The sequence below is a fragment of the Dendrobates tinctorius genome, unplaced genomic scaffold (genome assembly GCF_039654945.1).
Source record: "Dendrobates tinctorius isolate UK_male_01 unplaced genomic scaffold, ASM3965494v1 ptg000043l, whole genome shotgun sequence".
NCBI lineage: Eukaryota > Metazoa > Chordata > Amphibia > Anura > Dendrobatidae > Dendrobates > Dendrobates tinctorius.
This window is the reverse complement of record NW_027361711.1, coordinates 11,271,746-11,343,834: the sequence shown is the minus strand read 5'-3', so window position 1 is coordinate 11,343,834 and position 72,089 is coordinate 11,271,746. Positions and strand designations below refer to the sequence as shown.

Here is a 72,089-nt window from a genome sequence, read left to right as displayed (position 1 = left end):
AAGCGGCCATACTCGGCAAACCATCCCCAAGCACTGGCTCTGAATGCCAGCATTGCCAAACTACTGGCCCTTGAGATGCTGTCATTCAGGCTGGTGGAGACTGACACCTTCCGGAACTTGATGTCATTGGCAGTTCCACAATACAATGTGCCCAGCCGCTTTTATTTCAGCAGGCAAGCCGTCCCTGCCCTGCAAAAGCATGTGGAGGGAAAAATTAAAAATGCGCTACTAAACGCCGTCAGTAGCAAGGTCCACCTGACCACCGATGCGTGGACCAGTAGCCATGGACAGGGACGATACCTTTCCCTCACTGCCCATTGGGTCAATGTTGTGGAGCCGGGTACAGATCTGGAGAGTGGCTCTGTACGTATTCTGCCAACTCCAAGGATTGCAGGAATGCAGTCTGTACATATTGAGTCCTCCTCCTACTCTAGTTCCTCGGAATCAGCACTGCATGAGCGTGTTAGGCCAGATATGAGCACAGGTATGGCCAAACGTCAACAGGCCGCCTTTAAATTAATTTCTTTGGGGAATCGGAGCCACACAGCACAGGAGCTCTGGAATGCCATCAAGCAGGAGAGCGATGTGTGGTTTGTGCCAGCGAATCTCCAGCCAGGTTTGGTAGTGAGTGACAATGGCCGAAATCTAGTGGCAGCTCTGGGCCTAGGCAACCTCACTCACATACCATGTCTGGCTCACGTGATCAATTTGGTCGTGCAGAGCTTTCTGAGGGACTATCCGGATCTTGATGCACTGCTGCACAAGGTTCGCCTAGAGTGTGCTCACTTGCGTCGTTCCAGCATGGCAAGATCGTGCATTGCATCTCTGCAATGCCGATTCCGCCTGCCAGAACATCGCATCATATGTGACCTCCCCACCAGGTGGAATTCAACGTTACATATGTTGGAGCGGTTGTGTGAGCAGCAGGCAGCAGTAATGGAGTACCAGCTGCATCAGGCGCAAACAAGTCGCACTGTGCGCCGGACACACTTCACCACCACTGAGTGGGCCACTATGAGGGACATCTGCCAAGTTTTGCGTGCCTTCGATGACTCCACGCGGATGGCCAGTGCAGATGATGCACTAATCAGCATGACTGTCCCCCTTATCTGTCTGCTTCAAAAAACCTTACAAGCACTAAGTGAGGAGGTTTTTGAAGAGGTCGAGGATGAGGAGTCAGAAATGCCATCTGCTTCTGGCAAGTCTGCGCAACGTGCTTCCACACAAAGGCCCAGGCAGGGGACACTTAGTGAGGAGGATGACGAGGAGTCAATGGAGGAGGAGAAACACATCTCTCCAGAGGAGGGAGGTACACAAGGCTCTAGTAGTCAGTGGTGCTCAGAAGTGCTGTCCGCACAGACAAAACACTCGCTCATGTGTAAGTGGGGTTCGGTAACGTCAGCTGATCCCCTGCTGTGTGTATGGCAAAGTGTCCTGCTCCCTCCACAGTCAAACAACCTCAGATTTACACCTGGCTCCAAGTAGGCCTCGGCCTACTACCTGATTTTCCCTGGGCTCCGACACCGCCAGTTGGTGCTCAGAAGTGCTGTCCGCACAGACAAAACACTCGCTCATGTGTAAGTGGGGTTCGGTAACATTAGCTGATCCCCTGCTGTGTGTATGGCAAAGTGTCCTGCTCCCTCCACAGTCAAACAACCTCAGATTTACACATGGCTCCAAGTAGGCCTCGGCCTACACCATGATTGTCCCTGGGCTCCAACAACGTCAGTTGGTGCTCGGAAGTGCTGTACACACAGAAAAAAACACTTGTTCTTGTGAAAGTGGGGTTCAGCAACGTCTGCTGATCCCCTGCTGTGTGTACGGCAAATTTTCCTGCTGCCTCCAAATTCAAACAACGTCTTATCTTAAACTGCCTCCAAGTAGGCCTCAGCCTACAAAATGACTATCCCTGGGCTCCAACATCATCAGTTGTTGCTCGGAAGTGCTGTCCACACAGAAAAAAACACTCATTCATGTGAAAGTGGGGGTCAGTAACGTCAGCTGATCCCCTGCTGTGTGGAGGGCAAACTGCTGCTGCCTCCAAATTGTAACAACTTCAGATTTAAACATTCTCTGATTTGGCTTCTGTCTCCACTCTGTCTCTAGTATTTCCCCTGACCTCCAACACCGCCAGTTCCTGCTCACAGTTGCCATCCACGCATTCCACACTTGTTCCTGTGTTCCTGGTGTTCTGTTACGTGAACAGATCCCCCAATGTGTGTCCGGCACTGTCTCCTGCGCTGTCCACCTTCCCACTACAAGTGGTGGGAAAGTGGACAGAGCAGGAGACAGTGGCAGACACACATCAGGGGATCTGCTGACATTACAGAACCCCAGTAACACAGGAACAAGTGTGGGTTGTGCAGACGGCATTTCAGAGCAGCAACTGGCGTGGTTGGAAGCCAGAGGAAATACTCGAAACAGAGTGAAGACAGAGGCCTAATTGGAGTACATTGACAGTTAGTAGTAGTCTAGAAACAATCGAAAACTGCCACCAAGTAGGCCTCGGCCTACTACCTGATTTTCCCTGGGCTCCGACACCGCCAGTTGGTGCTCAGAAGTGCTGTCCGCACAGACAAAACACTCGCTCATGTGTAAGTGGGGTTCGGTAACGTCAGCTGATCCCCTGCTGTGTGTATGGCAAAGTGTCCTGCTCCCTCCACAGTCAAACAACCTCAGATTTACACATGGCTCCAAGTAGGCCTCGGCCTACACCATGATTGTCCCTGGGCTCCAACAACGTCAGTTGGTGCTCGGAAGTGCTGTACACACAGAAAAAAACACTTGTTCTTGTGAAAGTGGGGTTCGGCAACGTCTGCTGATCCCCTGCTGTGTGTACGGCAAATTTTCCTGCTGCCTCCAAATTCAAACAACGTCTTATCTTAAACTGCCTCCAAGTAGGCCTCAGCCTACAAAATGACTATCCCTGGGCTCCAACATCATCAGTTGTTGCTCGGAAGTGCTGTCCACACAGAAAAAAACACTCATTCATGTGAAAGTGGGGGTCAGTAACGTCAGCTGATCCCCTGCTGTGTGGAGGGCAAACTGCTGCTGCCTCCAAATTGTAACAACTTCAGATTTAAACATTCTCTGATTTGGCTTCTGTCTCCACTCTGTCTCTAGTATTTCCCCTGACCTCCAACACCGCCAGTTCCTGCTCACAGTTGCCATCCACGCATTCCACACTTGTTCCTGTGTTCCTGGTGTTCTGTTACGTGAACAGATCCCCCAATGTGTGTCCGGCACTGTCTCCTGCGCTGTCCACCTTCCCACTACAAGTGGTGGGAAAGTGGACAGAGCAGGAGACAGTGGCAGACACACATCAGGGGATCTGCTGACATTACAGAACCCCAGTAACACAGGAACACGTGTGGATTGGGCAGACGGCTAATGTACGCATAAACTGGCGGTGTTGGTGGTCACGTGAAATCCTGGAAACAGAGTGGAGACAGATGCCTAATTGGAGCATGTTGACAGTCTGTTGTAGCCTACAAACAATCTAAAACTGCCACCAAGTAGGCCTCGGCCTACACCATGATTGTCCCTGGGCTCCAACAACGTCAGTTGGTGCTCGGAAGTGCTGTACACACAGAAAAAAACACTTGTTCTTGTGAAAGTGGGGTTCGGTAACGTCTGCTGATCCCCTGCTGTGTGTACGGCAAACTCTCCTGCTGCCTCCAAATTCAAACAACGTCTTATCTTAAACTGCCTCCAAGTAGGCCTCAGCCTACAAAATGACTATCCCTGGGCTCCAACAACGCCAGTTGGTGCTCGGAAGTGCTGTCCACACAGAAAAACACACTTGTTCATGTGAAAGTGGGGTTCGGTAACGTCTGCTGATCCCCTGCTGTGTGTATGGCAAACTCTCCTGCTGCCTCCAAATTCAAACAACGTCTTATCTTAAACTGCCTCCAAGTAGGCCTCAGCCTACAAAATGACTATCCCTGGGCTCCAACAATGCCAGTTGGTGCTCGGAAGTGCTGTCCACACAGAAAAACACACTTGTTCATGTGAAAGTGGGGTTCGGTAATGTCTGCTGATCCCCTGCTGTGTGTACGGCAAACTCTCCTGCTGCCTCCAAAGTCAAAATACCTCCGATTTACACCTGGCTCCTAGAAAGCCTCGGCCTGCATCATGATTGTCCCTGGGCTCCAACAACGCCAGTTGGTGCTCGGAAGTGCTGTCCACACAGAAAAAAACACTCGTTCATGTGAAAGTGGGGTTCGGTAACGTCAGCTGATCCCCTGCTGTGTGGAGGGCAAACTGCTGCTGCCTCCAAATTGTAACTATTTCAGATTTAAACATTCTCTGATTTGGCCTCTGTCTCCACTCTGTCTCTAGTATTTCTCCTGACCTCCAACACCGCCAGTTCCTGCTCACAGTTGCCATCCACGCATTCCACACGTGTTCCTGTGTTCCTGGTGTTTTGTTACGTGAGCAGATCCCCCAATGTGTGTCCGGCACTGTCTCCTGCACTGTCCACCTTCCCACTACAAGTGGTGGGAAAGTGGACAGAGCAGGAGACAGTGGCAGACACACATCAGGGGATCTGCTGACATTACAGAAACCCAGTTACACAGGAACACGTGTGGATTGGGCAGACGGCTAATGTACGCATAAACTGGCGGTGTTGGTGGTCACGTGAAATCCTGGAAACAGAGTGGAGACAGATGCCTAATTGGAGCACGCTGACAGTCTGTTGTAGCCTACAAACAATCTAAAACTGCCACCAAGTAGGCCTCGGCCTAAACCATGATTGTCCCTGGGCTCCAACAACGTCAGTTGGTGCTCGGAAGTGCTGTACACACAGAAAAAAACACTTGTTCTTGTGAAAGTGGGGTTCGGTAATGTCTGCTGATCCCCTGCTGTGTGTACGGCAAACTCTCCTGCTGCCTAGTAGCTTTGGCCCTTTTCCTGAGCTGAGGACTCGGCAGTCTGCAGAGTTTGAATAGTCACTGCCCAAGGGTCCTCGGGTCACACCTTCAATTGGACTGTAGGGGCTGGCAGCACCTCTTCCAATGGACTTACCAGCTTGGCCATCTCGACCCGGGGCCTTAAGATGATGTCTTGGTCTTCTAGGTTGACGCAGTGCACCAGGACGGTCCCTTGCCGCACAGTGGCCAGGGAGCAAGCCACCAGTATGCCAGGAGGTAGGCGTTCTGAGTAGCATGGCTCCACCTGCATCTCCAAGCCCTCCAAAGGCTCTGGGGCCCGGATGTGCAGGACCCCACTGTCTGCCCGGGTGGCAGTATAAGCGGGGGAGCCGCTGGCGCAATGACTTTGCCCAGTGCCTCGCCCTCCTGGCAATCCTGGAGAACTCGCGCCTCCCGCACCAACTGCTGGAAGACCTGCCCTTGGGGCGTGCGGGAACCCCACTGGTTCAGAGTCTCTTGCGTGGGGTCATTGAGGAGTAAATTGCCAAACTCCCGCAGGATGTTCATGCCCAGGATAACTGGATGTTTGTGTGGCGCCCCCAGGAGTATGGTCGCCACACTGGCTTTGCCTTCCTCCAGGGGAGGGTAATGCCAGGCTTGGAGACAATGATGGATCTCTCTCACAGTCAATCCTTACATGCAACACAGTTCCACTCTGGGCCAGCAGGGGGAGCTCTGAACCTGGATTAAGGGGAGGAGTGCCCTCTGAGGGCCAGGAGGAAGAAGGAGTTAGTCTGCAGAGGGTGAAGTGTGCAGACGTGGAGAGCGAAGCTGGAGGTTGAGCTGCAGAAGGCGAGCTCCCTCAGCTTGAGAGCGCACGAACTGGAGCCTGGTCTCCACGGTGGCAAGGATACTAAAGGTCCTGCCACAGATACCAGAGGAGTAGGAGCCTGTAAATGCCCTGCTCCCATCTAAAACTTGAGGCACAACAGCAAAACGGATAGAGAGCCGGGAGCGAGGCATCCCTGAGATAGGCTACAGCTGTCTGCTGTGCAAGCGAGAGTTCTATGAACGTTTGACAGGAGGAACTTCAGAGTAACTAAGGACTGGAGTGCTTCACACCACAAAGCACTAGGAAGGAGACTGCACAGCCCGTCTGTGAGAGAGAATCCCAAAGTTGCTTCCAGGCTAACCTGCTCCGTACCATCTGTAATCAGGACCCTGGACTGCAGTTATCAAGTAAAGGTACAGAAATTGCACCCCGCTGTGTCTTGTCTGCTTCCTACGCTGTCGGCACTGCTACATCCCCGTGCCAACCACATCTACACTTCCCTGGGACTGCAGCTCCACCTGTGGGGAGCTTTGCCATCTATGCTGCACACACCATCAGTCCCAGAGGATCTGCATGCAGCGTCGGCCTAACATATTTGCCGAACACCACAGGTGGCATCACGAACTATCCATATAAACTACATCATAAACCACCATTGATTTGGGTGCCCAGGGCCACGGACCGGGTCACCGCTGCTGTGACACATCCCCCTGGCACCAGCCCGGTACCGAGTACCCCACAGCCCTGGGAGGGCGACCCAATTTTGGCGTCACGCACAGGATTACGCACAGGATTACGGAGCCCGGTATCACCGGTCCTGTGTGCAATAAACTGTGATTGTGACCTGTGTGAATTTGGCACCAGTTGCCGCGCTGCTTGGCGCACACGGGAAGAAAGAGGCGGGCCTTTGTGGGCGGAGCCTGCCACAGAGCGCGAAGCGGTGAAGTGCCGCGCGGGAAGAGGAGGAGCTGAGGCCTACAGCCCGGAGCGCCGGGCCTGCGAAGCAGCCGCCGGTGAGCACACGCAACCCCCGGCCCTGGCTAACGTCCACTGGGGGGGAGAAGATGTCCGCGCAAGACGGCAATGCAGCGGCCGGCGCCGTTGCCAACCCGGCAGTACTGCAAGGAGGAGCGCCCGCCGCAGCGGTCTCCATCATGCCGCTGTCTATGCCCTAAATACTGGGAGCGGCCTGGCTACCTCAGGACTCGGGTGAGTCACATACCCTGAGTGAATTTAAAGAGAGACTGTGCAGCTTGTTTAAAGTTTACCCTCTGTCTGAAAACCAGAAAGTGAATATCCTGATTGGACAGCAAACGGGTGCAGCCCTGAGGGAGGTGAAAGCCTGGCAGGACACCGATAAAGAGACTGTCGCAAAGGTCCTGGCAAAGCTGAAGAGCACTTTTGACACCCGCACTGCAGCTGAAATCAAGATGCGGTTCTTTGGCTGTAAGCAGAGGGCACAGGACAGTATCAGGGATTATGCCCTCAACCTGCAGGAGGCGCTGCGAGCAGTTAAACAAGTTGACCCTGACAGCGTGAAGTAAGAAGATAAGCTGTTAAAGGAGCAGTTCATCGAAGGACTCCTGTCCTGTACCCACAGAGGACAGTTGCGCAGCATAACCCTGCAAAACCCTGACTTGGACTTTGCTGAGTTTAAGGACAGGGCTATTTGGGTACTGCAGGAATCCACTGACAGCCATCCGGCGCACCCTAGGCGCCTAACGATCACCTACCATCAGGAAACAACACCTTTTCCTTCCATCCTTGTGGAGGCTGATGCCCAGACTCTGGATAAAGATCCAACAGAGGAGCTGCGTCTTCAGGTCCAGGAGCTGACCAAGGGAATGGCTGCACTTACCAAAACCGTGCAGTCCCTGCAGGAGTCCTCCAAAGAAAAGGTCCAGCTTGCTTCCAGTCCAGAGGATGTCCCGTGGCTCCGGAGGAGAAGAGCCCCGCCACTTCGAGGAAGGAACAACGATCGCTATGACCAGGACCGACGTCCCATCTGTCGTCGCTGTTAAAAGGCAGGTCATCTTGCAAGGTACTGTTCTTTAAACGAACAACCCCTGGGGCAGAGGGCCAACCCCCAGGAGTAGGATCCCCAGGCCCAAGGAACTGGAGAGCCAAGTTTGTGGGAGGTAGACCAATCCTTCCAGTGGTGATTGACGGTATCTCCATGAACACTTTGCTGGACACTGGCTCCCAGATGACCACTATGCCGTACATTCTGTACAAGAGGTACTGGGCTGATTCTGAACTCACCCGTGGTCCCACTGATGAACTGACAGTAGTTGCGAGTAATGGTCATACCTTGCCGCAGATTGGATGCAAGGAAATTACTGTTAAAGTGGGGCGGGTGGAGTTAAAGTCTCAAGGTCTGATAATTGTTGATATTGATCGACGTGAATGTAATCCCATGATGACTCTTGGCACAAATGTAATTGAAAACTGTCTGTCCGAGGTTATTGTCTTGTTGTAACAGGTGGCTGAGACTGCTGGTTCCGGAGAACGAGTCCTGCAGAAGGAGATCCGAGCCCTGATGCAAAGGCAACAGGTAGAACTCTGGCGGAGAGATTGGCAGCGTCAGAGTGAGTGATGCTTTCCCCATTGTAATACCCCCCAGGAGTGAAATGTTGATATGGTGTCGGGCAGCTATAGGCCTTAGAGGGAGGGATTACCAGGCATTGGTGGAACCAGTACACTCCGAAAGCAGGCCCACTATCCTGACAGCCAGAGGGGTGGTTGATGTACAAAAAGGGAGAGTACCTGTACGTCTTTTGAATTGTGGGGAAGAGGAAGCCACAATACCTCGGTACGCCACAGTTGCTAAGCTGCTCACAGTTAATAACAACTCTTTGCAGGCAGCAGAACCCTTGGTCTCATCCGATCAGGTGGAGGACAATGGCTCTGTGAAACAGCCAGAGGAGTGGTGTCAGCAACTGCAGGTGGGAACTGACTCTACACCTTCATACCAGAGAAATGGGGTTTACAGAGTGACACAAGAGTGCGAGCGGGTATTCAGCAAACACCCACTAGATTTTGGGCAGGCAAAAGGGGTTCAACATCATATCCCCACTGGAGACCATCCACCCATAAAGGAGAGGTAGAGACCTATACCCCCAACACAGTACCAGTGTGCTAAGAGAATGTTGAGGGAGATGAAGGAGGCTGGGGTTATCAGAGACAGTTGTAGCCCCTGGGCAGCTCCAATAGTTTTTGTAAAGAAAAAGGATGGTACCATGAGAATGTGTGTTGATTACAGGAAAATTAACAGTATTACACATAAAGATGCCTACCCATTACCTAGGATTGAGGAATCCTTAGCTGCACTTAAAACTGCTAATTACTTTTCCACCTTGGATCTCACCAGTGGGTATTGGCAGGTTCCCGTGGCAGAGGCAGATAAGGAGAAAACAGCATTTACCACTCCCATGGGCCTCTGTGAATTCAATTATATGCCACTTGGGCTCTGCACTGCTCCAGGAACATTTCAACGGCTGATGGCGTGCTGCCTGGGACACATGAACTTTGAGACGGTCCTGTTGTACCTGGAAGATGTCATTATTTTCTCCAAAACCTATGAAGATCATCTCGAACACCTGGCTCAAGTGTTTGAAGCTTTGTCCAATTTTGGCCTGAAGGTGAAGCCCTCCAAATGCCACCTCCTGAAGCCCAAGGTCCAGTACCTCGGTCATGTGGTCAGTGCAGAAGGTGTGGCACCAGATCCTGATAAAGTTACAGTCATCCGGGACTGGCCGAAGCCCAGCAATCTCCATGAAGTCCGCCAATTCCTTGGACTGGTAGGCTACTACCGAAGATTCATCAAGGGCTTCACTGAAATAGCCACCTCTATGCAAAACCTTCTGGTGGGGCCGTCCAAGAAAGGCAAGCAGAAGAATTCCACATTTGAATGGACTGAAGAATTGGAGAAGTCCTTCACCAGATTGAAGATGGCCCTCACAGGTGACGAAGTTCTGGCCTACCCAGATTATGAGAAACCCTTTGTGCTGTACACGGATGCCAGCAACGTGGGATTAGGAGCAGTACTGGCACAGGTACAGAATGGAAAAGAGAGAGTGATCTCCTACGCCAGTAGGAAGCTGCGTCCCACTGAGAGGAACCTTGATAATTACAGTTCTTTCAAGCTGGAGTTCCTGGCCATAGTTTAGGCTGTCACCGAAAGGTTCAAACATTACCTAGCTTCTGCCAAGTTTACAATCTTCACGGACAACAATCCGTTGACCCACTTGGACACTGCAAAACTGGGTGCCCTGGAGCAGCGGTGGATGGCTCGGCTGTCTAACTATGAGTTTACTATCAAGTATCGGGCAGGGCACAAGACTGCCAATGCTGATGCGCTGTCCAGAATGCCGAACCTACCAGATGCAGGAGAAGACCCAGAGGCTTTGGAAGAAATAGAACTACCTCCCTTCCACCGACCACTTGCGGCCCAACGTGCTCAAGGAGTGAGAGATCGACGGTCTGGCTTGAAGGAGGTCACCCTGAACCCATTGCCCCATCATGACTGGGCAGAAGCGCAAGATAGTTACCCTGCAGTCCGCCTGGTGAAGGAGCTGCTGACACAAGCTGACTCACGCCCAGAGTCAGATGCTCCTGAAGAAACCCAGCAGCTGTGGAAGGAGAAGGGTCGGTTGTTCATTTATGAAGGGAAGCTGTGTCAGAGGAGCATCAAGGCCTACACACACAAGCTGGTGTGGCAGGTGATAGTCCCAAAGAGAGAGGCATCAATGGTCCTGGAAGCATACCACAATGGAGCTGGGCACTTCGGATGGAAGAAGCTGGAAGCATTGTTCCGAGAGAGGTTCTATTGGGCTGGTATGAGGAAAAGCCTTGAGAGGTGTCGTGCCGAGAGTGTGGACAATGTAACCTGCGCAGAAAGGATCAAGACAGCCAGAGGGCTCCCCTGCAACCAATCATCACCAAACAGCCCCTCGAGTTGGTAGCCCTGGACCATGTGAAGCTCGTTCCAAGCCGGTCGGGCTACATATATGCTCTTACCATTGTGGACCACTACTCAAGGTTCCTGGTAGTTGTGCCTGTCAAAGATCTAACTGCCAGGACAGCAGCCAGAGCCTTCCAACAGCACTTCTGTAGGCCACATGGGTATCCAGAAAGAGTACTCACAGATCAAGGTCCAGCTTTTGAAGCAGAAGTGTTCCATGAGTTCTGCAACTTGTACGGGTGTAAGAAGATCCGGACAACACCTTATCACGCACAGACCAATGGCATGTGTGAGAAGATGAACCAGGTAGTGATGGACCTACTAAAGACACTGCCCTTGGAGGAGAGGAATCTGTGGCCAGAAAAGTTGCCGGACCTGGTAGATCTCTACACTACAACCATATTCCAGTGAACTCTACCAACTGTAGTCCAGCATACCTGATGAGAGCAAGACCTGGTAAGCTGCCCATTAACTTGGACATGGGAGTCCTCACGCCGGAAGCTGCGTCCCCAGATGCTGATTGGGACACAGAAAGGCAGTAGCAGTACAGGAGAGTACATGAGTGTGTGGAGAAGAGTCTGGCCCAGGCAAGACAGAAGCAGGAGAAGCTTTACAATCAGAATGCACCTGCTGCCCCCTTTTCGCTGGGAGAACAAGTCCTCAAAAGCAAGAGGACGTTGCACAAGCTGGATGATCAATGGGAGGCTGAACCTTATACCATTCTGTCCTCAAACTTTGATAATGCTAAAGTATGCCTTGTGAGTAAAGATGGAGGAGAGACCTCGGCAGCGGTATCCAGGGACCATTTGAAGTTATGCCCTGACCAGTTGAAAGCAAGAGCAGAATAGTCAGAGGACATCCAACCTGTAGAGGCAGAAGAGAAGGTCAGCACAGTGCTTGGGGAGTTCCCTGCGAATTGGACTAGAATTAATGATGCAATAGTGGTGCCAGTATTGTTATTCCCCCAAGTGGAAGCACAGGAGGACGTGACTCAAGAGGATCAGGAAAATCAGGTAGCAGAAGCCACACCAGCAGTGGAGCCAGTGAACCTGTTGTGCCCCTGGTGAGTCCAAGAGTTACTAGACAATCACATACTCCTGTGCCATGTAGAATCCCCAGTAGTGTACCGAGTACCTCACACACTACACCGGTAGTTAGAACCAGACAATCGGTAGGGACCACTACAGCACCAGTGTTACGTAGATCTACTCGTACCACACAGGGAATACTACCAGTTAGGTTCCGCATATAAAGTAAATGTGAATATTGAAATTGAATGTAACCTGTAAGAATTCCCTTTAAAAGTTACCAGTTTTGTTTATGGACACTGAACCACAGGACTTGTGCGTGGTCAAAAACTTTTATAAATAGTTACCATTTGCCCAGGAATGGACCATGGACATTGATGTTGGACTTGTCACCATAGGACCATTTTTGGAAACATTTGGTTTTTGTACATTTTTCCCTTTTTCAATCATGTACAATTATTATTGTTCAATTGTTTGTATGTTATCTATGTTTACTTGTGTTCAGCCCAGGAGTGCTGACTTGCACTAGGGGGGAATGTGGCGCCCCCAGGAGTATGGTCGCCACACTGGCTTTGCCTTCCTCCAGGGGAGGGTAATGCCAGGCTTGGAGGCAATGATGGATCTCTCTCACAGGCAATCCTTACATGCAACACAGTTCCACTCCGGGCCAGCAGGGGGAGCTCTGAGCCTGGATTAAGGGGAGGAGTGCCCTCTGAGGGCCAGGAGGAAGGAGTTAGTTAGTCTGCAGAGGGTGAAGCTGGAGGTTGAGCTGCAGAAGGTGAGCTCCCTCAGCTTGAGAGCGCACGAACTGGAGCCTGGTCTCCATGGTGGCAAGGATACTAAAGGTCCTGCCACAGATACCAGAGGAGTAGGAGGCTGTAAATGCCCTGCTCCCAGCTAAGACTTGAGGCACAACAGCAAAACGGATAGAGAGCCGGGAGCAAGGCGTCCCTGAGATAGGCTACAGCTGTCTGCCGTGCAAGCGAGAGTTCTAGGAACGTTTGACAGGAGGAACTTCAGAGTAACTAAGGACTGGAGTGCTTCACACCACAAAGCGCTAGGAAGGAGACTGCACAGCCTGTCTGTGAGAGAGAATCCCAAAGTTGCTTCCAGGCTAACCTGCTCCGTACCATCTGTAATCAGGACCCTGGACTGCAGTTATCAAGTAAAGGTACAGAAATTGCACCCCGCTGTGTCTTGTCTGCTTCCTACGCTGTCGGCACTGCTACATCTCCGTGCCAACCACATATACACTGCCCTGGGACTGCAGCTCCACCTGTGGGGAGCTTTGCCATCTATGCTGCACACACCATCAGTCCCAGAGGATCTGCATGCAGCGTCGGCCTAACATCATATTTGCCGAACACCACAGGTGGCGTCACGAACTATCCATATAAACTACATCATAAACCACCATTGATTTGGCCGCCCAGGACCACGGACCGGGTCACCGCTGCTGTGACACATCCCCCTGACACCAGCCCGGTACCGAGTACCCCACAGCCCTGGGAGGGCGACCCATTTGTCATTGGTTTCCCCATGAGTCAGGACCACTCCCCAGCATCCAAGGGATTTACCACACAGCGTCATCTGCACCCAAACCACCCCGGCGACAGGGACCGGTAATTGGTTGGCGGCTACCAGTTTTATCATGTGTCCCCACTGGGGTCTCACTGCCTCAGGGAAATGCTGTCAAAAGTAAGTTGCAGGCATGGTCGTTACTTGCGACCCTGTGTCCACTAGGCACCGTACGGCACGGCCCTCAACTTCTGCCCATACCACTGGGCACTTTGCGACCAGATCTTCGGGACTTCCACCACCCCATGTCGTGGCTTCAGGCTCTGAGCGGCATCCCCCCAGCCCGGAGCCCTCTAGTTTAATGGCGGCCGGGGTGGGCGCCTCCCACGCTGCGAACATTCTCGTGCGAAGTGGCCCAGCTCCCCACACTCATAGTACTGGGGCTGTGAGGGCCGGCCATTCCGAGGTCCCCAGGGCCCGGGATTGAAACTAGGCTGCCCAGACGTGACCTCAGTTCTTCACTTTGGCCAACTCGCCCCTGATGTTCTTCAGCTCTTGTTTCATCTCTTCTATCCATTGGGGCTCTCCAACAGCAGTCGCAGCGGCCTCCACACTCCGGACCTTCCCCACGGGGACCATCATTCCCTGCTCCTGCTCTCGTGCACGCGCCTGACTACCCACCTCAGAGAACGCTAAATGTGGGTTCACTCGGACCTGCTCCCGTAGCGCCTGCTTTATAAACGGGTCTCAGAGTCAGTCACTAACAAGTCGCATAGGGTAACGTCGATGGGTCCTACCCCTACACCGTCCTTCCGCTCGATGGCCGTGTATAACTCTTGAAGGACATTCATATACTCGGTAATAGTCTCCCCCTCTCCCTGCATTCGACTGAACATCCGGGTCCTCAACTCCCCCACATCTGTCGGATCCCCATGGGCCTCTTCCAGTATCCGCAAGACCCTAACAAAGGTGTTGCAGTGTCCCGGGGGCCTCAACATTACTGAATTCCGGGCCTCCCCTTCTAATGCCATGAGAGCTACCTTGGCTTCCAGGTCAGGGGTCATCGGATGCATTCGGAAGAGGCCTTGCATTCGCTCTGCCCAGGTCCGCAGCATGGTGTTGGAGCCTGAGAACTTGGGCAGGTTGTTTAGCATAGCCCCCAGAGAAATGCTGGACCGGGGGCCCTGGCTGATTGCTGTGTCTATGACCCTGCTCTGGCCTGGGGTGCCGCTGTCCGCGCTCGGAGACTGCATCCTGCCGACTACGCCAAATGTGGTAATAACAGGTACGCAGGATGCAGTGACGAGACGCGAGACAGATATGACTGTAAACGTTAACGTTTATAGATAAATGCCGTTAGGGCTATTGTTACGCAGCCAACAGAATAACAGTAGTTGTCCTCGCAGGGAGCCAATACACATAAACAAGGATTGGGAGAACATGACTAATCCGGCAAAAGCCGGTCACTATAGGGCCGCAGAATGGCTGACTACGGGTCCTTATTCACTATGTATCTCTTATCCGTCCTGACGCCCCTCTGTGTTCTGTGTCTGGAGTAGTCTTCGGGCGTTCTGACACCCATGAGGAGCATTGGTACAACAGGCCTGCGGAGAGTTCTTTGGCAGGATGTCCCCCAGCGGAGGCAGCGGGGTACCGCCTGGGAGTGGGAGAGTGGAGGTCGCAACTCCCTGACAGGGACTGGCAGCGGCGGTGATAAGTGGCGGTTGAGAGGCCACAGGCGTAGTCTGCGGCCGCAGTGGAGGATCCGCGGTGGGCACAGGCCCAGGCTCTACCACGGGCTGGAGCGTGGCGGTGGCAGCGGCGGGCGGCAAAGGAGGAGTCACTGCCGTGGTCGGGAGTGAAGCGGCGGTGGCTGTGGGCAGCACGAGGAGGCTGCAGCCGCAAGCTGGAGTGAGGCGGCTTCGGCCGCGGACGGCTGCGAGTGGGCTGCAGCCGAGAGCTGGAGTGAGGCAGCAGTCTTCTTTTGTCGGTAAGCTCAGCGCCGTCTCCCTGCAGTCCACCGAGAGTCTCCCTCCTGTCGTTGTCCTCCTCCCTGGTAGCTGCTCGTGGCTCTCGCTCCCTGGCCCTCTCCAAGTCTCCTTCTCTCCCGTTCTGCTGACTCCCTGAGTCGGGCCCTCTCCGCCCCTTTTATCCGGACTCCTCCCCCAATTGCCCTGTCAGTCTCAGTGGTCCATCCCCTAGCTCTGCTCCCTGGAAACAGATACCCCAGGAACCTAGAAGACGATCCCCTCGGTTCCGGCCTGGGTACTCGGCGGAGGCCTCTCCTCCTACACTTGTACGCAGGACGATGTACTAGGATAAACAATATGCATTTGCATATTAATTATATTGATTTATAACATACATAATAGAGTAGATATTAAACTGGCTGCATAAGATTTCGAAATACATTTTTCATTATAAGAAGAGGGATAATTAATAAATAGTGTTGAGCATTCCGATACCGCAAGTATCGGGTATCGGCCGATATTAGCGGTATCGGAATTCCGATACTGACTTCCGATACTTTTGTCATATCGGATACCGGAATCGGAATCGGAAGTTCCCATCATGCTATGAGCCTGCTTGCTTTGATTAAGCCAATGGGAATCCTCCAAAGTGTGGGCACATCCTGTTAGGCATGTAGGCATGTTAACTATTGGCATGGCTGTGATTGGCTGCCAAAATGATGTCATGATGCACTATAAAAGCCACCGCAGCCGCCATTTCTGGTTCACTCTGCTGTGAATTCAGTTAGGGACAGGCTGCTGTAGAAGACTGTGAGGGACAGTTAGAAATAGCGATTCCACCAAACATCTAGTGCTTTACCCAGGCTACATAAACCACCACTGTAGCCTTCTTTGCCCTAGCAGCAGTGTTCACAGCTGTCTGCAAGGGCTGTGTGAGTGCAGCTCACGCTGTGGAGTGGGTCCTGCAGCCACGTCAGGTTTTAGGCTGCCCAGCGTGCCTCACTGCTGCCTCATACATCTTTTAATTTTTGACCTGCATTTTTTACATAATTTCAATCTTGTGTGCTTCCATCCGTATCCATATACGTTGGTTGCAAACACTAGTAGTAGACAGCGGAGCCTTTCTGCAGCCTGTCAGTGCTAGTGTCCACTTTGCTGCACTGTTCACGGCTGTCTGAGAGGTCTCTGACTGTGTGTGAGTGCAGCTCACGCTGAGTAGTGTGTCCTGCAGCTACGTCTGGTTGTAGGACGCTCAGCGTGTCACTGCCTCACACATTTTTCTTTTATTGCAGCTCATTTTTTCTTCTATTAGTGTGCATCCATCCGTCTCCATCTACGGTGGTTGCAAACACTATATAGGAGTACACAGCGGAGCCTTTCTGCAGCCTGTCAGTGCCAGTGCCCACTTAGCTGCACTGTTCACGGCTGTCTGAGAGGTCTCTGACTGTGTGTGAGTGCAGCTCACGCAGAGTAGAGTGTCCTGCAGCTACGTCTGGTTGTAGGACGCTCAACGTGCGTCACTGCCTCACACATATTTGTCTTTGAGTGCAGCTCATTTTTTCTTCTCCTATTAGTGTGCATCCATCCGTATCCATCAACATTGGTTGGTTGCAAACACTATATAGGAGTAGATAGAGGAGCCTTTTTTTCTGGCTTGTGCCCTGCCGGCGCAGCCAGATTAGTATTACCCAATTTTTTTGGAGCCTCATCTTTTGCATTGTAGGTTACCTGCCTGCATTGTAATAGCTCCAAAAAGTTGGTAATACTATCAGTTTCAATTCTTTGTTCACATACTTTGAGTTTGTTTCCAACAAAGAAACCACAAAAAAAGTTCACCAAACACTACATTTGGAACTTGTGTAGACCACATCAGCTCCTATTAAAGTGTAGTCCACACACACACACTTCATAAAATTTGTGTTTCTTGTACCTGTAACCAGCTGTTCAGGAATAAGCACACTAAGGCCCCCCTTTGTACTTTTCTGCCTATCTTAAGCAGTCTGGCAAGATGAAGAAGGCAGGGAGTAAGGTGCGTGGGCGTGGAGTTTCAGCAGGGAGAGGACGTGGGGATTCTGCAGGGAGAGGACGTGGGGATTCTGCAGGTAGAGGACGTGGGGATTCTGGGCCTGCTGCGGGCACCAGTGGATCAGCATCCCCCAGTTTTAGCAGGCAACAGTCCTTTATGCGCAGCTTTGTAGGACCTCAACGTGCCCCACTGCTGCGGGAGGAACAAATTGAAGCCGTTGTCGGATGGATGGCAGCTAACGCATCGACTTCAATTACTTCCACAGCCTCTCAGGACCAGAGCACCGAAGAGCAACCATCTGTCTCTTCACCACCTGCCAAAGTGCCCAGGCAGTCAGAGAGACATGGACAGGAGCCATCACAGTCTCTACTTCTGTTCTCGGAATCTGTTGGCTTGGAAAGAGGGGCCAGCCAAGCAGCATTCCTGAATGTGAAGAAGAGGGAGTATGCAGTGATGCGCAACTTCTTTGTCCCTCTGAATCTGAAGAGGCGAGTGGGCCAGTGCCTATGGTCAGCACACCTCAGTACGCATCAGATGATGACGAGACTCAGTTGCCACTTTCTGGTGCGTACGGTGCTGGCGAGACAACCCCGGAGAAGCAGCTGTTTGAAGAGGGGAGGGAAGATGATGAGGTCCTTGACCCATCATGGCGTGAGGAACAGGAAGGTGGTGGGAGCAGCTCGGAGGAAGAGATTCCCCTACCGGCCAAAACAGGAGGCAGAGGGAGGGGGAAGACTTGGTTGCCTGTACCCTCCACTTCGGCACCCGTTAGGAGTATTCCTCATTCCAAAGGCAAAACGGGCGCTCCCAAGAGTTGCAGTGCGTGGTCCTTTTTTGACACAGTTGCAGATGACATTTGCTTTGTCAAATGCAAGCTGTGTCATCAGATAGTCAAAAGAGGGAGAAATGTCAGCAACCTCAATACCACAAATATGTGGAAACATGTGCGCACCAAGCACGAGTTGGAGTTGCAGAGACACCCTGAAGACGTAGGCCAACGTACAGCACCACCTACCACCTCTTCAGTTCGTGTTGGGGCCTCTTCCTCCAGCTCACACACTGCTGGTTCGGCTTCCTCACAGGATCGCCAAGGAAGAACCTCTGCCACTGTTGTCCGGAGACCCTGTCAGATTCCACCCATAGCAGCACGTTCCCATCCATCACAGCCATCGGTAGCACAGGCATGGGATAAAAGGCGCCCTTACTCAGCAAACCATCCCCGAGCACAGTCTCTGAATGCTGGCATTGCCAAACTTCTGGCAGTTGAAATGCTGTCATTCAGGCTGGTGGACACTGACACCTTCCGGGACTTAATGGCATTGGAAGTCCCCCAATACAACGTGCCCAGCCGCTTTTATTTCAGCAGGCGAGCCGTCCCTGCCCTGCAGAAACATGTTGAGGGCAAAATAAAACATGCGCTACTAAACGCCGTTAGTAGCAAGGTCCACCTGACCACCGATGCGTGGACCAGTAACCATGGACAATGACGATACCTTTCCCTCACTGCCCACTGGGTCAATGTTGTGGAGCCGGGTACAGATCTGGAGAGTGGCGCTGTACGTGTTCTTCCAATGCCACGGATTGCAGGACTCCAGTCTGTACACATAGACTCCTCCTCCTACTCAAGTTCCTCAGAAACAGCAGAGCAGGAGCCTGTTACGACCGATATGAGCACAGCCGTGGCCAAACGTCAACAGGCTGTACTCAAATTAATTTCTTTGGGGAATCGAAGCCACACAGCGCAGGAGCTCTGGAATGCTATCAAGCAGGAGAGCGATGTGTGGTTTGGGCCAGCGAATCTCCAGCCGGGCTTGGTAGTGTGTGACAATGGCCGAAATCTGGTGGCAGTTCTTGGCCTAGGCAACCTCACACACATCCCATGTCTGGCACATGTGCTTAACTTGGTCGTGCAGAGCTTTCTGAGGGACTATCCGGATCTTGATGCACTGTTGCACAAGGTCCGCATAGAGTGCGCTCACTTGTGGCGTTCCAGCATGGCAAGATCGCGCCTCGCTGCTCTGCAGCGACGATTTGGCCTTCCGGAACATCGCATCATATGTGACCTACCCACCCGGTGGAATTCAACGTTACATATGTTGGAGCGGTTGTGAGCAGCAGGCAGCAGTCATGGAGTACCAGCTGCATCAGGCGCAAACAAGTCGCACTGTGCGCCGTTCACACTTCAGCACCATTGAGTGGGCCTCTATGAAGGACATCTGCCTCGTTTTGCGTGCCTTCGATGAATCCACGCGGATGGCGAGTGCAGATGATGCACTAGTCAGCATGACTGTCCCCCTTATCTGCCTGCTTCAACAAACACTGCAAGCACTAATGGATGAGGTTTCGGAAGAGGTGGAGGATGAGGAGTCCCAAATGCCATCTGCTTCTGGACAGTCTGCGCTACGTGTTTCCTCACAAAGGCCTAGGCAGGGGACACTTTGTGAGGAGGATGAGGAGGAGTCGATGGAGGAGGAAGACATCTCTCCAGAGGAGGGAGGTACACAAACCTCTACTCAGTATGTACAGCGAGGGTGGGGTGATGCAGAGCAGGCCGAGGTCACGCCTCAAACAGGGGACAGCGGTTCTTTGGCAGTTGGGAGTCTGCAGCACATGGTTGATTTCATGCTGCAGTGCCTGAGAAACGACCGCTGCATCGCCCACATTCTCGTCTCGGCTGATTATTGGGTGTACACCCTCCTAGATCCTCACTACCGGGACAGCGTACAAAGGCTCATACCAACGTTGAACCGGGAGCGTAAACTGCGGGAGTACGAAGAGTCACTGGTGCAGTCCATAATGTTTTCCATTCCACCCGACAGCATTGTTGCTAGTGCTTTACAAAGCAGCTCTGTGCGTCGAGGCAGTGGAGGAAACTCTGCACAAAGAGGGAGCAGAGGCAGCGCCGCAGCACAAGGCAAGACCACTATGGCCCAAATGTGGCAAAGTTTTGTGTGTCCACCACAATTGTCTACACCATCAGCGACGCCTCGAGTCAGCAGGAGGCAACGCTTCCGTCAGATGGTGTCAGACTACATGTCTTGCCCTGTCACTGTACTCCCAGATGGCTCTTCCCCCTTCAAGTTTTGGGTCTCTAAGCTGGATACATGGCCAGAGCTTAGCCAGTATGCATTGGAGGTGCTGGCTTGCCCTGCTGCCAGTGTATTATCGGAACGTGTCTTTAGTGCCGCAGGTGGTGTACTAACAGACCGTCGCACGCGACTATCTTCCGATAATGTTGACCGGCTGACTTTTCTGAAAATGAACAAGGCCTGGATCTCCAAAGACTTTGCCATTCCTCTTACACACTAAATTAGTGGTTGGCAACTGTATCCAGGTCTGCTGGTGTGTTCATTTTTCTACCACCTGAACTATAATCCCTGTGCTTCAACACAGCCAGTTGTCGCTCAGATGTGTCGTCTGCACAGAGAAACACACTAGCTCCTGTGTTAGTGGGGTTCAGTAACGCCAGCTGATCCCCTGCTGTGTGGACGGCAAAGTCACCAGCTCCATCAACATTCAAACCACTACTGATTTTTAACCGTGCCCAACTTAGGTCTCTGGCTCCACTGTCTCTACTATTTCCCCTGACCTCCAACCCCGCATCTACATCTCTGAAGTGGCGTCAGCACAATCTACACTTGTTCCTGTGTTCCTGTGGCTCAGTCCCATCAGTTTATCCCCTGATGTGTGTCCGGCAAGGTCTCCTGCTCTGTCCACATTCCCATAACCAGTAGTGGGAATGAGGACAGAGCTGGCGATCTTGCCGGACAAACATCAGGGGATCAACTGACGGGACTGAGCACCAGTAACACAGGAACAAGTGTAGATTGTGCTGACGCCACTTCAGAGATGTAGCTGGCGGGGTTGGAGGCCAGGGTAAATAGTAGAGACAGTGGAGCCAGAGGCCTAAGTGGAGCATGGTTAGAATCAGTAGTAGTCAACAACCTCCATAAAAACCGCTGCCCATTTGCCTCTGCATGCGGCATGCGTAATCCTGGGCTCCAACAGCGTCAGTTGGTGTTCAGAAGTGTCATCTCCACAGAGCCAAACACATTCGTTCAAGTGTTAGTGGGGTTCAGCACTGCCAGCTGTTCCCCTGCTGTGGAGATGGCAAGTCTCCTGCTGCCTACACCTGCCAAAATCCAGTAGGCCCCAGCCTGCTCCACGCCTGATCCTGGGCTCCAACAGCGTCAGTTGGTGTTCAGAAGTGTCATCTCCACAGAGCCAAACACATTCGTTCAAGTGTTAGTGGGGTTCAGCACTGCCAGCTGTTCCCCTGCTGTGGAGATGGCAAGTCTCCTGCTGCCTACACCTGCCAAAATCCAGTAGGCCCCAGCCTGCTCCACGCCTGATCCTGGGCTCCAACAGCGTCAGTTGGTGTTCAGAAGTGTCATTTCCACAGAGCCAAACACATTCGTTCAAGTGTTAGTGGGGTTCAGCATTGCCAGCTGTTCCCCTGCTGTGGAGATGGCAAGTCTCCTGCTGCCTACACCTGCCAAAATCCAGTAGGCCCCAGCCTGCTCCACGCCTGATCCTGGGCTCCAACAGCGTCAGTTGGTGTTCAGAAGTGTCATCTCCACAGAGCCAAACACATTCGTTCAAGTGTTAGTGGGGTTCAGCACTGCCAGCTGTTCCCCTGCTGTGGAGATGGCAAGTCTCCTGCTGCCTACACCTGCCAAAATCCAGTAGGCCCCAGCCTGCTCCACGCCTGATCCTGGGCTCCAACAGCGTCAGTTGGTGTTCAGAAGTGTCATCTCCACAGAGCCAAACACATTCGTTCAAGTGTTAGTGGGGTTCAGCACTGCCAGCTGTTCCCCTGCTGTGGAGATGGCAAGTCTCCTGCTGCCTTCACCTGCCAAAAGCAACAGGCCCCAGCCTGCTCCTCGCCTAATCCTGGGCTCCAACAGCGTCAGTTGGTGTTCAGAAGTGTCGTCTCCACAGAGCCAAACACATTCGTTCAAGTGTTAGTGGGGTTCAGCACTGCCAGCTGTTCCCCTGCTGTGGAGATGGCAAGTCTCCTGCTGCCTTCACCTGCCAAAAGCAACAGGCCCCAGCCTGCTCCTCGCCTAATCCTGGGCTCCAACAGCGTCAGTTGGTGTTCAGAAGTGTCGTCTCCACAGAGCCAAACACATTCGTTCAAGTGTTAGTGGGGTTCAGCACTGCCAGCTGTTCCCCTGCTGTGGAGATGGCAAGTCTCCTGCTGCCTTCACCTGCCAAAGCAACAGGCCCCAGCCTGCTCCTCGCCTAATCCTGGGCTCCAACAGCGTCAGTTGGTGTTCAGAAGTGTCGTCTCCACAGAGCCAAACACATTCGTTCAAGTGTTAGTGGGGTTCAGCACTGCCAGCTGTTCCCCTGCTGTGGAGATGGCAGTCTCTCCTGCTGTCTCCGCATTCCAAATACAGTAGGCCTCTGCCTACACCCTCCTATTTCCTGGGCTTCAACACAGCCAGTTGTAGCTCGGAAGTGCCGTCCACACAGAAAGAGACACTTGCTCCCGTGTCTCAGTGGGGTTCAGTAACGTCAGCTGAACCCCTGCTGTGTGGATGGCAGTCTCTCCTGCTGTCCCCACATTCCAAATACAGTAGGCCTCTGCCTACACCCTCCTATTTCCTGGGTTTCAACACAGCCAGTTGTAGCTCGGAAGTGCCGTCCACACGGAAAGAGACACTTGCTCCCGTGTCTCAGTGGGGTTCAGTAACGTCAGCTGATCCCCTGCTGTGTGGATGGCAGTCTCTCCTGCTGTCACCACATTCCAAATACAGTAGGACTCTGCCTACACCCTCCTATTTCCTGGGCTTCAACACAGCCAGTTGTAGCTCGGAAGTGCCGTCCACACGGAAAGAGACTCCGTGTCTCAGTGGGGTTCAGTAACGTCAGCTGATCCCCTGCTGTGTGGATGGCAGTCTCTCCTGCTGTCTCCACATTCCAAATACAGTAGGCCTCTGCCTACACCCTCCTATTTCCTGGGCTTCAACACAGCCAGTTGTAGCTCGGAAGTGCCGTCCACACGGAAAGAGACACTTGCTCCCGTGTCTCAGTGGGGTTCAGTAACGTCAGCTGATCCCCTGCTGTGTGGATGGCAGTCTCTCCTGCTGTCACCACATTCCAAATACATTAGGCCTCTGCCTACACCCTCCTATTTCCTGGGCTTCAACACAGCCAGTTGTAGCTCGGAAGTGCCGTCCACACGGAAAGAGACACTTGCTCCCGTGTCTCAGTGGGGTTCAGTAACGTCAGCTGAACCCCTACTGTGTGGATGGCAGTCTCTCCTGCTGTCTCCACATTCCAAATACAGTAGGCCTCTGCCTACACCCTCCTATTTCCTGGGCTTCAACACAGCCAGTTGTAGCTCGGAAGTGCCGTCCACACGGAAAGAGACACTTGCTCCCGTGTCTCAGTGGGGTTCAGTAACGTCAGCTGATCCCCTGCTGTGTGGATGGCAGTCTCTCCTGCTGTCTCCACATTCCAAATACAGTAGGCCTCTGCCTACACCCTCCTATTTCCTGGGCTTCAACACAGCCAGTTGTAGCTCGGAAGTGCCGTCCACACGGAAAGAGACACTTGCTCCCGTGTCTCAGTGGGGTTCAGTAACGTCAGCTGATCCCCTGCTGTGTGGATGGCAGTCTCTCCTGCTGTCACCACATTCCAAATACAGTAGGCCTCTGCCTACACCCTCCTATTTCCTGGGCTTCAACACAGCCAGTTGTAGCTCGGAAGTGCCGTCCACACGGAAAGAGACACTTGCTCCCGTGTCTCAGTGGGGTTCAGTAACGTCAGCTGATCCCCTGCTGTGTGGATGGCAGTCTCTCCTGCTGTCTCCACATTCCAAATACAGTAGGCCTCTGCCTACACCCTCCTATTTCCTGGGCTTCAACACAGCCAGTTGTAGCTCGGAAGTGCCGTCCACACGGAAAGAGACACTTGCTCCCGTGTCTCAGTGGGGTTCAGTAACGTCAGCTGATCCCCTGCTGTGTGGATGGCAGTCTCTCCTGCTGTCACCACATTCCAAATACAGTAGGCCTCTGCCTACACCCTCCTATTTCCTGGGCTTCAACACAGCCAGTTGTAGCTCGGAAGTGCCGTCCACACGGAAAGAGACACTTGCTCCCGTGTCTCAGTGGGGTTCAGTAACGTCAGCTGAACCCCTGCTGTGTGGATGGCAGTCTCTCCTGCTGTCTCCACATTCCAAATACAGTAGGCCTCTGCCTACACCCTCCTATTTCCTGGGCTTCAACACAGCCAGTTGTAGCTCGGAAGTGCCGTCCACACGGAAAGAGACACTTGCTCCCGTGTCTCAGTGGGGTTCAGTAACGTCAGCTGATCCCCTGCTGTGTGGATGGCAGTCTCTCCTGCTGTCACCACATTCCAAATACAGTAGGCCTCTGCCTACACCCTCCTATTTCCTGGGCTTCAACACAGCCAGTTGTAGCTCGGAAGTGCCGTCCACACGGAAAGAGACACTTGCTCCCGTGTCTCAGTGGGGTTCAGTAACGTCAGCTGATCCCCTGCTGTGTGGATGGCAGTCTCTCCTGCTGTCACCACATTCCAAATACAGTAGGCCTCTGCCTACACCCTCCTATTTCCTGGGCTTCAACACAGCCAGTTGTAGCTCGGAAGTGCCGTCCACACGGAAAGAGACACTTGCTCCCGTGTCTCAGTGGGGTTCAGTAACGTCAGCTGATCCCCTGCTGTGTGGATGGCAGTCTCTCCTGCTGTCACCACATTCCAAATATAGTAGGCCTCTGCCTACACCCTCCTATTTCCTGGGCTTCAACACAGCCAGTTGTAGCTCGGAAGTGCCGTCCACACGGAAAGAGACACTTGCACCCGTGTCTCAGTGGGGCTCAGTAACGTCAGCTGATCCCCTGCTGTGTGGATGGCAGTCTCTCCTGCTGTCTCCACATTCCAAATACAGTAGGCCTCTGCCTACACCCTCCTATTTCCTGGGCTTCAACACAGCCAGTTGTAGCTCGGAAGTGCCGTCCACACGGAAAGAGACACTTGCTCCCGTGTCTCAGTGGGTTTCAGTAACGTCAGCTGATCCCCTGCTGTGTGGATGGCAAAGTCTCCTGCTGCCTACACAGTCGTACTACTACTGATTTTTAACCGTGCTCCAATTAGGCCTGTGGCTCCACTGTCTCTCGTATTTCCCCTGTCCTCCAACCCTGCCAGTTACAGCTCCGAAGTGGCGTCTGCACAATCCACACTTGTTCCTGTGTTATAGGTGTTCAGTCCGGTCAGTTAATCCCCTGATGTGTGTCCGGCAATGTCGCCTGCTCTGTCCACATTCCCATAACTAGCTCAGTAACATCAGCTGTTCCCCTGCTGTTTTGATGGCAATCTGTCCTGCTGCCTCCCAATTGACAGCACATCAGGCCTCAGCCTGCTAAGTGCTTGTCCCTGGGTTCCAACATCGCCAGTTTCTGCTCATAACTGACTTTGGCATGGGTACTCCCTCCTGCCCAGCTTGGTTCCAGCCCTGCCTGCTGTTTCCGGGAAGTGTCAATGTCAGTTTGCCACCCCAAGTTGCCATGTCGTGTTGCGGTTGGGTTAGCCGAGGCTAGGGTGCCAGCAGTTTAGGTGCTTCCTATGTGGACTGCGGGTTCTGGTAAGAAAGGCTTGTTCCGTAGTGCCAGTAGGACAAGCACCCCCTGTAGGACTGTGTGATTCGGTAACTGCGGCCAGCTTGCGGCATGCCAACTTTGCTTTTCAGGGGTAACTTCAGCTGCCCCTCCGGGTTCCAGCACCGTCAGCTGGTTCTCGTCAGAGCCTTTGGCCTAGGTGCCTCCATCTCGGTATCCGAGTTCCGGCAACGTCTGCTGGTCCTTGGTAGTGCTTTGTAGCACAGGTACCTCCTGCTTAGTTACCGGGTTCCAGCACCGCCAGCTGGTCCTCGGTTGTGCCATTGGCTCTTATTCCTTCTGCTGCCCCTCCGGGTGCCAGCACTGTCAGCTGGTCCTCGCTATTTCCATTTGCTCTTGCAGCTTATGCTTCCCCTCCGGGTTCCAGCACCGTCAGCTGGTTCTCGTCAGAGCCTTTGGCCTAGGTGCCTCCATCTCGGTATCCGAGTTCCGGCAACGTCTGCTGGTCCTTGGTAGTGCTTTGTAGCACCGGTACCTCCTGCTTAGTAACCGGGTTCCAGCACCGTCAGCTGGTCCTCGGTAGTGCCATTGGCTCTTGTTCCTTCTGCTGCCCCTCCGGGTGCCAGTACCGTCAGCTGGTTCAAGAGGACAAAGAACAGGAAGACAACCACCAAGATGTAGAACAACAAGAGAGAGAAGACAAAGAAGCATAAAAAAACAAAGCAGAAGAACATTAAGCATAAGACTAATACTCTGAGCAAATGATATTATCTTATTTATAAGCAGAAGAAGACTAAGCAGTGTATGGGGGTGAGTCCGTTCCTCCTCGTGGTGCCCCTGGAAAAGGCCTGCTGCTGCAGGCCAAACGGAACGCGGACAAATCCTGTTGTAAATCTTTTGTGACAGGCAGAACGGAAGGTGTAAACTTCTAACTTTTCTAGATAACAACTACAGGAATGCCTGACACAAACAAGAATATGATGAAGAAGAATAGGAAGAAGATGAAGAAGTTGAATATGTAGAATAATAATTGTTGAATAAGAAGAATATGAAGAATGTAAGAAAAGGAAGAAGAAGAAGAATGTAAAAAAAGGAAGTAGAAGAATTTAAAAAAAGGAAGAAGAAGAAGAATGTAAAAAAAGGAATAAGAAGAAGAATGTAAAAAAAGGAAGTAGAAGAATGTAAAAAAAGGAAGAAGAAGAAGAAGAATGTAAAAAAAGGAATAATAATAATAAGAAGAAGAAGGTAAAAAAAGGAAGAAGAATAAGAAAGAAGAAAGAAGAAGAAGACATACATGTCTGGCAAAATATAAATGAGGCTAACAGTCAATATCTTTGTAACTCCTAACGTCTTTAAAAAAAAAGTTTAATTCCTGCTATTCCATTTGATTGGGCTAAACCTCTATGGCTTTAATGTCTCCTCCACCTCCCACAATATATTCTACATTATTCTTAGTTGTTTTTCTTCATGTAGAATTAACCTACAAGGAAAGAAAGGGTTTTTTTTAATTCCGATATTTTGGCCCCATTGACTTGCATTGGTTCCCGGTATCGGAATCGACGATACCGATACTTTTTTTTAAGATCGGCCGATCCATTCCGATCCGATATTTTCAAGTATCGGCTGGTATCGCTCAACTCTATTAATAAACTATACTTTATTTACCATGGAATGATTTTTATTAGCATATACAATATATTGTCCTAGCACGTTAAATTACACACCAGTATGATTAGTAGTACTTGTTGATTAGAATTGCTGGTTTGTCGAGTATTGTGAAATAAATAGAACATATTACTTTGAAACCTTTATAAATTGTACACTTTGCAGATGTGTTCTGTCATTGAACTAATGATTCACCATTACTGTATCATTCTGCATACAGGAATGAAGATATAAAGAGATGAGATGGACTAGTGCTGTCTTCAGAAGATACAGGTACATCCTACAGCTATGTTCTCCATGACTGTAGTGTATTCTTTTTGACACTTCTTTCTTTTCCTTCCGCGTAGTCCAGCCAAACTATTCTCACAAAATCGCCTACGTACTGGTATTTTGCTATGGATGGGAATACTGGACATGCTCAGGTCCTCCTGCATAGTAAAAGGGTTGATGCAACCAGAGCACAAGCATTGAGCTTCTGGTATGTCGACTGGAATGCGGCTTTCATCATGGTTTATACTGGAAGAGACAAACAAATATTCAATAAATGTTTGGCAATGTTTTTTCTTAATCGCAAAACTCTGTTTTACCACTCTTGCTTTTAGAGAGAGGCATTTTGTACATGTGAATCTGGCCATACAATATCTATTTTTGGTACAGCCTGAAATATTCAGAATTATTATATCAAGTGGAAGAGTATTTTTCAACTTTTTGGAAGAAAATGTTGATTCTTTGCCAATAGGGAACCTGGACAGATATCTCCTTTCGCTGAGAAACTTCTAGGTCAATGAGCATTCTTTTCAAAAAATTCCGACACCATCTTTATTGTTTATGCCATATTTACAGGAAATGAGAATATGCTCCCACCTCTGTCATTGGGACCTACAAAAATAACAGAATTCAATATGAAAAGGATTGGAAATCCAGCAAGGCATATGTAGTAAAATTCAGAAAAAACTTTATTATCAAAAATGAATAAAATTCAAAAACAGAGATGGAATCACCAGCGGCAAACACTGACCAACGCGTTCCGGCTAAGGTCTGTTTCAGACTTCAGTTTTTTCTGTCAGTTGTGATCTGCAAAAATGGCTGAAAACGGATCCGCCAGCATACGGATATCAACGTGTGTCACCGGACCGTTATTTTTTACGGATCTGGAGAAGTAAGAAATTTAAAGGAAGAGAGAGAAAGAGAGATTGATTTTTCAGCCGCCAGAACAGAGTTTCGGGTTAAATTTGCGGCCGAGGCAAGTCCTCCGGGCAATGTAAAATGCGGATCTGGCCGGCCGAAAAAACGTTGCATTGTCTGTCCAGGGATGTTGGCGGAAGCCAAAATTTTGACGGATCCGCAAAAAAACGGATCCAATGGATGGCCATCCGACAAGATCCGCCGGTCATGCAACTCAATGGGAAAAAAAATGGATCCGCCAAACAAAATGGCGGATCCGTTTTTTTTGAAAAACGGCGGCTTTTGACTGATGGTAACAGATGGATGTGTGAAACAGGCCTAAGGAGCCTTATTCATGAGACACATTGGTCAGTGTGCTGCTGGTGATTCCATCTCTGTTTTTGAATTTTATTCATTACTGATAATACGGTACATTTTTTTCTGAATTTTACCACATATTCCTACAACGTGGTGAGCTGACTTTTCTTTCATATTTTTTCACTGTACAAAAATATCAAGGCCTCATCTACCACTACCAGGAATCGATAGGTAACTATGCTTGCATGTCTCCCTAATCTCTATAGGTCTTCTGATAATAGTGAATTAAGTATACACCAATATAAGTTCTGTCCTAAATCACTGATATCTCTGATAACACATGGCAGAATTGCTGAGACTTGTATACGTAAAGGACTTGGGTCATGTATTTAGACCCTATGCCTCATCAATTTGACCTACATGTAAGAAAATGGTCCACATTGCAGCCAAGATATATACCCAATATCAGTCTTCAATGTTTGGCCGGCTTAACACATCATTCAGTATGGAATGTGATATACGGAATAGCCACAAGTCTCCTGACCCAAACTTGACAACCTCATACTGTATATTCCTATGATATTGTTGATTTTAGTATATTCAAATAAGTGGTAGTTCACAGCACCTCATGTAGACAAAGGGTTAACGTTACCAATACTGAAAGCGCACATCATATTCATATTCAAGGGGTTCTTCTTGGCAAAAAGTCCAAACAATGTAAAAAAGTGAGGACAGCACTTCTCAGGTTGGTGAAATTCAATCACTTTATTCTGCCATCTGTTGCGATGTTTCGATCTATACAGATCTTTATCTGTATAGATCGTAACGTTGCAACAGATGGCAGAATAAAGTGACTGAATTTCCCCAACCTGGGAAGCGCTGTCCTCACTTTTTTACATTGTTGATTTTAAGTAATGAGATCTGCACCCAGTCCATACCCAACCAATGAATTATCGATGTGTGGAGCTGAACATAGAGTTACAGCAAGTATTCATTCCCCATAAGAAAGTTGTGATACTTTAATTAACCCCTTCATGACCCAGCCTATTTTGACCTTAATGACCTGGCCATTTTTTGCAATTCTGAAAAGTGTCCCTTTATGAGGTAATAACTCTGAAACGCTTCAACGCATCCTAGCGATTCTGAGATTGTTTTTTCGTGACATATTGGGCTTCATGTTAGTGGTAAATTTAGGTCGATAATTTTTGCGTTTATTTGTGAAAAAATCAGAAATTTGGCGAAAATTTTGAAAATTTCGCAATTTTCAAATTTTGAATTTTTATTCTGTTAAACTAGAGAGTTATGTGACACAAAATAGTTACTATATAACATTTCCCACATGTCTACTTTACATCAGCACAATTTTGGAAGCAAAATATTTTTTTGTTAGGAAGTTATAAGGGTTAAAAGTTGACCAGCGATTTCTCATTTTTACAACAAAATTTACAAAACCATTTTTTTTAGGGACCACCTCACATTTAAAGTCACTTTGAGGGGTCTATATGGCAGAAAATACCCAAAAGTGACACCATTCTAAAAACTGCACCCCTCAAGCTACTCAAAACCACATTCAAGAAGATTATTAACCCTTCAGGTGTTTCACAACAGCTAAGGCAATGTGGAAGGAAAAAATGGACATTTTAATTTTTCCAACACAAATTTCCTTTCAGCATCAATTTTTTCATTTTCACATGGGCAACAGTTTAAAATGGATCCTAAAATTTGTTGGGAAATTTCCCCTGAGTACACCGATACCTCATATGTGGTCATAAACCACTGTTTGGGCGTACGGCAGGGCTCAGAAGGGAAGGAGCACCATTTGACTTTTTGAATGGAAAATATGCTGGAATATTTAGCGGTTGCCATGTCGCGTTTGGAGAGTCGCTGTGTGCCTAAACACTGGCGCTCCCCCACAAGTGACCCCATTTTGGAAACTAGACCCCCCAAGGAACTTATCTAGATGCATAGTGATCACTTTGAACCCCCAGGTGCTTCTCAAATTGATCTGTAAAAAAAAAAAGTACGGTACTTTTTTTTCACAAAAATTATCTTTTAGCCTCAGTTTTTTCATTTTCACATGGGCAACAGGATAAAATGGATCCTAAAATTTGTTGGGCAATTTCTCCTGAGTACACCAATACCTCATATGTGGTCATAAATCACTGTTTGGGTGCAGGGCAGGGCCCGGAAGGGAAGGAGCGCCATTTGACTTTTTGAATGGAAAATTATCTCCAATCGTTATCGGACACCATGTCGCGTTTGGAGAGCCCCTGTGTGCCTAAACCTTGGAGCTCCCTCACAAGTGACACCATTTTGGTAACTAGACCCCTTAAGGAACTTATCTAGATGTGTAGTGAGCACTTTGAACCCCCAAGTGCCTCACAAAAGTTTATAACATAGAGCAGTGAAAATAAAAAATCATTTTTTTTTCCTCAAAAATGATTTTTTAGCACGCTATTTTTTATTTTCACAAGGGTAACAGGAGAAATTGGACCACAAAAGTTGTTGTCCAGATTGTCCTGAGTACGCTGGTACCCCATATGTGTGGGGGGGGCACTGTTTGGGTGCACGACAGGGCGCAGAAGGGAATGAGCGCCATTTGACTTTTTGAAATGAAAATTGGCTCCAATCGTTAGCGGACACCATGTCGTGTTTGGAGATCCCCAGTGTGCCTAAACTTTGGAGCTCCCCCACAAATGACCCCATTTTGGAAACTAGACCCCCTAAGGAACTTATCTAGATGCATAGTGAGCACTTTGAACCCCCAGGTGATTCACAGAAGTTTATAATGCAGAGCAGTAAAAATAAAAAATCTTTTTTTTTTCCTAAAAAAAAATTTTTTAGTCTGCAATTTTTTATTTTCACAAGGGTACCAGGATAAATTGGACCCCAAAAGTTGTTTTCCAGTTTGTCCTGAGTACGCCGATACCTCATATGTGGGGGGAGACCACTGTTTGGGCACACGTCGGGGCTCGGAAGGGAAGTAGTGACATTTTGAAATGCTGACTTTGATGGAATAGTCTGCGGGCATCATGTTACATTTGCTGAGCCCCTGTGTGCCTAAACAGTAGAAACCCCCCACAAGGGACCCCATTTTGGAAACAAGACCCCCCAAGGAACTTATCTAGATGTGTGGTGAGCACCTTGAACCCCCAAGTGCTTCACAGAAGATTGTAACGCAGAGCCGTGAAAATAAAAAATCATTTTTTTCCCTCAAAAAAAATGATTTTTAGCCCGCAATTTTTTTTTCCACAAGGGTAACAGGAGAAATTGGACCCCAAAAGTTGTCTAGTTTGTCCTGAGTACGCTGATACCCCATATGTGGGGGATGACCACTGTATGGGCACACGTCAGGGCTCGGAAGGGAAGTAGTGACGTTTTGGTATGCTGACTTTGATGGAATGGTCTGCGGGCATCATGTTACATTTCCAGTGCCCTTGATGTTCCTAAACTGTGGAAACCCCCCACAAGTGACCCCATTTTGGAAACTAGACCCCATAAGGAACTTGCCTAGATGTGTGGTGAGCACCTTGAACCCCGAAGTGCTTCACAGAAGATTGTAACGCAGAGCCATGAAAATAAAAAATCTTTTTTTTCCTCAAAAAATGAATTTTTAGCTCGCAATTTTTTATTTTCACAAGGGTAACAGGAGAAATTGGACCCCAAAAGTTGTTGTCCAGTTTGTCCTGAGTACGCTGGTACCCCATATGTGGGGGGAAACCACTGTTTGGGCACACGTTGGGTCTCAGCAGGGAAGTAGTGACATTTTGAAATGCTGACTTTGATGGAATGGTCTGCGGGCGTCATGTTACATTTGCTGAGCCCGTGTGCCTAAACAGTAGAAACCTCCCACAAGTGACCCCATTTTGGAAACTAGACCCCCCAGGGAACTTATCTAGATGTATGGTGAGCACCTTGAACCCCCAAGTGCTTCACAGAAGTTTATAACGCAGAGCCGTGAAAATAAAAAATCATTTTTTTCCCTAAAAAAAAATGATTTTTAGCCCGCATTTTTTTTTTCACAAGGGTAACAGGATAAATTGGACCCCAAAAGTTGTTGTCCAGTTTGTCCTGAGTACGCTGATACCCCATATGTGTGGGGGAACCATCGTTTGGGCACACGTCAGGGCTCGGAATGGAAGTAGTGACGTTTTGAAATGCAGACTTTGATGGAATAGTCTGCAGTCGTCATTACGGTTGCCGAGCCCGATGTGCCTAAACAGTGGAAACCCCCCACAAGTGACCCCATTTTGGAAACTAGACCTTCCAAGGAACTTCTGTAGATGTATGGTGAGCACTTTCAACCCCCAAGTGCTTCACAGAAGTTTATAATGCAGAGACATGAAAATGAAAAACATTTTTTTTCCACAAAAATAATTTTTTAGCCCCCAATTTTTTATTTTCCCAAGGGTAACAGGAGAAATTAGACCCCAAAAGTTGTTGTGCAATTTTTCCTGAGTACGTTGATACCCCATATGTGGGGGTAAACCACTGTTTGGGCACACGTCGGGGCTTGGAAGGGAGTGAACACCATTTGACTTTTTGAATGCAAAATTGGCTGGAATCAAAGGTTGCACCATGTCGCGTTTGGAGACCCCCTGATGTGGCTAAACAGTGGAAACCCCTCAATTCTAACTCCAACCCTAACCCCAACACACCCCTAACCCCAACCCTAACCCCAACACATCCCTAGCCCTAATCCCAACCCTAACCCCAACACACCCCTAACCCCAACACTAACCATAACACTAACCACAAGCCTAACCCTAATTCTAACCCTAACCCTCTTTCCAACCCTAACCCTCTTTCCAACCCTAATTCCAACCCTAACCCTCTTTCCAACCCTCTTTCCAACCCTAACCCTCTTTCCAACCCTAACCCTCTTTCCAACCCTAACCCTCTTTCCAACCCTAACCCTAACCCTCTTTCCAACCCTAACCCTCTTTCCAACCCTAACCCTCTTTCCAACCCTAACCCTAACCCTCTTTCCAAACCTAACCCTCTTTCCAACCCTAACCCTAACCCTGATGGAAAAATAAAAATATTTTCTTTATTTTATTAGTTCTGCCTACCTATGGGGGTGATAATCGGGGGGTTCATTTACTTTTTATTTCATTTTCATCACTCTGAGAGTGATGAAAATGAAATAATGGAATCTGCAGCTGGCAGATTCGGGCGGGCGCACTGCGCATGCGCCCGTCATTTTCTAAGATGGCGGCGCCCATGAACCGGACCCGCCGGACACCGGGAGCGACGGGGGGACTTGGAAGGTGCCGGGGGCCGTGAGAGTGGGTGAGGGGAGGATCGGAAGCTGGCGGGGAGCGAAGGGAATGGGAGGGGGGGCTAATGATGACAGCGGCGGCAGATCGCCGCTGTCATTCAGTGGCAGGGGGGGCGATCGCCGGTGGGGGGGGGTCAAATCGGTGTCTCCAGCCATGTCCGATGCTACTGCAGCATCGACCATGGCTGGATTGTAATATTTCATCACTTTTCATTGATGAAATATTACTATCGCTCTGATTGGCTGTTTCACTTTTAACAGCCAATCAGAGCGATCGTAGCCACGTGGGGGCGAAGCCACGCCCCCTGTGGTGAATTACAAAGTCCCCTGTATCTGCGGGTCAGGTGACCTTTCATTGACCCCGGTCACCCGACCCGCAGGGGGGCTTTGAATTCATGACACAGGGTATGCGTCATAGGTCGGATTGGCACCGACTTTCATGACGCATACGCTGTGTCACAGGTCGGGAAGGGGTTAAAAAATATACTAAGCTCTGTAGTATATTCAATTTCATAGCTGTTTTATAGCAGCAATACAACTTTGACTCATGATTGTGTTCTCTATGTCATGTCATTTTCATTAGGTAGAACTTTATATTCTATAGTTGTACTTGTTTGTCATTGATGACTACATTTAGCAAACAAAGTTGGTGAGAGAACATTCGAAGCAGACAACCTTATTTCTAAAGTACATTATCTCATTTTTAAACTTGCTGAAACTGAGGGCTTCCAAGGACCTCAATAAGTAAGTGACCGAGCTACTTGAAAAATGAATGTGAACAGAGTCCTGACATGTTCTATGCCAGCTGGCATCAGATAAAGGGCATACAGAAAAGAGGAAAAGTGTGTGTGAAACTTGGAGAGAGAAGAAAGCGACTAGAATAAACCAAGGTGGTGAAATGCATCCGAAGGGGATTTCAGATTGTTGGGTTGATAAAGAAAAATAACTACCAATCAGGTTGATTTTTTAAAAGTGTTAAAGGTCACTCTAAATGGAATGTAATAAACTTAGATTGAGAAGGTCCTATGTAATTAAATATCAAGATTGCATACTGTATCTATGGCAGTCTTGAAAGTTTTTACATTTACTGATTTCTTAATATCAAAAAGTGCAGTTTCAAAGCAACTAGCCAAGTTACTGTTAGGTACAAGTCCATCACTTTTTGACTGAGACAGTTTTCCTATAAGGGGACCATCACTGCATTGTCGTCTTACATTAGATGAAAACCTCAGCACTTGAGTTTGACAGTTGTAGCCCAATATTATGAAAGTTTTTAAAGTCATTCCAAAAGTTGACGTAAAAAACGTCTGCAACAATTTGATTGGTTTCATTGGATTTCTTTCTTTAATCTAATGTTTGCCAACCAGAATTCCTTGCAACCTAGTTTCCATGAAGAAAGCAAGACTTGTCACTTCTACAGTAGAGATGGCAGAATTATTTCAGTTTGTCTTCACAATGCTTGACAATGAGGTAGGCAAAGTACCAGAAAGAATATAGAAAGAAATACCCACACAGACACAAATTGAGTTAAGAATGGGAATAGTGTTTCTGTTGGAATGGGAATTTTTAAGTAAATAGGGCTAAGTTTAGTTTACCTTAAATATAGTCATAAATCAGCTTAGGGGAGTACAAGAGAAGATAGATAAGTGTTACAAACTCTGCTATCAGCGCAAACTCACTTACCAATTATAAGTTACCGTCACTCATTCTGCAGCCAGTTATGAAGAGTGAAACATAGAGGTTTTTGGAGCGAAACAGTTCTAAATTTTTAATGTAGACCATTGCAAAAACGATTTATTTAGGCCAAAATATCTGTAGTTAAGTAAAAATTGCCCCCACAGGTGTTCATATCCATAACATTTTTAATTACTTTTCTTCTGCAGCATTAGCCTGCAGAATTTTCTGCAGAGAATCCACTTCTCCTGGCAGAAAACGCATGGAAAAACGCTTGCGTTTTTCATGCGGATTTGAATGTGTTTTTGCTGTGCAGATTTGTTTGGTGTTACTGGGAATGGATTCTGGTGAACTGTTTCCTTTGTATCTAAACTGGGAATGGATTCGGGTGAACTTTTTCTGAGAGAAAGAGAGAGAGAGATGTGCCAGACCGAAAAACGCTGATCCAGATCCGCAAAAAGAATAAACATGCTGCGGAAAAAAACGCTGCAAATCTGCGTGGATTTTTCCGCAGCATGTGCACAGCAATTCTTCATTTACCATTTACTAACATTAGATGTGCCCTACAATGCAGATTTCATGCAATTCCACGCGTAAAAAAACACTGCAGATCCGCATTAAAATCCACAATGTGTACACATAGCCTTACAATACCCTGGAAACTGCTTGATTAGTCTAAATCTGGGCAACCTGCTTAATTTCTGGTCATTCTACAGCTTTTCTATTTTCTTACTTTAATGCCCATTACAGCTCAAATCTAATTTGAGTAGATTTTATTTAATCAGATTTGACTTAAAGGGAATCTGTCCTGTCAGCCAGATTTCACATCCCAAACTAAATATATGCGCATGTAGCTCGTCACGATCGGGTGGGAGATCATTCCTGCGCCGCTGCTGATGAATCCACAATGGATTTCAATGGATAAAATTTATTCATAAAACAGGTTTAGAGGGTCAATGCATTTCGAGGTCAAGCAAAATCTCTTCATCAGGACAGAAACCTGATGAACCAGGTTGGACCAGGTTTCTGTCCTAATGAAGAGGTCCTGCACGGCCTCGAAATGGGTTAACCCTGTAAACCTATTTTATGAATAAGTTTTATCCATTGGAAACCATTGTGGATTCATCAGCAGCACAGGAGTGACATCTCCCTCCCAATCGTTTCCCATTGTTTGGTCCTTCTAGTGACTGATGTCTTAACAGTGGCTGATATCTGTCACGCCAGTTACATGTTGCTTTGTAGCAACTATATAAGGTGAATGGATCCCTTTCCTTGACACCTTTTTGTTACCAGATAAGACCCTATTGCGCTTACTTTCTTTTCCAGTTTCGTTGTTTGCATATAGCTCCTTCAAAGACAAGTCCAGCAACACCTTTATATAGACAGTCCTTTCCTGAGAAATCAGCATTAGAATTGATATGCAATTGAGGCTGAAAATCTGAAGTCTCATTCACTCCAGCTCTATTCTCTGCCCACCACCAACTCCTCCTACTTCTTTACTGACTGTTGGTTTTGCCTGAAGTAGAGGCTGTCAGCTAAGCAGTAGAAGGTGGCGCTGTGTGAAAAATAGTGCCTAAGAGACAGAGACTTCAGATCTGTACCCTCATTTGTATATACATTCCAATACCGATGTGACGACACAACATTTATTCAGTAGACCAGGAGACATACATTATTAGCTTTATGTTGACTTTTGAATTTATGAATTTATGTGTCTTTCTTTGGTTGGTCAAGAATATTGCTTCTACAAGCCTGAATATTGAAGTTTACGTTGCTGTGTGCTGTAACTTATTGTCTGTTCTCTCTGCAAGATATGGATGCGTGGTCATTGAACAATTGATGTTTGATTGTATATGCTGATTGACCATTTTGTGGGTTGTTGACCTGCAAAACAGAGACTGACAAACTAAGCATAGTGATTAAATACTCAAACAATGTGTTAATCTCATCATGCCTTCCTCTAAACCTCTGGATGATGGCTTGAAGGACAGCAGTTGGGAACTATATAAAGAGAATATGCCTCTGTAACAAGAGATCCAAAGAACCATAGACTCTTTACAAAACCACAACCAGGAAGACTCTACAAGACAGCAGCTAGGACATCATTAACATTCTACAGGATGCCAGCTTAGGGGACCAAGGCCTCAGCTGAAAGAATACAGGTCTGCTCCATTGACCATCACTGAACCCATGGATACATATGGGAAAGGCAGGATTTGGACCCACTGGTCACCTGAGCCCCATGAATACATTTGGGAAAACCAGAGTTGGAACCCACCGGTCACCTGGCTCTGTGGAGATGTTCGGAGAAGCCAGGATGTGACCCTCCAATCACTTGGCCTCATATCTCAATGGAATGTCAGCTTCCTAAGCTTGCTGTTACCTCCTCTCTGTGGGTGTCACAGGTGGGGGTAGTTGGCCATGGAAGTTGCAGCTGCTTCAATCCCAGTGAGTCAGCTGAAGGGTGAGATTGTATTTTGCACCATCTTTGGTATTTTGCTGGGACTGTTCTATGTGTTATTGTCCGTGGTTCAATAAAGTATTGCCACACTGTTTTACCCTCATCCTGTGCTGTCTGAGTAGTATTATGACCACAGTAAAATTAGTGGGCGTTTAGTGGAATAATTCCTGGCCCATGCAGTCTCAAGTCAGAAAACTAGATCACCTGTTGACCCATGTGTCTTCACAGCTGTTTTCTCAGTAATGGAGGAGTGGACTGTCTATGTAAAGGCATAGTTTGACTTGTCTTTGAAAGAACTATAAATATAGTTTTGGGGTTTTCTTGGGGGGGAATCCTACTGACAGATTCCCTTTAAGGTACGCATCCAAGAAGAAAAGATGGGCTGTAGACTGACCCAATAGGGAGTCAGCTGCTGGGGTTGAGAGTGAACAGAATTAAACAGTTTTGCAGAGTATTATAATGCATTCAAGTAAGGGACTTCATAGCACTCCTGCCGGATGGGTGCATATGTAGAGTTCCACTTCGACTCCAGTAAATACGGCGAACTTGACATGCCCCAAAATCAAATTTCAGAATGTATTAAACAGGCAATACATCATAAATCATATGACGTTTTTGTCAATATATGGTCAGACCTTCATCAGAACCAGATAGCAGTGAAGGACAGAAGAAAATGAAAAGAAACTGATGTAAATGTGCTCAAGATAAAGCAGTTAGAGCAGCTTTTTTTCAATTTCTTCTGTCCTTCACGGCAATCTGTTTCTGATGAAGGTCTGACTACATATAGACTGAAATGTCTACAAAAATTAATGCAGATACTTAGACCTTGATTATATGTCACAATACAGAATGAAGGCCTTGTACTACAGGGTAATCATGGGGTTCTTATCTTTAAACGTTATTACTGAGAAATTATTTCTTATGAACTTTGAGAGAATAAAACATTATTAAGTTGTGGAAAAAAGTTACCGGTAAGCCCAGGGTGATAAGCTTCTCCTATTAGAAAGCCAAAGCCTTAGGTTCACTTCACATTTTCCGCCAGAAGATTCAGAGCCATTTCGCAGCTGGTGTACCATTTCCATTAAACTTTGTTCATATTCCTCCACTAAACTATAAATCTGTGAAGGAGCAAAAGAATTTACACCCAGCACAGGGTCTGGAGAAGTCTTCCCATGGCCTTTGTCCTGAGTGGGGTTCTGCTTTCCTTTAGTTTGACCTTTTTTCCTTGTTTTCAAAGGTTTTGATGTGTCTGAACTGAGGACCTGGACGAAGAGGAGAGAACTGGCATAGAAAATTATCTATGAAAGAAGACAAACTTTCATTAGTAAATAATATGGTAATGGTGAAAAAAGTCCATCAAGTCCAACCTATAAACCTGCCATCGTGATCCAGAGAAATGCAGAAACCCATGAGGCAGATGTCAATTGCCCCTGATTAGGGGAAAATTATTTTCTGACTCCAAATATGGCAATCAAAATAAATCCCAGGCTCATTGTGCCGAAATAAAACAAAACAAAATAAAAATTATATATACCTATATATATATATATATATATATATATATATATATATATATATATATATAGTGGGGAAAAAAGTATTTAGTCGGCCCACCAATTGTGCAAGTTCTCCCACTTAAAAAGATGAGAGAGGCCTGTAATTGACATCATAGGTAGACCACAGCTATGAGAGTCAAAATGAGAAAACAAATCCAGAAAATCACCTTGTTTGCTTTGGAAAGATTTATTTTTCAAATTACAGTGGAAAATAATTATTTGGTCATTAACAAAAGTTCATCTCAATATTTTGTTATCCTTTGTTTGCAATGACAGAAGTCAAACGTTTTCTGTAAGTCTTCACAAGATTGGCACACACTGTTGGTGGTATGTTGGCCCATTCCTCCATGCAGATCTCCTCTAGAGCAGTGGTCCCCAACCTTTTTTGCACCGGGGACCGGTTTCAAGCAAGACCATTCTTCCATGGCCCGGCAGGGCGGGGATGGAGGTGTGGCAGGGGTGTGGCTTTGGTCATAAGGGGGCGGGGCTATGGACATGGTTGTAGTGTAGCAGTGCATACTTATAATTAAATAACATTTATAATGTGACTCAACTCACCATAGGTTTTGAATAAGTGCTCCATCACCCCCTTCTCCCCATCATTGCCTTCACCCCATCACTCCCTTCTCTCCATCATTGCCTTCACCCCATCACTGCTCTCTCCATCATTGCCTTCACCCCATCACTCCCCTCTCCCCATCATTGCCTTCACCCCATCACTGCCATCTCTCCATCATTGCCTTCACCCCATCACTCCCTTCTCCCCATCATTGCCTTAACCCCATCACTGCCATCTCTCCATCATTGCCTTCACCCCATCACTGCCGTCTCTCCATCATTGCCTTCACCCCATCACTCCCTTCTCCCCATCATTGCCTTCACCCCATCACTCCCTTCTCCCCATCATTGCCTTCACCCCATCACTCCCTTCTCCCCATCATTGCCTTCACCCCATCACTCCCCTCTCCCCATCATTGCCTTCACCCCATCACTCCCTTCTCTCCATCATTGCCTTCACCCCATCACTGCCGTCTCTCCATCATTGCCTTCACCCCATCACTCCCTTCTCCCCATCATTGCCTTCACCCCATCACTCCCTTCTCCCCATCATTGCCTTCACCCCATCACTCCCTTCTTCCCATCATTGCCTTCACCCCATCACTCCCCTCTCCCCATCATTGCCTTCACCCCATCACTCCCTTCTCTCCATCATTGCCTTCACCCCATCACTGCCATCTCTCCATCATTGCCTTCACCCCATCACTCCCCTCTCCCCATCATTGCCTTCACCCCATCACTGCCATCTCTCCATCATTGCCTTCACCCCATCACTCCCTTCTCCCCATCATTGCCTTCACCCCATCACTGCCATCTCTCCATCATTGCCTTCACCCCATCACTGCCATCTCTCCATCATTGCCTTCACCCCATCACTCCCTTCTCCCCATCATTGCCTTCACCCCATCACTCCCTTCTCCCCATCATTGCCTTCACCCCATCACTCCCTTCTCCCCATCATTGCCTTCACCCCATCACTCCCTTCTCCCCATCATTGCCTTCACCCCATCACTCCCCTCTCCCCATCATTGCCTTCACCCCATCACTCCCTTCTCCCCATCATTGCCTTCACCCCATCACTCCCTTCTCCCCATCATTGCCTTCACCCCATCACTGCCATCTCTCCATCATTGCCTTCACCCCATCACTGCCATCTCTCCATCATTGCCTTCACCCCATCACTCCCTTCTCCCCATCATTGCCTTCACCCCATCACTCCCTTCTCCCCATCATTGCCTTCACCCCATCACTCCCCTCTCTCCATCATTGCCTTCACCCCATCACTGCCGCCTCTCCATCATTGCCTTCACCCCATCACTCCCGTCTCTCCATCACTGCCTTCACCCCATCACTGCTGTCTCCCCATCATTGCCTTCACCCCATCACTCCCCTCTCCCCATCATTGCCTTCACCCCATCACTGCCGCCTCTCCATCATTGCCTTCACCCCATCACTCCCGTCTCTCCATCATTGCCTTCACCCCATCACTCCCCTCTCCCCATCATTGCCTTCACCCCATCACTGCCGTCTCTCCATCACTCCCCTCATGGCCTTCTCCTCATGTCCCCATCTCCTCCAGGGCCAGGCTACACAAACACAAGCCAACACACACACACACACACACATTATACATACACACACCACCTCTCTCCTCTCACCTGCCCGCCGCCCGCGCTTCCTCGCTCTGACACAGCAGCGGCCGCGCTCCTCTCTGTGTCAGTCAGAGACAGGAAGCGCAGGCGGCGGGCAGGAAGCTGGACGCAGTGGACGGGTCCTTGCAGCTCCGCTCCTGCTATTCCCTCTTGCAGGCAGCGGAGCTGCTTGATCGCTCCCTGCCCGCCGCTAAGAACTGCTGCGCGCCGCCCCAGCCCCCGCTACGCCACTGACCGCCCTTGGCTCCCCTTGTGTCCGCGGACCGGCAAGGGCACTGCAGCGGCCCGGTGCTGGGCCGCGGACCGGCGGTTGGGGACCCCTGCTCTAGAGCAGTGATATTTTGGGCCTATCGCTGGGCAACACAGACTTTCAAATCCCAAAGGTTTTCTATGGGGTTGAGATCTGGAGACTGGCTAGGCCACTCCAGGACCATTATATGCTTCTTACAAAGCCACTCCTTCGTTGCCCTGGCGGTGTGCTTGGGATCATTATCATGCTGAAAGACCCATCCACGTTTCACCGTCAATGCCCTTGCTGATGGAAGAAGGTTTGCACTCAAAATCTCACAATACATGGCCCCATTCATTCTTTCATGTACATGGATCAGTTGTCCTGGTCCTTTTGCAGATGTTGCCACCCCCATGCTTCACAGTAGATATGCTGTTCTTTGGATACAACTCGGCATTCTGTCTCCTCCAAACACTAGTTTTGTTTCTACCAAACAGTTCTACTTTAGTATAATGAGACCATATAACATTCTCCTAATACTCTTCTGGATAATCCAAATGTTCTCTAGCAAACGTCAGATGGGTCCGAACATGTACTGACTTAAGCAGGAGGACACGTTTGGCACTGCAGGATCTGAGTCCCCGGCGGCATAGTGTGTTACTGATGGTAGCCTTTGTTACTGTGGTCCCAGCTCTATGCAGATCATTCACTAGGTCCCCCTGTGTGGTTTTGGGATTTTTGCTCACCGTTCTTGTGATCATTTTGACCACATGGGGTGAGATCTTGCGTGGAGCCCCAGATCAAGGGAGAATATCAGTGGTCTTGTATGTCTTCCATTTTCTTATTATTGCTCCCACAGTTGATTTCATCACACCAAGCTGCTTGCCTATTGCAGATTCAGTCTTCCCAGCCTGGTGCAGGGCTACAATTTTGTTTCTGGTGTCTTTCGACAGCTCTTTGGTCTTCACCATAGTGGAGTTTGGAGTGTGACTGTTTGACATTGTGGACAGGTGTCTTTTATACTGATAACAAGTTCAAACAGGTGCCATTACTACAGGTAATGAGTGGTGGACAGAGGAGCCTCTTAAAGAAGAAGTTAGAGGTGTGTGAGAGACAGAAATCTTTCCTGTTTTTAGGTGACCAAATACTTATTTTCCACCATTATTTGCAAAATAAATCTTGCCAAATCAGACAAGGTGATTTTCTGGATTTGTTTTCTCATTTTGACTCTCATAGTTGTGGTCTACCTATGATGTCAATTACAGGCCTTTCATCTTTTTAATTGGGAGAACTTGCACAATTGGTGGCTGCCTAAATACTTTTTTCCCCACTGTATGTGTGTGTGTGTGTATATATATATATATAATGTAAAAATTGTAACAAAAATGTCTCTCCATCACTCCCCTCATGGCCTTCTCCTCATGTCCCCATCTCCTCCAGGGCCAGGCTACACAAACACAAGCCAACACACACACACACACACACATTATACATACACACACCACCTCTCTCCTCTCACCTGCCCGCCGCCCGCGCTTCCTCGCTCTGACACAGCAGCGGCCGCGCTCCTCTCTGTGTCAGTCAGAGACAGGAAGCGCGGGCGGCGGGCAGGAAGCTGGACGCAGTGGACGGGTCCTTGCAGCTCCGCTCCTGCTATTCCCTCTTGCAGGCAGCGGAGCTGCTTGATCGCTCCCTGCCCGCCGCTAAGAACTGCTGCGCGCCGCCCCAGCCCCCGCTACGCCACTGACCGCCCTTGGCTCCCCTTGTGTCCGCGGACCAGCAAGGGCACTGCAGCGGCCCGGTGCTGGGCCGCGGACCGGCGGTTGGGGACCCCTGCTCTAGAGCAGTGATATTTTGGGCCTATCGCTGGGCAACACAGACTTTCAAATCCCAAAGGTTTTCTATGGGGTTGAGATCTGGAGACTGGCTAGGCCACTCCAGGACCATTATATGCTTCTTACAAAGCCACTCCTTCGTTGCCCTGGCGGTGTGCTTGGGATCATTATCATGCTGAAAGACCCATCCACGTTTCACCGTCAATGCCCTTGCTGATGGAAGAAGGTTTGCACTCAAAATCTCACAATACATGGCCCCATTCATTCTTTCATGTACATGGATCAGTTGTCCTGGTCCTTTTGCAGATGTTGCCACCCCCATGCTTCACAGTAGATATGCTGTTCTTTGGATACAACTCGGCATTCTGTCTCCTCCAAACACTAGTTTTGTTTCTACCAAACAGTTCTACTTTAGTATAATGAGACCATATAACATTCTCCTAATACTCTTCTGGATAATCCAAATGTTCTCTAGCAAACGTCAGATGGGTCCGAACATGTACTGACTTAAGCAGGAGGACACGTTTGGCACTGCAGGATCTGAGTCCCCGGCGGCATAGTGTGTTACTGATGGTAGCCTTTGTTACTGTGGTCCCAGCTCTATGCAGATCATTCACTAGGTCCCCCTGTGTGGTTTTGGGATTTTTGCTCACCGTTCTTGTGATCATTTTGACCACATGGGGTGAGATCTTGCGTGGAGCCCCAGATCAAGGGAGAATATCAGTGGTCTTGTATGTCTTCCATTTTCTTATTATTGCTCCCACAGTTGATTTCATCACACCAAGCTGCTTGCCTATTGCAGATTCAGTCTTCCCAGCCTGGTGCAGGGCTACAATTTTGTTTCTGGTGTCTTTCGACAGCTCTTTGGTCTTCACCATAGTGGAGTTTGGAGTGTGACTGTTTGACATTGTGGACAGGTGTCTTTTATACTGATAACAAGTTCAAACAGGTGCCATTACTACAGGTAATGAGTGGTGGACAGAGGAGCCTCTTAAAGAAGAAGTTAGAGGTGTGTGAGAGACAGAAATCTTTCCTGTTTTTAGGTGACCAAATACTTATTTTCCACCATTATTTGCAAAATAAATCTTGCCAAATCAGACAAGGTGATTTTCTGGATTTGTTTTCTCATTTTGACTCTCATAGTTGTGGTCTACCTATGATGTCAATTACAGGCCTTTCATCTTTTTAATTGGGAGAACTTGCACAATTGGTGGCTGCCTAAATACTTTTTTCCCCACTGTATGTGTGTGTGTGTGTATATATATATATATAATGTAAAAATTGTAACAATTAAGAGACCACCACATCAAAGTCCTGTACTGTCATGAAAGCTGTTTTTAAAAATCATGGTTATTCCACAAAATATTCATTTCTGAACTCTTCCTGAGTTAAAACATTAGTATTGTTGTTCTTAAATGATTATGAGCTTGTTTTCTTTGCATTACTTCAGGTCTGAAAGCACTGGGGTTTGTTTTTTGGAAATTTTGATCTTTTTTCTTTGTCAGAAAAAAAAATTTATTGCTTAGAAATTCGGAGACATGTTGTCAGAAGTTAATAGACTAAAAGAGCAATTTACATTTTACTCAAAAATATACCTATAAAGAGAAAAATTTAGACAAACTGAACATTTGAAAGTGGTCTCTTATTTTTTGTCAGAGCTGTAGATATCTATATATGTAGATATATATATATATATATATATATACACTCACTGGCCACTTTATTAGGTACACCATGCTAGTAACGGGTTGGACCCCCTTTTGCCTTCAGAACTGCCTCAATTCTTCGTGGCAGAGATTCAACAAGGTGCTGGAAGCATTCCTCAGAGATTTTGGACCATATTGACATGATGGCATCACACAGTTGGCGCAGATTTGTCGGCTGCACATCCCTGATGCGAATCTCCCGTTCCACCACATCCCAAAGATGCTCTATTGGATTGAGATCTGGTGACTGAGGAGGCCATTTGAGTACAGTGAACTCATTGTCATGTTCAAGAAACCAATCTGAGATGATTCGAGCTTTATGACATGGCGCATTATCCTGCTGAAAGTAGCCATCAGATGTTGGGTACATTGTGGTCATAAAGGGATGGACATGGTCAGCAACAATACTCAGGTAGGCTGTGGCGTTGCAACGATGCTCAATTGGTACCAAGGGGCCCAAAGAGTGCCAAGAAAAAATTCCCCACACCATGACACCACCACCACCAGCCTGAACCGTTGATACAAGGCAGGATGGATCCATGCTTTCATGTTGTTTACGCCAAATTCTGACCCTACCATCCGAATGTCGCAGCAGAAATCGAGACTCATCAGACCAGGCAACGTTTTTCCAATCTTCTACTGTCCAATTTCGATGAGCTTGTGCAAATTGTAGCCTCAGTTTCCTGTTCTTAGCTGAGAGGAGTGGTACCCAGTGTGGTCTTCTGCTGCTGTAGCCCATCTGCCTCAAAGTTCGACGCACTGTGCGTTCAGAGATGCTCTTCTGCCTACCTTGGTTGTAACGGGTGGCAATTTGAGTCACTGTTGCCTTTCTATCAGCTCGAACCAGTCTGCCCATTCTCCTCTGACCTCTGGCATCAACAAGGCATTTCCGGCCACAGAACTGCCGCTCACTGGATTTTTTTTCTTTTTCGGACCATTCTCTGTAAACCCTAGAGGTGGTTGTGCGTGAAAATCCCAGTAGATCAGCAGTTTCTGAAATACTCAGACCAGCCCTTCTGGCACCAACAATCATGCCACGTTCAAAGGCACTCAAATCACCTTTCTTCCCCATACTGATGCTCGGTTTGAACTGCAGGAGATTGTCTTGACCATGTCTACATGCCTAAATGCACTGAGTTGCCGCCATGTGATTGGCTGATTAGAAATTAAGTCTTAACACACAGTTGGACAGGTGTACCTAATAAAGTGGCCAGTGAGTGTATATATAATATGTAGTATATAACACGATTATCACTAAAAAGTCATTTTCTAATATTAAAGGGGTATTCTGAAGTTTGACTATCTGCTGGATAGGGGTTAAAGTCATAATCCCTGGGTGTTCAACCACTGGAACCCCCACCAATCATAAGGAGCAGGATGAAAAGAGTGAAAATCGATAATAAGCACTCATTCATTGCTCCAATCATTGTTATAGGAGTGCACAAAAGTCTACCCAAGTGCAATTCTTGGCTTTCCCTGGCTGTCCCATTAAGAGTGAATGGAGCAGTAGTGTGCACCATCAACCACTCTATTCACACAGAGTTCTTCAGGGTCTCAGGATCGCTGGGGCTCCAGCGGCAGACTCTCTGTGATCAGGATGTTATCCCCCATTGCCTTTGCTTTGCTAGTTTAGTGTTAGCAAAAGTGGAATTACATTACATGGACGTCTTAGATACATTATTATAACATGACACAGGGGTAAAGGTCCAGTTTTTATTCTTTCCTGCACTCAGGTGTTAATGACTATCGCTGGACAGGAAAGGAACAAGCTAGCAGATCTTAAGTTACAATAAACTAGCAAATGACATGTTCCTATAAACATCCTCCAGATATGAATAGCTAGAAAACACAACACACACAATATTTCTTAGGCTTGTCAGAATCCCCGCTTGTTGAGCTCTTCCATTTGACTAATTTAACATACTAGAAAAGAAAAAGGAAGAAGAATTACTTCCACTTGATGACCAACTGGGGTGTAAGTCTATTACAAGATGTTCTGGTTCTTGTTCAGTAGTATTTAACGTAACTAATAAATAAGTTATTTAACATGGTTTAAAAATATAATACCTAGAAACACCAATTTTATCCTGCATGCAAATAGCCATAAAGCAAAAACATCAATAAAGCTCAAAAAAAAAAAACAACGATTTAAACACGACCAAGGTAACAATTAAAAGGTATATATGTTTATTATAGCTTTCATGTAAGAACATGAATAAAAAGTCAGATAAAATACCACAGGTACAGAAATAAGAAAGGTGGGTACACCCAAAAATAGTACAAAATCCTAGTAAAACCTCCAACAAACAGTATGTTATATGTATGGCAAGTGTCTGTTAACACAGGCACCAATGATAATGAATTATCACGTTTATATATGTTTTCAATGTAAGTACAGTTTTAGTCCAATTTGCACATTATCATAACCATCACAATTGAGTTAGGGAAATAACCTCCAAATATAGACAGGCATAGAGCGTAACATAATAAATATTGCACAATGCCCTATAATATAGCAGAGTAGTTACAAATATACATACGAAACGCGCGTCGGGTGTGGTCGGTCCCCGTCTACTAGTCCCAGGTAATCATGCCTCCCTTTGTTCTTATGCCACATTACAGGCCTTTGATTGTGCTGCATTGTTCCTTACCTTTGGTACATTATATGTATATTTGCAATGACGCTGCTATATTATAGGGCACTGTGCAATATTTATTATGTTACGCTCTATGTGTTAGGTGTCGGATTTCTGCGTTTACTCCTCAGGGATCCAGACCCTCACATTCTGCAGTCTCCTGCTGTTTACCTACTGCAGAGGAGATTGCAGAGGAGATTGCCTTGCAGCAAATCTCTCCTGAGGCTAAGTCCTTCTGCCCTCCTACTGAGCATGCTCATGGGACAATCTCCCATTGGAGCTCAGGAGTCATGTGCTCAGGTCCTGCTCCAGATCTCATTGGTCCATCTCAGAGATCTGGAGGCTTGCAGAAGGTCCCGGCTGCTATAAAAGGCGCGCATGGCTGTTCCACCATGCGCTAGAATAGACTTACTTGCTGCTGTGTGTATGAGGACGGATGTAGGATTCTGGTGAATAACTCATTATAAAACCCCTTTCCTCTGATATTACGTATGTGGTCAGGGACTGAGTTGGAATCAGCGCCAGCGCTCCTCTGCTGCAACATCCACAGCTGCTAGGTCCGACATTGCGCTTGCGTCATAGCTTTGTCGTTTAGTGGCAGTGTCCACACAGCGCTGCAGTAGCAGCTCTCCTTAGCGTCCGCAGCTGCGACGCCACACACACGGTAGGTCTAGACGGACGTAGTGCCGCCGTCTTGGGCTACTCCTGTGACCGGATACCGTGTGTGTATTTATACTGAGTACTGTGACCTCAACAGGCTCAGTCATTGTATTTTTGTTTATTTGGCATCTCTGTGACTTAACAGAGATTGCTCTGCGCACCTAGGTGATGTTTAACCCTGTGCGCATTACCGCCATATTGCTCCTGCCACCACTTAGCAGCGGTTATATCACCTACTGCACGGTGGACCCCGAGCGGCAAACGCACTTTATTATAATTTTTATTTAGTGCATTCTGCCGTTCCTAACATTATACTAGCGCCAGGGTCTGGCTAATGATGGTAGAACAGCAGCAACTGTTACAGTGTATTCGGCAGCATGAGGGCCGGTTGGCCACTCTTGAGAGGGCTCTCTCAGCTGCACAATCCACCGAAGCTGCTGTAAAGGCAATCACAGACGCATTTGCCCGTATGTCCACGTCCTCCCTCGCGCCGACAGTTACCCACCTCCCGTTGCCCGATAAATTTTCTGGCGATGGCGCCTCCTGTAGGGGTTTCATCAGTCAGTGCTCTATTCAGCTGGAGCTACTGGCTGCGCGATTCCCTACAAAATGGACCAAGGTGGGGTTTATTGTTTCCCTTCTGTCGGGCAAGGCGTTGGAGTGGGCTACGCCATTATGGGAGCGTGGTGACCCAGAGGTTCGGACTGCTGCTCACTTTCTAACAGCTATTAAGCAAGTCTTCCTCGGTCCACGGGTCACGCACAACACCTCTTCAGCTTCTTGCGTTGACTCAGGGTTCTCTCTCGGATAGTCAGTATGCCGTCTGTTTTCGGACATTGGCTTCCGAGCTGGAGTGGTCCGATAAAGCACTCATCCCTGTGTTTTGGAGAGGTTTGGCGGAGCATGTTAAAGATGCTCTCTCTATCAGAGAGGTTCCTGCAAGTTTGGAAGAGCTGATTGCCATTTCCACCCGCATTGACCTCCGTTTTTTGAAGCGCGGTATGGAGTGTGCTCAATCCAAATGGAAGGTTACCTCGGCTCCCAATTTTTTGAGCCTCTGGAACTACCCGAACCAGAGGTTCCACCCCAGAGACCATGGAGGTGTCTCGCATTCTCCAGGCGCGTCTGGCACAAGACTCCAGTTGCGGTTATCATTGTCAACACGCTGTGTCTCAGAACAACAGTGCCCCACAACGGCCGAATTCTGTGCCGCCGGGCAAGACCCTTGTTCCTCCCCACCTTCGGCCGAAGGTGCTCGCCTGGGCACACGCGTCCAGGAAGGGTGGTCACTGTGTTATATGCAGACCACAAAACTACTGGCAGGGTCTTACTGGTGGCCGCACAGGGCTCAGGATGTTAAAAAATATATTTGGGCCTGCGCCTTTTGTGCTCGGAATAGCCTCTCTAAATGAAAGGTGGAGACGCCTGCTGACACACGGTGGTGTTCCACTTTCACTTCTGCTCCCGTTGTCTCCCACGGGTCCCTTCTCAGACCTGGCGATCTTGTCGCCCCTGACGCCTTCCACTTGTCTCGGCTTTCTCTGTCACCTACCGGGACATCAGACTTGCCTTCGGACGAGTCTGAGGCCTATATCTCTGATGGGCACAAGTTAGTGGATCAGAAGGCTCAGGGAGGACGGGGCCCTAGGAGGGGGGGGTAATGTTAGGCATCGGATTTCTGCGTTTACTCTGCAGGGATCCAGACCCTCACATTCTGCAGTCTCCTGCTGTTTACCTATTGCAGAGGAGATTGACTTGCAGCAAATCTCTCCTCAGGCTAAGTCCTTCTGCACTCCTACTGAGCATGCTCATGGGACGATCTCCCATTGGAGCTCAGGAGTCATGTGCTCAGGTCCTGCTCCAGATCTCATTGGTCCATCTCAGAGATCTGGAGGCTTGCAGAAGGTCCCGGCTGATATAAAAGGCGCGCATGGCTGTTCCGCCATGTGCTAGTATAGACTTACTTGCTGCGGTGTGTATGAGGACGGGTGTATGATTCTGGTGAATGACTCATTATAAAACCCCTTCCCTCTGATATTACATATGTGGTCAGGGACTGAGTTAGAATCAGCGCCAGCGCTCCTCTGCTGCAACATCCACAGCTGCTAGCGTCCGACATTGCGCTTGCGTCATAGCTTTGTCGTTTAGTGGCAGTGTCCACGCCGCGCTGCAGTAGCAGCCTCCTTAGCATCCGCAGCTGCGACGCCGCACACACAGTAGGTCTAGACGAACATAGTGCCGCTGTCTTGGGCTACTCCTGTGACCAGTTACCGTGTGTGTATTTATACTGAGTACTGTGACCTCAACAGGTTCAGTCTTTGTATTTATGTTTATTTGGCATCTCTGTGACTTAACAGAGATTGCTCTGCACACCTGGGTGACGTTTAACCCTGTGAGCAATACCGCCATATTGCTCCTGCCACCACTTAGCAGCGGTTATATCACCTACTGCACTGTGGACCCCGAGCGGCGAACGCACTTTAGTATTTTTATTTAGTGCGTTCCAACGTTCCTAACACTATGCCTGTCCATATTTGGAGGTTATTTCCCTAACGCAATTGTGATAGTTATGATGATGTGCATATCGGACTAATACTGTACTTACATTGAAAACATTTATATATACACATATAAACGTGATAATTGATTATCATTAGTGCCTGTATTAACAGACACTTGCCATACATATATACACATATAACATACTGTGTGTTAGAGGTTCTACCAGGATTTTTTTTTACTATTTTTGGGTGTACCCACCTTTCTTTTTTCTGTACCTGTTGTATTTTGTCTGACTTTTTATTAATGTTTTTATATAAAATCTATAATAAACATATATACCTTTTAATTGTTACCTCGGACATGTTTAAAGCATTTTTTTCGCTTTATATAATACCTAGGTTTTATCTGACAAATATTAAGTTATTTTTTTCGTCATTATTTTGTTTGGTGTACCACAGCAGTGACATTAACTAGAACTGGACATGCCTGAAAAATTGCTGAAAATATAAAAAGAAAATTGGTCTGGGAGACTGCCAAGATGACTACACCAACATTAAAGAACCTCCAGGATTTTTTTGGCAAATACTGGTTGTGTATTACATGTGACAACAATATCCCGTGTTCTTCCTATATCTGGCCTGTTGGGTTGGGTGGCAAAATGGAAGCCTCCTCTTACGAAGAAAAACATCCAAACCCAACTACATTTTGTCAAACCATACATCAAGTCTATCAAAAACATGTCGAAAAACATGTTACGTTCTAATGAGACTAAGGTTGAACTTTTCGCCCATAATTCCAAAAGGGATGTTTGTCACAAAGCCAACACTGTGCATCACTAAAAGAATGCAATACCCACACTACAGCATGGTGGAGGTTGTATTATGATTTGAGGTTGTTTTTTTGACAGCTAGAACTGGGGCTTTAGTCAATATGCAGAGAATTATGAAAAGTTAGAAAATATCAGCTAATTTTTTTATCAAAGCCTTCAACCCTCCGTTAAAAAGCCAAACATGAAGAGGAATTTCTCCTTTCAGGACTATCCTAATCATTCTCCAAAACAACAAAAGAATAGCTTTGCCAGTAGAAGATCAGAGTTTTGGAATGGCTCAGCCAGAGCCCAGACTTGAATCTAAGGCTGGAGTCACACTAACCTGCGCAAAATACGCTCCATATTTTACATGCGTAATACGGATCAATGACCACTAAATAGTGGTCCGTAGGTCATCCGTAAGCAAGGTGAGGTCACGTATTTTGCGCATGTGTGTATCCGTATGTAATCTGTATGCAATCCGTATGGCGAGATTTTCTCGCAGCCTTGCAAAATGGACATTTAACGGTTTTGAGGCCTGCAAACAATTTAAATCATTAGCCTGCACCCTATTTAGACACTCAGAAACAGGTTGCTGCCTACATTCTGTACATTTGTCACCTTGCTTTCATGAGGTGTGTTGGTGTTCTTTGTGCAGTATGGCAGAGGGTCTGACATTCAATACAACCGAGCAGGTTCTCTTTACCTGCCAGAGAATATGGGAAGCAAGATGTGCCACAGTGCCATATCTTGCTTCCCATATTCTCTGGCAGTTTTTCCACTTTGGAGTGGTCGGTGGAGGTCCTGCAGCAGCTGATACTGTGTTATGTCTTCAAGCCAGTTGTGGGTCACACAACTGGAATAGGTGAGTGGAACTGCATTACACCACTCACATCGTAGTGTCACTAGTGATAGGGCACTATTGCGCCTCTTGTTCCCCCACCCTTTTTGTATTGGTTCTCATTACCTGGCTTTTGTCACGGCGCTTTGGCCAACCATATCCTGTGATAGTGGATCCGCGGAGGAGGAGACGCATGTGGGTACATCCACTTTTGCGGCAACGACTCACAAGAGGTCATTTTCACATCCTCTATTCGTCTCTGCGGGAGCATCCGGAGAAATTTTACCAGTACTGTCGAATGAGCATTTCCACATTTGATCGCCTCTTGGAGACAGTGCGCCCTGGGATCACCTACCAGGACACAAGGATGCGCAAAGCCATATCTGCAGAGGAGCGACTTCTACTCACAATACGGTATGTACTACACAACCACATTCTCTATGTTCATAATGTGTGTGTTAATTTATGTTTTTTGGCCTTCTTGGACAAAGTTTAATACCCTCATCTTACTCAAAATATGTTTCACCTGACACAGCAGAATGTTACATCTAATATGTCCTGCATATCACTTAGTCATTGTGCCAGCAAATATGTGTGTGTTGTTCTCTCTCATTTCCTAACAAGTTTGGTCGGCATGTAACTGATTTTTTTTTACTTTAGCCATTCTAACCTGTACTATTTCTGTTGTTCTACAGCTTCCTGTCCACTGGCCTGTCTTATGCCGCCCTCCACCATGAGTTTCTCATTGGAAAGTCAACCATTTCAGGCATAGTGAGGTCTACATGTGCAGAAATCTAGACAAGACTCCATCAGGTGGTCCTACCCGAGCCCAGGGTGGAAGACTAGTTAAGGATTTCAAGGGACTTTGAGGAGGACTGCCAGTTTCCAAATTGTATTGGGGCCCTGGATGGCAAACATATCAGGGTGCGTAAGCCGCCGAACTCAGGCTCCCAATTCTTCAATTATAAGCAATACTTTTCTGTTGTATTGTTGGCTCTGGTAGACCCTCAATACAAGTTTAGAATTGTTGACATTGGGGCCTATGGAAGGACGGGAGACTCTAGAGTCTTCAATACTTCCATAATGGGTCGGCGGCTACGCACCAACCAGTTGGATCTACCACCACCACGCCAGCTACCAGGCTCCCCCGAACAATCAGACCCTTATGTCCTTGTGGCAGATGAGGCCTTTCAGTTATCACGTAATGTCATGAGGCCATATCCCCGGCGCAACCTTGACCACAGGTGCAGAATTTTTAACTTGCGCCTATCACGTGCTAGGCGACTGGTGGAGTGTTCCTTTGGGATTCTTTGTGCCAAATGGCGGGTACTCCAGTCTGCCATTCAGTTGAGTGAGCAAAATGTGAATGAAGTTGTCAAAGCCTGTGTTGTTCTGCATAACTTCACCAGGATACATGATTGTTCCTCCTCTGATGGTGTTGTGCGTAGGACGGACAATGTGCGCAGGGTGAGACCACCTATCATCCCTCAACGTAGACCGCTCTCTGGCCTCAAAGTGCGTGATATATTCACGAATTACTTTATCTCACCTGAGGGGGCAACTTCTTGGCAAGAGAATGTTGTGTCTATGTTATAATTTGTTTCTTTAAAAGTGTGTCTAAATATATATTACTCAAGCCTTTTTATGATTCTATGACTGTTTCTTTGCATTGGTTGGTGTCTGTTAGTATGTTGTGAGGGATTGTGAAAAATCACACAGAGACGTTAACTAGAGTAGACAAATTTTTAGTTTTGCCTTTTTTTTTTTTTTTGTTTTGCTTAAAGGCAAACATAATTTTGCCATAACACAAATTTGGCAATGGCCAAAATGACCCTTTGTGCCTTCTTTAACTTGGTGTAACATTAACATTACAGAAAAAAACTGCAACAAACATTATGCAATAACAACATTGCTGCATGCCTACATTAACCTTGATTAGGCAACAAAGGGTGAGCTCCATCACCTAAATAAAGTCAATAAGATAACACTCACATTTCCTCATAATGTTATCCAATCATAGAAAGATTCCACCATGACAGGCAAGGCTACCTCACAGCTTTCACACAGATATTACCTGTCTGTAGAACAGACAATATTTAAGCATGCTATACTGGAAAGGATGAAAATACAAAACTCACTTGTTAAGACATAGAGAGAGCGTGATATTGAGAATGCTGGTCGCCTCAAATTGGTTTACTAGAGAATGCTAATAACAAAGTTGACTACTTAACTAAAGGCAAGCACGCCTTTCCTATGCATTAGCAAGTGATTAGTGTATTTTCATCCTTTCATGTAACAGTATAGCGCATTTAAATATTCTCTTTTATACACACATGTAATATCTGTGTTAAAGGCGTGAGGTAGCGTTGCCTGTCATGATGGATTGTTTCATATGTTTGGAAAACATTGTTTAAAAATGTGAGTGTTAAATTATGTTCTAAATGTTGGTGAAGGAGAACACCTGTTTTTTTGTCTAGATTAGAAGCACCAGTTAAATGTCACTGGACATCTCCACATTTTTGATTCATAAATCCTCATATGTAGGGGAAGGGGAACGGGGAGGAACAGCTTGTGGGTGCTGCTGGACATTGTGGGCAAATTCGCCCTGTGTGGGGCCATACTGTTGCCCATGATGCTGTTGTTGTCCAGCCTCCTGGGCCTGTTGGTGATACTGGCCAGAGTAATGATGATGGTGAGGGGCTTCTTGTTGGCTCTGGTAGGCCCGTGGCTCATACCCACCAAGATAGCCAGATCGTCCCCAACCAGGTTGGGACCAGCCTCCAACACTGGGTGGGTACAAGTGGCCATATTGGTGGGGTTGGCTTGAGGAAGACATTTGGGGCTGCGGAATAGAAGGATGGGTAGGGGGAGGAAGGGCTTGAGGTGTTGGCCCACGTATTAGGGGCTGTTCAGACCCTGCTTGAGCAAGCATCTGTGTGGATGGTCTCATGCGCATTAAATTTCTTGGTGAGAGCTGCCACCTCTCCAGAAATTCAAACACCTCATATGGGGTATTGGGGGGGGTGCTTGCATCAAGCAGGATCTGAATACATCCCCTAATACGGAGCCTGACCTCACGGGTAAGGGCACGGAGATAAAGGGTGAGGCTACGTGCATAGGCCTCCTCACCATCATCTGTAGTGACTCTGGACAAGTAATTCAGCACCCCAGTGTCCACATTGGTCCTGCTCTCTTGAATGGTGACCTGGCGCCTTCTTCTTATTCGCCGTGATGCTAGAGCAGCCTGTGGGGAGGGCCTGATCTGGGCAGTGGGGCTGCTGCTCAAGTTGCCCGGCTCTTCCAGGATGGGTGAGGTTGCAGCAGCAGACCGTCCTGGTGGTGTGTTGTGTAGGGCAGCCATTGTGTGTTCTGGTGATGCCTCCTCTTCAGCCATCCTTCTTGTAGGGGGAGAAGATGGGCCAGCCACCTCACAGGATCTATAATGGGCTCTGCCTCTGAGGCCGTTCCTCGATCCGTAAGGTTGGATTGAGTTCTGTTATGAAATAGAACAGAGGCAAAAATACATCAATATTTTTGTCACTGTAAAGTATTTGTGTAGTGTTTTTGTGTCATGTGGTGTGAGGTATGTACTTACGGTCTCAGAGCCAGAATTGGGGCGAGAAAGTTCAGCCGGTCATAGTATATATATTTGCGCTTTACATGGCCAGCATCCCCACTCCTGGACCGCTGCTGGCGTTCCCGGCGGTACTGGTCCCGGATGCTTCTCCACCGTTTCATCACATCTTCCACTGCAATGTGACAGAAAAGATTGTCAAAATCAGATATTTGAGAGGTCACATTTTCAAACAGTAGTCTAGGCATGGGGCCTTCTGGGGTGTGCGTTCTACCCATGGTGGCATATGTAATTGGGCCGATACCCAGGGTCTCATTAGCTCCCCTGAAACTAATTTTAGTGGCTAGGAGGATGAGGAGCTTGTGGCCTAACCCCTAATTATGGCTGTGTGAAGCCACGTGTCACATCCTAAAGTAACGGCCTCATGAGGCTAATAAAAGTACATGCACAGGAAGGGGGGGGGCTGATTGTAGATTCATTTTATAGCGCGCGCTAAGGTTAATTATATTTTTATGGTTGCACTTACAAATTTTATGCTGCTCATCACGTGGTCTGTCACCAAAGTCATGGTACATCTGGCGACAGATGCGCCTCCATGACGCCTCCTTTCTTGTGCGGTTCGCATAGTTTGCATCGCGTGGGTCCCATATTTCGGGACGCTCCTGCACCAGCACAATGAGCATCTCTACATTAATATATGTGGACGCCATGCTGCTGCTGTACTCCGTGGAGGCGTACTTCCTGGATGTCTGGAGCGCTTTTTGAGCTCATTTGCATGTCTAGGCTTCCTGATGGTGGATTGGCCCATTTCCTGTTCACCAGCCAAAAGACCTGCGTATTGCTCGCAGGTCACACGTGTGTTCCGTGTGTAATGCGTATTTTTTGCGCACCCATAGACTTGCATTGGCGTACTACGGGCGTAGTACGCTGACAATCGCAGCATGCTGCGATTGGCACGGAGCGTAGGATACGGATGAGAAATATACGGCTGGTGCGAGTGACCCCATAGAGAATCATTGGTCCGTGTCTAATGCGTGCTTTTAGCGCCTCTCACTCTCCCGTATTCCTCGCCAGTGTGACTCTGGCCTAATTGTAAAATCTGTGGGTGACCTGAAGAGGGTGCTGTACACAGGAGATGCCTTGCAATTAGACAGATTTGGAGCTACTGCAAGGAAGAGTGGACAAAGATTGCTAATTCTAGATGAACCATGCTCATAGACTCCTTCCCATAGAGATTGAATTCTGTCATAAATTTAAAGGGTACATCAACAAAGTATTAGTTGAAGGGTGTGCATATTTATGCAACCTCTATATATTTATTTTTCCAACTGAAAACATTTCAGTTTGGTTTTTAATGGATTTGTACAGATTATGAGTGACATTAAAAGTGGAAAAAGTTTTAAAATGATTATTAGTGATATGATTTATTTTACATGTCATAAACATGCCATTTTAACTGGGGTGTGTAGACTTTTCTATGCACTCATACACTTTATCATGTATCAGTGAGGTTACTAATGGTTGAGGAATCTTCTGCCACACTGAACGCACTTGGGCATACAAATCATCAAGATCCGCTCCTGGCAGCTCCCTTTGCAATTGCCAATGAAATTCCAGATGTGCTCGATGAGTGACAAGTCCGAAGACGCTGTAGGTCATGGTAGCACGTTTAGACTGCACAGACTACTCACAGAAAAACAAGCAACATGTGGCATGGCGTTGTGTTGAAAATCAGCTCCTGGTACAATTTTGAGAAATGGCAGTGCAATTTTTTCTTTTTAGTGTTGCAGTTTCAATATTAGTAGACTATGTTGCAAGCTATTAACAAATATACTGTATGTATGCATACACTATAGGCTACTCTCACATGTATTACGTGTACTACAAGCAGTATCTAAATATATCACGTACTATTAAATGTGCATCTTACATGTATGAAATATGTTTTTTATGGCTTACAAACAAAGTCTGCGTGTATTAAATTTAATCTCAGATACATTATAGAGCTAACAGGTCACTATCAGATGTACCTAATGTACTATCAGCCACACATTTTAACCCATTCACGTATAGGTATGTCACAGGTCGTGTATCCCAGTTTGATGCGGGCTCCAGCACTGAGCCCACATCTTTTCTGATCAGCTGTCATGTGCCCCTAACAGCTGCTGGTGGAATCACAATCCACCCGTGGCTGGTAACATGTTAAATGCTGCTGTCAATATATGACCTCAACATGTAACATGATCGCACTGGAAGTGCTTCACAAACCATCAGCGCCCCTGTCACATGATCAAGGCGCCGATTTAAAATTGGATTGCAATCATCCGATTTTATCGCCAGTGAGTATAAGCCCTTAAGGAGACTATTGAAGCAAGTATTAAAGTAGAAAAAATGTTTTTAAAATTGTTAAAAAATATAAAATCACTCCCATAACAAGAAAAAAAATTCAAAATGCCAGAATTACACTTTTTTAGTCTCTGCAGCATTGCAATAAAATGTAATAACGGGCGAACAAAACATTGCATTTACACCAAAATGGTATCAATCAAAACATCAGCTTGAAGCACAAAAACAATCCTTCAACCAGTGCCATATTCTGAAAAATGGAAATGCTATGGGTCTGGGAAAAAGAAGCCTTTTTTTTTTTTTTTTTACAAACTTTGCATTTTTTTTCACCACTTAAATAAAAAAGAACCTATAAATCGTTGGTGTCTGCAAACTTGTAATGACCTGGAGAATCATAAGTATTGGAGAAGTGGAGGGGACCGCTCATAAATTTCAAAACAAGAGGGCTCACTAAGGGCCTGGGAAAAACATGACATAGAAGAAAAAAGATCATGCCCATATATAAAGGAGAACCTCAATTGTATATATAACGAATAATGACACTTTATTAGACAATATTACAAAAAGCAAAAAAGCACACAAAGCTTATTAAAAACATTTAAAATGCAAAAAGGACCTACAATGAGTCATGCCTTATTATAGAAGCAATGACTTACCACACCTACTAATCTCCCAAAGAACCAGATAAGTACGTAAAGCCACTGTCAAAGGTATTGCACATCATAAATATAATACATATGTAGCAGCATCAGATAATGCTTCTGTGACTATAAGGCTATAAAGTGCATATGAGAAATACCATGTGGGCCCAGAGATCCACAGAAAAAAAGGCGTATGAGAAGAGAGTAATTTAACCTGTTGAATGCAGGTCTCAGCAATGGCAAAAGGTAAAAATACCAATAGCGCACAGATTTTACAAAAGATGACAAAAAAACCTTAAATGGCTATGAAGTGCATAACAATAGTACCATATGGGCCCAGCGAAACACAAAGAGGCATGTGAGAAGAAAGTAATAAGCCTGTTAAATACAGGTCCCTCAACATAGCCTAAGAAGAGAAACTAGTAGCACAGAATTCTAGGGAAGATAATACCTTTTAATGGCTATCATTATCTGGTATCAACTACTGAGGACTCTCAATCCTGAATATTTTTCTATCTACTGGCTAACACGGTACAAAGATATACATCTTTCCTGTAGGGAAGATAACAAACCCATTCCTGGGCTGAAGTATTCTCACACACCAGAGTGAGTGTGGATCCTAGAGTCTGAGCCAGGGCCCTGGCAGTAGGGAGAAAGATGGTGTGGGATAGGAACCTTTCTCCCTACTGCCAGGGCTTGCGCGATACTCCTGACGTGGAGGCATCGCGAGATCTCGCCCTATCTTGGCGCTTCCTGTGACTGCGCGGCGCCACCGCCAGCTATTGGTTAGCTCTTATACAGATACCTACGTCTGCTATCTTGCAGTCTGTGCTGGAATGTATGCAATGATTGGCCACAATTTTGGCGCTAATGTGATATGGCGCTTCTATTGGTAGGAATAGGTGGGCCATGCTAGGACATTGGGGATTGGTGGGATATCACCATAACAACGACTATGCCATGTGTTGATTGGTAGATCGCTTCAATGCCTTTGTTTAAATATATCTGTTGTTTTGAAACGATGTGATTTCTCAGATTTGTATGACTGTATATTGTGTTTTGGACATTATATTATCTTTTATATGCACTTGATGTTTTGTTTGTAAATGTTATGTATGCACTGTGATTTAGGGGCGGTTCCATGATGGTGATTGGTTTATCCACACTATATATGGTCGCTCCTTCTGCCATTTGTTATGCTTGATAAATACCTTTTTGGTCGAAACGTTGTATCTCTGATTGGCAAAATAAAGCTATTTTTCACCCGGAACGGATGATGCTCCCTTTTTGCTATTTAGTAGGGGTGGTAAGTCATTGCTTCTATAATAAGCCATGACTCATTGTAGGTCCTTTTTGTATTTTAAATGTTTTTAATAAGCTTTGTGTGCTTTTTTGCTTTTTGTAATATTGTCTAATAAAGTGTCATTATTCCTTATATATACAATTGAGGTGCTCCTTTATATATGGGCATGATCTTTTTTCTTGCTCTTCTATGACCTGGAGAACCATAATGGCAGGTCAGTTTTAATATTTAGCCAACATGGTATAAAAAAAAACCAATTGTGGACTTGCACTTATTTTTTACTATTTCACCTCACTTGGAATTTTTTTTCTCGTTTTCCAGTATACTATACGGTAAAATCAATTGTGTCTTTCACAAGTACAACTTGTCCCACAAAAAAACAAACTCTCAAATGGCCATATTGACAGAAAAATAAAAAAGTTATGGGGAGCAAAAAACGGAAAATCCCAAGGTCGTGAAGGGGTTCAGTACATAACAGCTTAATTTAGTGTTCAGGAATATACGGTAATATCATTTTCATTAAAGAAGAAAAATGAAAAGTGAATTTTTCAATTTTACCTGGCAAAAAGGTTATAGCAAAAAAGAAGCATATAAATAACTAGATATGTTTCTTTTCACTATCTACATACACAGCATCTACTGCTACATGGCATCTGCTCATACACAAGGCTAGAGGTGCAACATACAGTACATTACTACATGCACGTATCATCAATGACATACCAAATTATCCATCTGATTAGCAGCACATGGCTTCTGATAATAGACAAAAGCACAAAAAGACATCATATGGTCACAGTTATGGCCAGGCAATCTGATCACACAGCATTGCTGTCGGTTTGCCTCCTGGAGAACTTACCAGTGTGTTTGAGCCAAGCATTGTGTGGCGGCGAGGAGTAGCTTCACGCAGCTGCTGACTTCACTACCCTCAGGGACTATCCCCAATGTCAGTGGGGCACAAGCTGCACCTACTCTGAGTGTCTCCAGTGGGGCTGGGCCCAATCCAATGTACAGTTAGATTTCTAAAGGTGCTGAGTACAATGTTAACAAAGGCCCAGCTTGTCCCTTTCGGCTTCTGTTCTGCGCCTCTTGCTTTGTGTCCCTGGCTCCACATGCAGGGACTGTGTTTGCAGACTGGGAACACCGTACACAGCGGCTCTGTTCTCACACTCAACACACAGACCTGGCTGATATCTGCTGTTTGTTTGCTTGTTCTGTAAATTCTTTTTGGAATAGAATTTCCCATTTAATAGTTCAATAGAGAATTGTGAAAATGTAATATCACCAGCTGGAGAGAAGGGCAGAGTATCCGTTTTCACACTCCGTATGGCTGTGGCTAATTTAGGAATAGGCATGAACGCAATGGTTGGCTTGTAAATGTTCTATGTGAGAATCAAGCGTTATGTACGTTCAGTGTCGGACTAAGGTGCCAAGGGCCCACCAGTAACCATCTCCAGGGCCCTACTTTTCAACTACAAACAAATGTGACTTTATCCTCAATCACAAATTTATATAACAATGAGCTGGGCAGATTGTTAAATTGATAAGATGCCTCATTTGTCTGCATATAGTGATTCATGTATATTGTGCCAAGTACTGCTCATATAAGAGTGTGGTGGCCCACTCCTGCTCAGGGGCCCACCGGAGGATTCTCCTGTTCTGCAGTGGGCCAGTCCAAGCCTGTGTATGCTCAGTATTGGCAGTGAGTTTAGTAGTAGATATCCCAGCTACAGTGTGTCAGTGCTTATATTTCCACCTTAAATAATTGAACATATGCATGTCATTTATCTGTAATCTTGTCCAAACTTTGGATACTCTTCATAGCTACTATTCAGCTATTCTGATTTATCTTGTGCCCACACTGGGTGGTGACAAATACTGCAGGAAATGTCAGCCATTGTGGTGACCATTTGTCAAACAGATCCTGTATGATATGAAAATGTGTATTACCGTATAATATGCAAATTGCCTCTTCAGAGAGAAAAAGGAGTGAACTCTATAGTTGGGTCGACCTCCCAGGGCTGTGGGGTACTCGGTACCGGGCCGGTGTCAACGGGATGTGTCACAGCAGCAGTGACCCGGTCCGTGGCCCTGGGCGCCCAAGTATTAGGGGAAATTGAATGGTGGAATGTAGTTAATTGAATAGTTCGTGACGCCACCTGTGGTGTTCGGCAAGTGAGATGTTAAGCCAACGCTACATGCAGATCCACTGGGACTGATGATATGGTGCAGCAAAGATGTACAAGCTCCCCACAGGTGAAGCTGTAGTCCCAGGGCAGTGTAGATGTGGTTGGCATGGGGATGTAGCAGTGCCGGAAGGGTTGGAAGCAGACAAAGACACAGCGGGGTGCAATTTCTGTACCTTTACTTGATAAATGCAGTCCAGGGTCCTGATTACAGATGGTACCGGAGCAGGCTAGCCTGGAAGCAGCTCAGGGATTCACTCTCAGCAGATGGGCTGTGCAGTCTCCTTCTTAGCGCTTATTTGGGTGAAGTACTCCTAGTACTGAGTTACACTGAAGTTCCTCCTAATTCTCATCTACTAGCACTCCTCATATGGCAGACAGCTGTAGCCACTATTCCTCTCTTGGCTCACCCCGTGCTGTTGTGCCTCCGAGTCTTAGATGGGGGTAGGGCATTTACAGCCTCCTACTCCTCTGGTGTCTGTTGCAGGACCATTAGTATCCGTACAACTGTGGAGACCAGGCTCCAGTTCATGCGCGCTCACTGGGAGGGAGCTCTCTTTCCTCAGCTCAACCTCCAGCTTCTCTCCACATGTCTGCACACGTGGACCTCCTCACACTAACTGACCACTCCTTCCTCCTGGCCCTCAGAGAGCACTCCTCCCCTCAATTCCGGTTCAGAGTCCCCCCTGCTAGCCTGGAGTGGAACTGTGTTGCATGTATAGGTTAACTGCGAGAGAGACCCTTCACTGCTTCCAAGCCTGGCATTACACTCCCTGGAGGAAGGCAAAGCCACTGTGGTGGCCATACTCCTGGGGGCGCCACATTAGCGCCACCTGTTGGTAGTAGAGATCCTACAAGTCACTATCGACCCTTTACCGAGTCTTGCAATATGACTTAGGATAAAAGCCAAATCAGTATCTCAATTTGCAGACACAGTGTTTCAACCTCAGTCCAGAGCCTCTCACCTAGCGAAACCAGTTCTAATACTTTGCACTGACGAGAGCCAATAGCCCTAAACACCGTGTCTGCAAACTGAGATACTGATTTGGCTTCTATTCTAAGTCATATTGCAAGACTCGTTAAAGGGTTGCTACTTCCAACAGGTGGCGCTATAGAGTTCAAATCCTCTTTCTCTCTAAAGAGGCAATTTGCATATTAAATTTCCCAGAGGAGCATTGCATGGTGAATAAGCCTCATTAACTTGACATGCCAGAGCTGGCATGTCACTCTCCACAAGAAAAACACTTACCCGTTAGACACCTATTACCGTAATACAAAGCTACACTACACTGTGTGCGCAATTAATAGGTAATTTTTATTATTGAACAACTACAGTGCTTGCAGTCAATCCAAAATGTTAATGAAGCCTGAATATTTACAATCGGTACAAAAAGTATTCAGACCCCTTTAAATTTTTCACTCTTTGTTTCATTGCAGCCATGTGGTAAATTCAAAAAAATTCATTTTTTTTCTCATTAATGTACACTCTGCACCCCATCTTGACTGAAAAAATTAGAAATGTTTGCAAATTTATAAATGCTACATGTTGCAAGGAAGACTATTACATTACATTGTTGGATGAAGATCTGTTAGGCGTCAGGTTCCCGCAGCTGCACAGCGGGAATCCAGAGCCTTGCATCCAGCGGTCTCCCATTCTCCACCGACCGCTCAGGAGCCCGCACAGCAATCTCGGCATCCCAGACGCTCTGCTCAGACCAGCTCTGTAGGACTGGTTGTCGCTGCCACCTCTGGGTGAGCAATAGCAGCGCAGGCTGTCCTGCAGCAGGCCATTCCAGAGGCTAAGTCCTCTCGTCGCGATACTGGGCATGCTCGCGAGACGATCTCCCATTGTAGATCGAGAGTCATGTGCTCAGGTCCTTCTCCTGATCTGATTAGTCCCTCTCAGAGATCTGGAAGGTCCCGGAAGCGCACGGCTATAAAAGGCCCGCATGGCTGCTCGGCCATGTGCTAGTATAGACTCTAATTGCTACTGTGTGTATGGTGATGGATGTATGGACTGCGAATGACTCATTAAGATTCCCCTCCCTCTGATATTACGAGTGCGTTTAGGGATCTAGTTATAGAGTCAGCTCCAGTCAGTGGCAAGTTACTGGCCACACGGCACATCCTCCACAGTGCTAGCGTCCGACAGTGCGCCCCTCCTGGGCACTGTCGCATTGCGGCTGGGTCAATCGCCGTGCTGCTGTAGTAGCACTAGTTGGCGTCCGCGGTAGTGATGCAGCACGCACGGTAAGTCTAGACGGACATCGCCCTGAGTCTTGGGCTTAGTCCTGTGACCACTTACCGTGCGTGCACTTCGCTGAGTCCTGTGAGGTCAACAGGCTCGGTATTTATGTTCATGCCTCAGGCGACTCTGTGAATCAGCAGAGTACGTCCAGCGCACATCGGGTGACGTATAACCCGCGTGTGCTATACCGCCATATAGCACGTCTGCCATTGTCTAGCAGCGGTTTTAACACCTACTGCACGGTGGACCCCGGGCAGCGAACGCACTTGCTATTATTTAATATTTAGTGCGTTCCGCTGTCCCTAACAAGATCCTCCTACTAGAAAGGAATTTGTGAACAGAGTCAGTTTTGTGATACTTATGGAGCGGAGTATGTATATGAAGAGAGGCAAAATGAATCGCTAGGAGGATATATGGGGGGGTTGGTTGGACTTTCGTGGGTAAGTCTCTCTAGAACTCATCAAAGACAGGATATTAGGGTTATTGAAATGTGTGTGACATTGTATTATATGGACAAGGATAGTGTAAGCGTGACGAGGGGGGGGTTAGGGGAGGGTTTTCTTAGTTTCTAAGGGGGGATTTTCTTGCATTACTAAAAATGTAAGAAAATTAATATTGCTGATATATTTATACATGCCTATGTATGTATTGCTATCCTTCTTATTTTCTTCAATAAAAACTATTTGATTTAAAAAAAAAAAGAAAAACTGAAATATCACATGGTCGTAAGTATTCAGACCCTTTGCTCAGACACTCATGTTTAAGTCACATGCTGTCCATTTCCTGTGATCCTCCTTGAGATGGTTCTACTGCTTCATTGGAGTCCAGCTGTGTTTAATTATATTGATAGGACTTGATTTGTAAAGGCACAAACCTGTCTATATAAGACATCACAGCTCACAGTGCATGTCAGACCAAATGAGAATCATGGGGTCAAAGGAATTGGCCAAGGAGCTCAGAATTGTGGCAAGGCACACATCTGGCCAAGGTTACAAATGAATTTCTGCAGTACTCAAGGTTCCTAAGAGCACAGTGGCCTCCATAATCCTTAAATGGAAGAAGTTTGGGACCATCAGAAGTCTTCCTAGACCTGGCCGCCCAGCTAAACTGAGCAATTGTGGGATAAGAGCCTTGGTGAGAGAGGTAAAGAAGAACCCCAAGATCACTGTGGCTGAGCTCCACAGATGCAGTAGAGAGATGGGTGAAAGTTTCACAAAGTCAACTATCACTGCTGCCCTCCACTAGTCGGGTCTTTATGACAGAGTAGCCTGATGGAAGCCTCTCCTCAGTGCAAGACATGAAATCCCACATAGATTTTGCTAAAAAACACATGAAGGACTCCCAGACTATGAGAAATAAGATTCTCTGGTCTGACGAGATGAAGATAGAACATTTTGGTGATAACTCTAAGCGGTATGGGTGGAGAAAACCGGCACTGCTCATCACCTGCCCAATACAATCCCAACAGTGAAACATGGTGGTGGTAGCATCATGCTATGGGTGTGTTTTTTAACTGCAGGTACAGGACAACTTGTTGCAATTGAAGGAAACATGAATGTGGCCAAGTACAGAGATATCCTGGATGAAAACCTCTCCCAGAGTGCTCTGGATCTCAGACTTGGCTGAAGGTTCACCTTCCAACAAGACAATGACCCTAACCCCACAGCTAAAATAACAACGGAATGGATTTAGAACAACTCTGTGACCATTCTTGACTGGCCCAGCTAGAGCCCTGACCTAAACCCATTTGAGCATCTCTGGAGAGACCTGAAAATGGCTGTCCACCAACGTTCACAGTCCAACCTGATGGAACTGGTGAGGATCTACAAGGAAGAATGGCAGAGGATCCCCAAATCCAAGTGTAAAAAACTTGTTGCATCATTCCCAAGAAGACTCATGGCTGTGCTAGCTCTAAAGGGTGCTTCTACTCAATACTGAGCAAAGGGTCTGAATACTTATGACCATGTGGTATTTCAATTTTTCTTTTTTAATAAATTTTGCAAAAAATTTCTACATTTCTGTTTTTTTTTCAGTCAAGATGGGGTGCAGAGTGTACATTAATGAGAAAAAAATGAACTTTTTAGAATTTACCAAAAGGCTGCTATGAAACAAAGAGTGAAAAATTTAAAGGGGTCTGAATACTTTCCGAACCCACTGTAAGAAAGGAAAGTGAGGTTTATGTGTGTGATTCTACCTGTCACATCTGCAGGTTGCTCTCAGTGCTGCAGATATCAGCTTCCATCTCACAGGCAGGCACTATCGTTGCAATACGGCAAAGCTGTGACTGCAGCAAATGTGTTTGTAAAGAGACAAATTTCAGTTCTACTGTTCTGTTCTAGTTACCTGTCTCACATTGGTCCTTTTCATTTGTAATGATCTCTGGAGGCAGATTCTCACGCAGATGAGTGTCCAGACCATAATTCCTAACAGCTCATTTACATGTAAGAGAAACATGGCTTTACCTGGAATAAGACCTTGGATCGCAGGTATCACTTTATTCATCTTTCTATGGCGCACATATATACAAGTGCTCCTCACTAAATCTGGGTTTCCATAACACCTCAGCAGTGCCTCAGGCTGATCGCCTCCATGCCGAACCGCATTGATGCAAAAGGAGCCCCGACCAAGTATTGAGTGCATTTACTGAACATACATTTCAGTAGGCCAACATTTTGGATTTTAAAATAAATTTTCAAGCTGATGTTATAAAGTATTCTAATTTACTGAGATAATGACTTTTGGGTTTTCATTGGCTGTAAGCCATAATCATCAGAAATAAACACTTGAAATAGATCACTCTGTAATGACTCTATATAATATATGAGTTTCACTTTTTGTATGGAAGAACTGAAATAAATTAAGATTTTGATGATATTCTCATTTTCCGAGAAGCACTTGTATATACACGTCTGAGGATGATTGATCCTACTGACCTATTCCCCTTAGCCTACAGCCATGTCATAGAAACCCCTGAAGTGGGTCAATACTTTACTATGTGTAGCACAGCATCGACTGTGTATATTATATGTATTTTTGCAAGGTGTTATACATATAATATTTGTGAAATTATTGCTTTCAGACAACAAAGACCTTAAATGAGAATTTCCTCTATTTCCCATATCTTGTATTTCTTGTCCAGTTTAGGCAAGGCTGATATTTCCTTAGTAGTCGTTGAAGACAAGAAAATGACTATTCCTGTTGCCAAGAGCCTTTGTTCTGGGGAATATCTCTGAGCAGCACTCTGTTGTTTGACCTTCCCCGTGTCATTTTAAGGAAAGGAAGTGGAGATAAATGTTTGGTTGTTCGTAGTTCATCTGTTCCTCTTTTTCTTCCATACAAGTCATTTCTCAAAGATCTGGTGCTGCACAAGTTATGCATCTGCTACATCCTGAACTGAAGATGGCTGTTGACAAAGAGGTGAGCTACGTGCAAGACACTGAACATCCCATCACCCATCCTGCAGACGTGTTTAAACTGCGCACAATGGCAGGTGAGTTACGGTCCAACCAGGTGGCCTGAAGCCAAACATCAAGAGATGCTAAAGATAATGGGGAGGAATCAACTCTTTTGTTATTAGGACTCTTTTAGATGAGCGGATGTGTGATGTTCGAGTACAAATCGGACAGCACACTGACCAATTTGTTCAATAGAGCTCTTCAGATAACTGTTTTTACATGGACTCAGTATCTGTGTGAGAAAATCGCAGCGTGCATTATTCTCTTTGGAGTTTAGGATGAGACTTGTCCTTCAAGTCTATGGGTTTGGAAAAAAATAGGATCCCATATGGAGTATCTGTATACAGGCTTGGACTGGCCCTCTGGAGAACAGGAGAATCCTCCGATGGGCCCCTGATCAGCAGGGGGTCACCACCCTCTTATATGAGCAGTACTTGGCACAATATACTTGAATCACTATGTGCAGACAGAGGCGGCATCTTATTCATTTATCCATCTGCCCAGTTCTTGGTTATATAAATTTGTGATTGAAGATAATGTAACATTTACATGTAGCTGAAAAGTGGGTTTTCTGGAGTTGGTTACTGGTGGACGCTTGGTGCCCCAGTCAGACACTGTGAGTGTATAGCATATAATTTATAGGGATACATTGCCATTATTAACCTAGGAAATGGTATTTATATTTTAAACTGTTATGTATAAAATCACATGGACAAATGAATGCCACAGAGATGTAAAACATGGCACATGAATGTAATAACAGATGAAAATCATCCAAGTTTTCTGGATGAAACTCGGACAATTTTTCATACCCTCATTTGAAATTGTCCTTAAGCAGCAATTATTTACATTTATTTTCATCTATTTATTAGCAAAATGGCAAAAAATATGCAAATTGCTCCATATTTATGAACGTTTTATACGTTACTTCTTTTGACTGACATAATTACAGTAAACTCCAATATTTTCCATCTTTGTAAAGTTTGGTATTCTTTACAACTTATTTTAGCCATGCATGGGTTTTATGGTGTGGTCTTAAATGCATGTATTGAGGGCATTTTAAAAGACAGGCATTTCATGTGCTAATATTAACCGAAAGTGTGGTGGCGAACAATGTGGCAAATTTATTAAGAGCTCCATGCTTCCTAATAATCTTTGCACATCTTTTTGCGCTCTGTATGCCAGAAAAACAAATCTAGACCTGTTATCAGCAAGCAAAGATTTGAGCCTAATTTCTGGTGTTAGTTATGGTAAATCTGGCAGATTCACCGGAGGCGCCAGCTTTCCCACTAGACCCAATTCTCTCAACACTTTTGAAAAGTGGTAAGTGAAAGGCAAAACTGCAAAAACTCACAATACATAAAAGCTGCCAGTGACTAAGCTGCACAAGAGGTTAGTCAGAAAGGCGAGTCCCTGGGACCTTCTTCCCTACCGCTCCCTTTGACTGACAGGTCTCTCTTTGTGAGCGTGTATGGGAAGAGACCTGTGACAGTGAGATGCCACCAGTGAACCGTCTTTCCGATTAGTCTCCGGGGTGCAGCTCGGCGCCCAGCGGCTAAGTATGTTTTTCTCTAAGGCCTGTTTCACACATCAGTTTTTGAGGTCAGTTAAAATCCGCCAAAATGGCGGAAAAAGGATCCGCAGGCGACGAAACACCAACGGGAGCCACTGTTCCGTTGGTGCGCTGGGATCCGCCATTAAAGGAACAGCGCCTGGGAAAAAAAAAAAACACCTCATACTGGCGATGTAGCGGTATCCGGGAGCCGAAAGAAGAGAGCGGGCATCTGCATGTCGAGCGGGCATGGTGATGTCGCGGGAGCGGTGAGGTCGTGGGCACTGAGATCTCGCGGGAGCAGTGAGGTCGCGGGCACGGAGATCTCACGGGAGCAGTGAGGTCGTGGGCACGGAGATGTCGTGGGAGCGGGGACGGTGATGTCGGGCACAGAGATGTCGCGGGAGCGGGGATGGTGATGTCGGGCACGGAGATGTTGCGGGAGCGGGGACGGCACGGAGATTCACGGGAGCAGTGATGTCGGACATGGTGATGTCGCGGTGAGTAGAGAGAGATTTTATCGGCTCCCAGAAGAGTTAATGGTGAAATTAGCAGACAGTCAACGAAAAAAAACGTTGCATGGTCCGTTTCATCCGCCCGAGAGCCGCTAAAATCTTGGCGGATCCGTACAAAAACGGGTATGACGGACGACCATCAGTCAAGATCCGCCAATAATGTAAGTCTATGGGTGAAAAAAACAGATCCGCCCCTTTTTCGGCGGATCCGTTTTTTAAAAAAATTGGCGGATCTTGACTGATGGTAAAAAACTGATGTGTGAAACAGGCCTAAAACTGTACAGAGACCGATATACTGTATATGGCTGAAATCATACCAAAAGCGTATCAGCTGTGAGGTTCCTCGTAAATTTTAAATCCCAGAAGCCAGGTTGCAACCAAAATATTGACTACCAATAATATCAGATTGGATCCTGGTGTGGAGAGACTTGCTCAATATGTACAAAAATGTGACAATCCCTTATGATTAATAAAGTAAGTGACATGAAGGGAATTTATAGGGAATCTGTCATGAGGTTTTTGCAATGGAATCTGAGAACATCATGATGTTGAGGCAGAAAGCCGGATTCAAGAGAGGTATCACTTACTTGACTGCTTGGTGATGTTTTTATAAAATCCCTGTTTCTCTTCTGTATATGTAGCAGCACTATGAATGCTGAACTGTGTGTAATCCCACACTCCTGATTGGCAGCTTTCTGTATGCACTGTGTATTGTCAGCAAAGAGGTGGGATTAAATAGATTAGCTGGACTGCCCTGCATGTGACACCTAGTCCTTCAGTGATAATTTCCTGCCAATAAAACACTGATTGTATTGAAACTACAGCTAGCTGCTGAGCAAGTGACACATCCCTGGAATCAAGCTCTCTGCCCCTATATCATGCTGCTCTTAGATTAAATAACAAAAAGGTGCTGACAGATTCTGCTTAATT

General features: G+C 47.0%; 1 protein-coding gene across 2 annotated transcripts; it reads right to left on the bottom strand.

The window, feature by feature from the left end:
• Positions 1-27,459: 27,459 nt before the first annotated feature.
• Positions 27,460-62,324, bottom strand: IL17B (interleukin 17B). 2 transcript variants are annotated; one of them, XM_073575199.1, is made up of 4 exons: positions 62,063-62,324; positions 61,927-61,959; positions 39,326-39,654; positions 27,460-27,974 (listed from the first exon to the last, which is right to left on the bottom strand). In XM_073575199.1, exons 1-4 carry the CDS (start codon positions 62,081-62,083, stop codon positions 27,719-27,721), a joined length of 639 nt encoding a protein of 212 aa, XP_073431300.1. In that variant the 5' UTR covers positions 62,084-62,324; the 3' UTR covers positions 27,460-27,718. The 2 variants fall into 2 exon arrangements, with proteins under 2 accessions (XP_073431300.1, XP_073431301.1); XM_073575200.1 differs by lacking the exon at positions 61,927-61,959 and having other exon boundaries at positions 62,063-62,320.
• Positions 62,325-72,089: the final 9,765 nt, after the last annotated feature.

Excerpts from the sequence above, each read along its gene's own strand:
- IL17B (XM_073575199.1), bottom strand. The coding sequence starts at position 62,083 with ATGCTTGGCTCAAACACACTG. Across the intron at positions 39,655-61,926 it reads CTAATCAGATGGATAATTTG|ATAATTTTCTATGCCAGTTC; the intron begins GTATGTCATTGA and ends CTTCTTTCATAG. Across the intron at positions 27,975-39,325 it reads TTATCACCCTGGGCTTACCG|TATAAACCATGATGAAAGCC; the intron begins GTAACTTTTTTC and ends TGTCTCTTCCAG.